Consider the following 72089-nt stretch of genomic DNA (forward strand, 5'->3'; position numbering starts at 1 on the left):
GAAATCACGTCTCAATCTTTCATACTTTTCTTTTTGGTGTTATTATTCTATCAGCTTTGATATTTTTCTAACTTTTGTATTATTTTTGACCATTAGTTCATGGACTCATCTCTGTCATCACTACATGGTTTATCTTCTACTTTCATGACCATACACCTGCTGAAAACTTAAACAGTACCTTTATCTCTAATCCTTTTTAACTTTGCAGCTGCTTTCTTTATAGCCTTCTACAATTTCACAACATCTAGAACACAGACATACTTATATGAGCATAATGGTCAACTCTATGGGTTGCCCATTTGTTTCAAAATCAATTGAAATGTTTCCTTTTTTCAATCCTGTACATGAGATTCCTAACAGATACGAATTTAGTGTCACACACTCCTGTGGGGGGGACAGAATGTAAGAAAATAAAGATAGTGCAAAAGGTAATCTCACCTCTGAGGAGTTGCAGCTGTACTAATTACCAAAGATTAGGAACAAGCCTGCCCTTGACAGGCCACAGCTGCGTCCAGTGAGGATGAGTGCTATAAAAGAGTGGGCTAGCTCGTGTTTGTTAGTTGTACTGTGAAGAAGGAGTCAGTACTGTGAGGAGCTGCCTATGAGAAATTGCTAAGAAGGTATGGAACTTTTGCAATAAGATGGCTACACACTCCCTCACTTATTCTTCAGGATTTATTCAGTTCTTTCATAGTACTTGTTAATTCTAGCTCTATTTTATTCAATAAAATGACTTAGTCTTGAACTAAGTCTTTTGCATAATCAAATGCTGTTCTGACTTTGATTGGTGAAGAGTAGCCACAACTTTTTCTACCCCCCAGTATTTTACTGGCAAGGTACAGTTTGAAGTCTGGGTTCAGATCAGAAGAGCCCTCATCTCATTCCTTCTTAGCTGCCACTCTGCTGACAGAGACTCCTTTGATGTGTTAGTAGTTAATTGTCATATTTTCAGACTACTACTTTCAGTAAGATTTCAAATTATTTCCTGTAAGCTCCTTACTCCTTATCCACTAACAAGGATTGCTTTGTGTTTGCTTTCATTAGATTACAAGTGATAAAAAAATGACTTAGACATCACAAATCCAGTCTTAGAGATGCATTAGGGTTTCTAAAGCAGAAAATATTTTTAATAACTTTATCTATGTCCCATTTGGCTGACTGCTGTATTAATATAATATCATTAATCTACCCTACTTTTGGAATCCATGACAGGTCTAAACACCACTGCAGATGAGGCACATGCATTTAGTCAGAGTTCAGTAGTCCAGCACCAGCTAGCTGATTGTCTATCATCACTGTAGATTACATGAATCTTTTCCTGAGGAATCCACACTTCTGACTAGTATCTGTATTGAGAAACCAGCTCATAACAAATACTCCTGGAAGAGGCTGCAATATGTTCTTTGAGCACAACCCAGATAAGGCTAATGTCTATATCATCCCTTCACTAATCTCACAGTTTTCTGTTATTACCTGGATTGTGAGGGGATGATCACATGTGGAGAGAGTTTGACAGTGATTTTACCTCTGACTGAGGAAAACAGGCATCAGGGAAGAATTGAGAGCAAAGGCTGGAATTGGGACAGAATTACATATCCCACACGCAGAACCTAGCATTTCATCTCCAAATTTGATCTGCAAAGTAAAACAATCACTCCATATGGCCAACATTGTCATGGCATATGTGAGAAATTTACTGTGGTATATTTAGGAAATCCTGAGGATGTGCTTATATGATCTACAGTATCCTGTGATATTCAAGTCCTTAGAAGAATGTGTGCGAACGCCAACTTCTAGTGGCCTGGTATGTGGGCAAGATGATAAAATAACAGTAGTATTTGCCAAAGATGTTGGTGAATCTCATGGAACTCCTCAAGGTTAAGAATTATCTGATAGTAATGAAGAATTATCCCCATACCACTGGCCAATGACCTGAGTTGGGGAATAACAGGCATCTCCAGACATACACCAAGGAGTGAGTACAGGATAGAGGATACCACAAACCGGGTACATCTCCTGTCTGAGACTCTCATGTCAGACCTTATTGAATAAAGCTTTGGAAGTTAGACAAAAATATTAATTTTATCTATGTAACATCTTGTCCATGTCCTCTTGAACTTGATTCTGTAGCTTGTAATAAGATTGAATTGTAAGCCCTAATTGTAACTACTAAGTGAGTATCAGCAGAAGTCTAGTAAACAAGGAGGCAAGCAAGAGGAGCTGAAGAGAATAATTTAGCTTCTGAAAAGAGTTGGATGATCACCTCAGGACAGATTTGTATTTTCACCTATTCCAGAAAAAAATTAATAATCTTAAATCCACTGATAAATAGAGCAACCTTTTGAAAAGTTTGAACTCTTCTGACCCCAAATGTTTAATATTTCACAATTGTATCTAGTGTAGCTCTAAAGTTTGATCTTTATCTAACATAATTCCATTTAGATGCGTAAAAATATTCAAAAATCACAAGAAACCTGATCAATAGGAGGAAACATGCAGTTAGTCTGGCCAATGTATTTCTTTTGTATTTTTGGAATGTAGAGAAATGTTCTGATGCATTTAGTTGGGCAAATCTGGAGTAGTTTGTAGAAGGTTTTTCATCTCATTGCCATTCTCCAATTCTGTCATTCTTACATTATTTAAGTAAATTCCAAACATGTATGTTATTAGTGGTTTAGAGTTCTGACTGTTACCTCCAATTAAAAGTTAGTTGCTTCAAATCAAAAGGCAATTCATTGGATTTTATTGCTACAAAATTTACCAACTTTCTTCTATCCCACTGAGGCTGGTTTTGTACAATCAGTGACTTCAACATGATAGTTAAAAAATTCCAACAACACTCTATGGCATTTCAGTTAATTTCTCTATTAGAGAAATTTCCTTTTTTTTCCAGTCCCAAGTGGTTAGTTGACATTCAGTTATGATGTGACTACCTGTACCAGGAGAATTATTAATGAACATTTCATAAGAGTTGCTTGGTATAATTTTGTTGGTGTTTAATTAGTCCAAAGTTAAATGATAGAATGAAGTTTGGAAGCTGAAGACTCTTTCTGAATTTGTAACATTTATCTATAATGATAATTAAAATGTTTTCCCTATATTTGTATTTTTATGTCTGACAACTTAAGTCTGACAGAGTCTGCAATGATTTTGACACCTAAATCCTTCTTTCCTCCTAGAAAATCTTCCTTGTTGATGCTCATGCTATGTGTTGTTTACAAATTAACAGCAAATAGCACTTTCATCTGGTGTTCAATACTTCTGCAACATAATGGTTGCATGCTAATAGGAGGCTGTGGTTGTCAATGGCAACAACACAGCTTCTGCATTGGAAAACAAGTACCCTTTAGTGAGAGCAGAAACACAGATCCCAGTTTGCTGGACTCCACCATAAATTTTACTATGGCAGGAGCTGAATATCCAATACCTCTTCAGCAGGATGCCATAAGCAGACAGTAGTCAAACAGATGACCTGTAAAACTGAAATGTCAGGGGCTTTGCTCCTTGGAAATAAGCAGAGGGCTGAGGAGGGGTCATCAGGACAGTTTGTCTCAGAATTAGCTACCACAGCATTGACACAGGCACCTGAAATCCTTGATGTAGCAAGAGAAAAAGAGGGTCATTCAGTTAATATTCACAAACAAAAAAGCAAGCAAATGAAAAAACAATTCTCAAATCACCATTTTTTTTTCTGAAGCCAATATAATTTCAGTCATTTCTCCTTTGCTAGGAAACCATAGCAACTTTAAAATCTGGTTTTGCTCTGCAGTGCAAATGCACAATTGGATTTTAAGTGTTGGGATTGAATGTTGTTTAATGAAGAAGTAAGAAAATATTTCAGTCCAGAGTCTATTGTATTGAAAGTTCAGCTCCATTTTGTGATACACTGATATGACTTATTTATTTGGTTTAAACTATGTTTGCATGGAAATTAACTCCACTTGGGGTTCACACATAAAAGTGAAAGGAACACATTGGCGACATTGCAAGGCCACTCTGTTATTTATGAAAGGCCATGATGATCTGGTGTGATTCCTAAGGACTAGGAGAAAGCAAATATCATCCCTATTTTCATGAAGGGGAAGAAGGAAGATGTGGGGAAACCACAAGCCAGTTGGCTTTGCCTAAGTCCTTGGGTAGATAGAGCAAATAAACCTGAAAAACCTTTCTAGACACACAAGGGACATGATAGTGATTGGAAAAAATAAACATGGGTTTACAAAGGGGCAATCACACCTGAGCAGCCTGATAATATTCCATGATGAAATTACAAGCTTGGTGGATGAATGCAGTGCAATGCAGATGGGCCGTCCTGCCCCAGGCTTTTGGAGCTCTGGGGTGGGCCAGCCAGGGCATGGGAGATTCTGGGATGGGTGGGGACAGCACAGGTGTACCCAGGGTGGAGGCCTCATTGCACAGTTCAGTGGGATTGTTTCTGTCCTGGCCCCTGAGCACTGTCTGGCAATGCAAGGGAAACAGCCCTGGGGAAAGACCAGGAAGGAGGCCTGGGCCTGCTGCTTTCCCTGCTGGAGCCAGTGAGGCCCTGACTGGAGGATGAGACATCCAAATGGGCAGTGAGGTGCCCTGGCCTTGGGGGAACCATGCCTGGGCTGTGCAGTGTGGGGGGCTCAGGCACGGCCTCTGGGGCTCCCATGGGAAGGGTAGGGTGTGAGCACACTTGATTCTGGTTTACAATAATTTTGCTCACATAAAAATTCAAAATAAAAATTCAAAATAAATAAAATCAAAATACTAGATATAGAAGTAATTTACTTTGGAGAATAAAACCCATCTAATTGTGTGATCCTTGCCACCTAATTTTCCCATTAAAAACCTGTTCCATCATGTAATGGAGAGCACAGTTCACCAGACCCATTGTGGCAATGTTCTCCAGACCAATCTATATGAGTTGAACAGGCTGGTGAGAGTGTCTGTCCTGTTTTCAGCTGGAAACAAAGTTAATTTCTTCTCAGTTCTTTTACAGTGTTGTGTTTTGGATCTGGAATGAGAAGGTGACATGCTAATGTTTTTGCTTTTTGCTATGTTGTGTTTTCCGTTGTCTCATACTCTGCCAGTGAGAAGGGATGTAAAAGAAACTGGGAGGGAGCACAGCTGGGACAGGTGACCTGAACTGACCAAAGGGATATTCCACACCACAGAACATCCTGCCTAGACTGTAGACTGTGGGGAGTTACCCAGAAGGGCAGCGTACCTGGGTTCAGGAAAGGGGCTCAGATATTGGTCAGCAGGTGGTGAGCAATTGCATTTTGCATCCACTTGGTTTTCCCTTTTTATTAAGATTTACCATAATGACTGTATTTTATTTAATTTTAAATTATTAATCTGTTCTTATCTCAGCATACAATTTTTACTTTGATCCTCAACCCCATTCCCCTGAGGTAGAGAGGGAGAAGTTGAGCAAGCAGCCGTGCTTAGTTCTCAGCTGGGTTTAAAACCCTGATAGCGTCACAGAGGGTTCAATGGTTTAGTGGCCCACTAATTTACTGTTTATAGGGAATTGCTTTTAGGTCCAAGTCTGGGTAGGTCTGTCAGCCAGGGAAAAATAAAAAAGGGTACTCAGGTGGATTACAAGTGTTCCAGAGAACACAACAAGGCTGTACAAAGATTACATTTATAGGATAGGTATAGAATATACTTACAGATACATTATATTTTGTGTGTGTTACCCATGAAAATTTATATTCAAAAGCCATTGCTTCTCTAGGTTATTGTATAAAATTCAATCTAGGTAAGAATATATAGCTTTTAAAATACACCTTGTCTTTCAAAGAATTGTTGGGTTTTTTTTCAGAACTTGAAGATACTGTATATCCAAACTGGTAAATTTTTAGTATTTTTGAAAAGAACAAGCTTCTGACTTTTGAATATCAAATCTGATTTTCAGGTGTTTATTTTTAAATTTGTGAAGTGATTTCATAAACTGTGGTCCTATTTTGCTATACTTTCTATGAAAGACCAGATCATATGGGTTTTTACCACCTGGCATTCCAATAATATGAAAGTCAATTTATCTGTTTAAGCATGTCAGGATTAACAGAGATCAAGAGAGAATGACTGTTCTATATTAGTTTAATAAGCATTTAAAAAAGCAGGTTAAAACATCAAATGTTAGAAATTGCTCCAATGTGAAGACCTTGACTGCAGGTGATAATGCTATAAACCTTTGTACACTGTGCAGTAGAGGTGCCAAAGCTGATTCTCACATTTATTCAGAGGCATAAGAGCTGATATAGGAATCAAATTGTACAGTTTAATTGAGTAAAAAGGAGGTGTGAATTTTTCACGCTATAAGAAAGAAAATTAAAATCTCAATAGCAAGATTAAAATCTGGAAAATATTTTTCTTTAAATGCAAGTTGGAGGATGAGGTTTATGTTACTTCTTTATACACAAGAAGATACAAAAAAGTAATGAAGTTGCATCTGTACGCTCACTTTTTGAGTATATATTTGATGCATCGTGGCAGACATTTAGAAATGTGATTTTTTGTGAACTTTGAGTACAGATCAGCTGACTATTCAATAAAGCTGCTGTATAACATTCATACTATTTCTTTAAAAAATAAATGGTTACCATACTTTCCACAATTTTCACAGATTCATTTCCATTAGTTTTGCTTATTGCTGTTAATAAGAAACAGTTCCTTATTTATAACTGTAAAAAACTACTTATCTACATTATATGCAGGACCACAGACCACATCATAAAGACCGGTTTCCTTCTCAAAATCATGTCCAGGATCCATGTCCAGAAATTAATATAGGAGCTGTTAATCTTTTCACATCTAAGGAATATTTTGAATTTTTTTTTCTCATAGAACATCATGGCCCAAAATATCATTCTTAATCTGTATATAGAGGAAAAAATATTTACGAATATATGTATATAGATATATACAGATTCACGTATGTACAAATTCTGTAAAATTTCTGGTTTTTAGTTACTTCATGAAAAGTCCTCTTCACTGTCACTTTGTGGAACAGAAAAAACTGTCAGTAATTTATTTATATAATTGGTATTATAAACATTCCATTCCACTATCTGATTTTTCCATTTGGTTGTTACAAGAGATGTCTGATTTTTCATAATGAAGAGGACAGCAAAGTTTCCAGAGGAAAGAGCCCTCAGTCCATCCCTCTCCTACCAGGGCCAAGAAGAGATGAGGAGAGACTGTGGAGATGTTGCAAGTCAGCAGGAGGGCATCTGAAGAGAAGCACAAAGGAATTCCAGCCACTCTAGCCAGCAGGAAGAGGCCCAACTTGCCTCTAGGAAAACGTCATAGGGAATTAAACATGAGGAATTAGAGGCACTTGCATGCCTGTAGGGCTATGATCTCATTGACATCACAGAGATATGGAGGAATGATGCAGCTGTTGGAATGAAAGGATACAGGCTCTTTAGGAAAGACAGGGAAGACAAGATGAGGGTGATGCCTCCAAATAAATTGCATCACCAGCAGCATCATGCTGAACTTAATTACTTCCCTTTGCAAGCAGATCTTGACAAAAATTCTCCTATTTCAAAGCACCTTCAAAAGAACAGTGGTGTCCTAATATAACCTCAGTCAATAATCAAAGTTTCAATTTAAACTTTCTCAATATTTGGTTTTTTTTAACTGTACTAATCACATTCCTTAATAAAACCAGAACTCAGTGTACTATGGATGGATGCAGATTGTTAGCCTCATCTTTCCCTGGGTCATGGAATATCAAAACACTCATAACAAAAGGCAATTGAAATGTATCTGTAGGTTTACAAAGGATCTACTTCTAGTGGACGGGCAATAACACATTAGATTGATCTGATTTTTTTTAAATCTTATTCATTGAGCAAATGCATTTGCATATCATTTATATATAATGGTTCATTTAAAAATATTTTTTTTATCTATCATCATTATAATTCAACTATTTTGCTGTTATTGGATATTATTCTGGTAAGGAAAAAAAAAGCCTCAAAAACCCCCACACGAACACAACTCAGCATTTTCAAGATTGATTGCAGAATCACTAAGATTAGCTAGTTGACACTATAACCTCGAAAGGGAGGCACAATGAATATTACAAACATTTGTAATGTCAAGCCAATAGACTTTTTTCTTAGAATGCAAGAGCAACCATAGAATGAGTATTTAGAGAGTTTGCCCTTGACTGAATCTTTGCCTGAGTGTTTACTTGGAGTACTGTTGCATTTGGGAAATATAATTTTTTCAATTAATTTCTTGAGGTATCTGACAGTAAGTTAGAAAAGGAAGAAATGGACTATTCAATACAGTCTATAATTAATCTTTAGTGCTCATCTTTTTGACTGCACTCATTAAACATCATTGAGTTTGTATGTGTCATCTTGAAAAATCAGGTAGCATAAAGTAGGCACTCAAAAAGTGATTGTTATATCATGAATCACTACATACAGACAGACCATGAATGCATTTAGGATCATTATTAGAAGACTGCTTTTAACATTAAACTAGCAAGGTTCTGTCTTTTAACTAGGGTTGATGGCAAGAAACCCAAAAAACTCATGTGAGCACAAGTCTCATGTGAGTTTAAAAGACTGCTACATGCTGTAGAACAAGGGGTGGTACATCCTGCATACTTAGGAACAATTTTGCCATATGATTTAATGGTGCATAAATACCAGGCATGACAATGTATCTTATTTTGATTCCCAGTTCAGCTCTGTTATTTCTATATACACCCTTCTAAACCCTTCTAAAATTCTTTCCAATTGATTTTATGTGCAAGGTTTTGGTAGCAGGGGAGCTTCAGGGTTGGCTTCTGTGAAAACATGTCAGAAGTTGCCACTATGTCTGACAGACCCAATGCAGACCAGATCCAAAACAGATCCACTGGCAGCCAAAGCTGACCCTTCCCTGGTGGGGGAATAAAACTTCTGTGTAGCAGAAAATGTGAGAGAAGACTGAGAATATGTGACAGAAACAACCCTGCTGTACCAAGATCAGGAAGAAGGCGGGGAAGGAGGTGCTCCAGGCACTGGAGAAGGTGTCCACCTTGTCAGAGAAGGAGGATGTACCCTGAAGGAGGTTGTGACCCTATGGAGATCTGAGACCAGAAGGAACTCCTATTTAATGGTTTGGCTGTACAGCTAAATAGAAGAGGACCAGTTTGAGTTTGAGAACTGGCTCCCTGATCATTCAGTGTCTCACTGGGAATTTACTACTCACCTCATGTTCTGATGGCTCCATAGTGTTCTGTCTGAAACAAATGCACCAAAGGGAATGGGATCTAAGTAATGATGGGAATTGCTCTGTGCTGCTTGGTTTGGAAGCAAGGTGTTCTCCCTGCACCTCTTTAAGCAATGTAGATATATCAAGCAATTATTTACACCATTGGCAGGAACTAAGATACTCCTATACTATTTACTCCATTCAGTTACTAAGAGGTATAAGGTTTCTTAACCTGTTGATTAAAAATGAAGTTGTTGATACAATACTACATGATGCAATTTCTCTGTTCCTACTTTGCTATCAATAAATACAAAGTAAAAGCATTAAATATTTAGATAATGACAAAATTGAGGTTGTTTCCATGGGTTGGAAATGTTGGAAGCTAGGCAGGATCTGAGATAAAGAATTTTCAAATAGGAAAGCTATTCCTAAGATTTGTTTTTTCTGAGAGATTAATAGTTAAGATAGTGAATATTGATTTGATATTCCTGCTTTTACAGAATAATGTATAATGTGAAATTAATCACTTACACAAACTTTTCACAAATGCTTTTAAATCTCTTGGTAAATGCCTGACTTCAAACTAAGGCAAGTACTCATTAAAGGTTCGGTAGAGAAAAGAACAAAAAAGCAATGTACAGGACAACATTCTGAGCTTTCAGAGTAAAGCTGTAAAATGTTGTCCATCAAATGTTTAAGTCAATCTGACCTGAATTAATCTTTTTAGTCTTGTTTTTCTACCTGAATGTCCCCCCCACCCCCGCAAAAACAAAAAGTTCCTTATAGGTTAAAGAAAGGAAGGATATGAAAATATTTGAACGCTTAATACTTGTGCCACATCTGCTTCTTGTCATGGGCCAACACCTGGTCCATATACCAGGCAAACAAAGTACCTTGTAGATTATTTTAGTGTGTACTACCCTATTCTGTTAGTATCTTTTTCCTTTCCTTCTTTCAGTGAGAAGAGACAGAACAACTATTTTGTAAGCCATTGATTCTCTCTTTTCAACTGGAAAAATATAGTTCATTAAGTATCCAGTCAGTTTAATTTAATTTCCTTGTGTTTCTGTTAGAACACTTGAGCTGAATTTTTAGTAAGTGAATGTAAGTCTTTATGCTGCCAGTCAAGGCCTGGCAGAGATATTACTCATGCTATTGGATTAAGATTAACAGTTTTATCAGTTCTGGGATCCCTTTGTGGTCATTTTTAGCTACAGTGTTTTTGCCTTTTCATTCATATTTTATCATCTGAGGCTTGGCAAACTTAATCAATTTTGTATCACAACTGAAATGGGATGCTCCTGTAACTTCTGAGTTGTAGGAAGAGTTTGTCCACTTCTCTTTATTTGAGTGAGTTCTCCTCTACGTTTATCTCTATCAAGGCAGATAGAATTCCATATACATTTCTTCATTTCTATTTTCCTTGTTTTGGTTTACTTCTTTATCAGAAAATTAGAAGCAAATTATAGGTTTAGGTTTTAAGACACAATACATTTGTTTAGCCTCGTTCCAGTTTTCACAAGAGATAGGTTCCACTTCTGCTTTCCTTTTTCAGTTTAAATGTCTGAATAAAATTAGCAGTTTCTTTTAATTTAATTAGCAATGTTTAGTACTGGAATGTTTGTTTTTCTTACTTCATTTCTTTACATTCTGATCTGACTTAACCTTCAGGAAGGTTAGCTTCCTAAGCAAGTGAGAGGATTTTCCATTTTTTCATACCTATTTACCAATGCTACTTTTTAAAAGTATTACCATCTCTTGGATGTTTTATTTTACATTTTCTAGTGATTTAAAAAAGCATGAAATTCCTATGAGTTTCAAGACAAAAATTTTTTAATGTCCTCACATCAGGTAACTTGGCAACATAAACCCACAATTTATTCAAATAAAGAATGCATATGGATAATTTAATTTACGTCAAAAATGCAACCCAAAACTTCCTTTCCAGTACTTTTACTTCTGTGGTTCTCTTCTGCTGTCTGATCTCATGTTTAAAGTGTATATTCAGAATGCTGATGTGCACCCCTACGTTTTAAATACTTTGTCAGGGCTAAAAAATACCAGATCATTTTTCACTTCTTTTAGTTAAAAGCATTCCAAGATTTTCTACATATCCTTTCACTGTTTGCAGTCTCATTGAGTTAACAGATTGCTTCCTTTGATTTCCAAATATGCCCTTTGTCAAATGGATATTTGTTTATTCTTTAATTAAAACTGGTGAACCTTGATTACTGGCATCATTTTGTTTTATGCACCAGACTATGCCTTCACAGCTTTGAGAAACCAATACTGAAATTATTTAATTTCTCACTGGTAAGGTGAGTATCTGGTGGGGAGCCAGTGTAGCTATCACATCCAGAACGTAAACTGTTATATTTGGCATCTTCCACTTTTAATAATTTCTTCTCAGAATTCAGTAACCATGCACACATCTCTGCATAAGGGACCTGCACCTGAAATGGCCATATGTTCCAGCAATTTAATCTCTCCCTGTGCAGCCGTGACAGTGAATGAAAATATGGCCTACGTTTTGGGCCACATGCAATGAATTAAGCCCTTGATCTGCCAGTGGTAGCAGTTCTGCCCTGGCCTGCTCTACCATCACAAGTCTCCAGTCTATCACATTCATTCACGTTGACATCATACACAGATAGCTTCTTCCTCAGTGTTTTATACACATCCAGAGGTGATTTTTTCCTACTTGTCCAGTTATTAAGCCTCTGCAATTTTAAAATGTTTTATATTACTTTTATGTTTTCATCTGAACTGCATCATCATTTGCACTTGTGTTTGAAATTGTCCCATAAATTTCAAAAAGCAGAAATTCACTTTGCTTCTTTCCAAAACATGTCTGAGACTAAGATGTGGCCAGGGGTTGCACCACCTCTCTTTTTTTCTGCTTCTTCTATTCTGAAAAACAAATGAATGAAATCTTCCTATAAATTTTAACTCATTCTCTTTCTGTGTTATTTCCATTATAGTATGCTGGTTGTTTATGTTTTAAACTCCCTTTTTTTAATGCCAACCAAATGAATGGGAAGTACTCCTAAATTATGGGTCCCCGAGAGATAGTTTTGCCAAGTTATGAGCAAATAACTACAGAACCCTAAAATCTATACAACTTTCTGCCTTTTACCCTTTCAAGTGTCATGTTTTAGGAGTGTTGCTCTTTGTTGTAGTACTCCAACTAAAACCACGTGCAGCACTCTCCTCACCCTCCAGACAGAGACAAAATCACAAAGATCATGCATTGACATAAGAAAAAATTATTGGAAACAGCAATGAAATGAGAAAAAAGAGTAACAACAATATTCATATCAAAAGGTATAAGAAAAGGAAACTATTTATACAAGGAAATAATTTACACAAAATCCCCTACATCAAACAGATATTGGACTTCTCTGTCCACCATGTTTTTTTGACCCTTCTTCCCGCCAGCACTGACATGAAGTGGTACAGAATTACATCCAGATTGTGGCCTAAACCCGTCCCAGCTACTGCAAAAAATTAACCCTGCCCTGGCCAAAGCCATGACATGAGGTAATGGCATATTTTTATTTTATTTGGTTTTTAGATTAAGAAAGAAAATCTCCAGAAAGTGAGATAGTTTTACCCTTTTTAAAGAAATAACTCTTAAACTTGTTCATTCAAAAGATTTTTCCAATTTACTTAAATTTATGAATGATATGGAGTGTGAATTCTACCTTTTTGAAACCTATTTTGCACACACAAAATATAAATATAAAACCTGCACATGTGAAATATATTTGTGAATACTATCACAAGAAGTTGGACACTATTTGACTAATTATAGTGTGATCAAAAATAAATACTTTGTACTGTACTCTTAATACTGGTGTTTTGTACATGTAATTGTATTCTTCCATTATCTGGAATATATCTTGTGTAGTTAAAATGTTATTTGTTATAAGATAAATTTATATTTATCTTATGGAACATTTTTTTCTTGAGGTTTATTAAAAGCTTGCCTTTCCAATTATAATGTTCAGCACATTCTAGCCATTCAATTTTTAGCATGCAATATGTACCGAAACTTCAACCCAGCCTATCTGCCTCCTTACTAACACGTGCCAATAATTGCTAGTGACCATTTATAGTTCTGAATAATCTGGCTTTCCAAGACTGTTAATCATTTGTCATTGATATTCATTTCTTTGTCTCATTTTTTGCTTTCAACACATCACATGTTGAAATCAAATATTGTCACACTCCAAAAAAGGTAGTCAGTTATGATCTGTTTTTCAAAGTCTTTCTATTTAAACTGGTTGGTAAGCCTTCACAAGGTCATCTGCAGAACAGCAATGCCATGGTTGCTCAAAAGTAACCCACAGTTTCACAATTTCTTTCTAAGAACGTGACTGGAAGGGCTAATTTTGATGTCCTCAAAAGGAAGTAGAAACCATAAAGATAAGATAAATATATGGATGGTTGTACAAAGCTGCTTGGTTCATGCACGTACGGTGGTTCACTCAGACTGCAGGTTCAGGACAGCTAGCATGGCTTCAGCAAGGGAAAATCCTGTCTGACCAACCTGGTGGCTTTTTATGATGGACAAACTACATCAGTTGATGATGTAAGAGCTATGGATTTAATTTCCCTGGGCTTCTGGATAGCCTTTGATGAATAAAAGTCTTTATGGTGAGGGTGGTAAGGCACTGGAGCAGGTTGTCCAGAGCCGCTGTGGATGCCCAACTCTGAAAGTGTTCAAGGCAAGGTTTGATGGGGCCCTGAGCAACCTGGTTGGGTGGAAGATGTCCCTGCCCATGGCAGAGGGATTGGAATTAGATGATCTTCAAGGTCCATTGCCAACCCAAAATATTCTATGTGTGCATGATTATTGGCATGAAAAAGTTGTTTTCATTTTTATACTTCATTAAACTGACACCCTTAACTGATATGCAATTGCTTTTCTTTCTAAAAAAAAAAATTAAAATCTTCCAAATGTCATCATTTTAATAAGATATTTAACAACTCTTAATTTCTCATTTATTTTTGGAACAGAAGCCTACGCCTTTGCTGAAAACAGAGTTTAGGATTGAAGCCCTCATTAGTCTTAGGTAAATATTTCAAAAATGCTGTTGTTTTTAGGCAAGAGTGTGTTAGAAGCTGATGAGTAAGCCAGTCATAAAATCATTTTTAAAGAGCTGTGATCATGAATACATTAGTAACAGGCTGGGGATAATAAAATTATCATAAGGTGGAATTTATGGTTCCTTTTAAGGAAGGTGTGATTCTTCAAAATGTAATTGAGTGCTTAGCTGAACTTGCGTTGGATATAAGGGGTTGTTTCAATCTGAAGACTTGAGTGTTTCCTAGAGGAAGATTTTGGAACATGTCAAGAGTGGGGGGAAAAAAAACCCAAACCAATCAGAAAATAAAAAGAAAGAGTTAGTAGTAGAATTCAAAAATTATGCCCCATAAATTTTAGTTTGTATTCCTCAGACAGCTTTTCTCATATAGTTTGAGCTGCATCTCTGAATCAATATCACAATATCATCTCTTTGTGATGAAAATAATGTATCATGAAATATTTGGCTAGCTGTGCAAGATAAAAGCCCATTTGGGTGAGTGTCCTAATCTATGGAAGAGACTGGTGCATGATCTCCAATTATGTTTTTCCGAATAACTGTATTTTTCCTTACATAAATTTGGTTTTTTCTATATAAACTGGGATTATCAAACTAGGAAAAATAGGTATTTTTAATGAAAATACTTATTGTAAGTTAATAGTTCCAGGATTGAAAAATGGTTTGAGCAGAATTTTTTCATCTAGATATAGTCATTACTTTGAGGACAGGGCATATTACAGAAAAATATTAATAAGAATGTTTTTGAAATTACATTTTAACATAAATTTTATGCAAAAAATGCACTCATTTCCCAAAACCATCAGATTTTAGGTACTTAAGTGAAAAGGAGTTCTGTAACTTTTTTCAGAAGCTGCATAAGATTAGTAGCCTGTATACCTGCCAGGGTAGGGTTTTATGCAAATATAAACAGCACATTTGCCTATTTACAAATGCATATTAGGTCTTGTGTTGTACATTATAACTAAAGTTAACCAGAATTATTTCCCTCATAAAAATCTCAGATTTATGAGGAAAAAACCAACTCATATCCCAAATAAATTTGGATCTGAAGTGCAATCAGAGTGCTTTATGGAATTGGTACCTCACAGATAAATCATTCTTTAAAAAAAAAGAAAAACCAAATTATATCTGACAAAAGCAAATTTTGCTAATATGGTTACAAACCAACCAAACAAAACCCACCCAACGCTTTTATTTAACCTAAACATATACTGACCCCACCTGAGCTTATGGGAATAGTCACAGGACTTAAATGATAACTAATATGGACAAAAAACAGGTTCATTCTTTAGTTCAAATTAGAGAGTAAGAGTAGCATAGTATCAGGGCTGCAACTATGTGCACATGCAGCACACTCCAGTTACTAATTCTCTATATGATCCAGCAACTCTGCAGTCAATCATTTACACAGCAGGTGCCACTATCTTGAGGTACAAGGTCTTTCACTGAATCTTCACAATTAAATATTTGGCTATCACAGGAAGCTCCTGGTTAAGAATTCTAGACAGTTCCATTAGCTCCCTGTTGCACATACTCATGTTTATATTTGTGGATGAACATCCTGAGCAAAGCATCCTATCTAATTCCTATCTGATTCCTGTTGCAGAGTTGACCAAATTGCGCACAGATATAAGTGGCCACTTTTGCAAGTGGTCAATAGAAACTGTAGGAAAAGCCACTTAGAATGTCAGTAAGGTATTAAAGAGATGTTTCATATCTAACAAGATATAAAGCCAGCAAAACAATAGCATTAAATGCTGCATATGTTGAGGTGGTCATCTGGGAACTGAGTAAAACAGTGGTTTTGAACACTTTCCCCAGCTTACCTAAAAATATCATTGTAATGATATTACACCAGTGACTCCAACTGCTGCCAGCCAGTGAATGACCATCTACTTTAGAGATTTGATTCCCTTTATGAACATGACCCTCTGCTAAAATCCTAATCCATTAGTGTTTGTTTGATTCTTTTTTTCTCTTCCCCCTTTCAGCAAGCATTCTGTCCTGAGTAACTGCACAATAACCTTAAACGTCAGGGTTAAGAAACATATTGCAATCTACATGCATATGGAAAAAGGTAATTTGAGGACAAGATCATCTTTCAGAGTTCTCACAAAAATATCATTGTTTAACCATTAGGATGCTGTTTGCAATTTTTGTGTGCTTCAGATGCATTGTCTCAAGACCTGCAAGGTTTTGCGAACATAAAGCAGGAGAAACCCCCCCACCACGCTGACACATAAGGCATGCTAGAAGTTGCCATTTGCTTTCATTGTTTGTCTTTCAGTTTTTGTCCATCCTGACCATATGTGTCCATATTTTATCCAGGTTAATCTGTATTCTTACCTAAATTTCCATGCTCTTTCCTTAAAATTGTTTCTCAAAAGCCTTGTTTCTTAGCTTTACCACATGTAGACTCTTATTTTGGTTTCCTACCATCTTTCTTTGATCTTTCATCTCTGCCAAAAGTTTGGCACATGCTTCCTACCCACATGCAAATGCTTTGAGACACAAAAAATGTTTTGAATCCTCATCTCTTTCCTGAATGACTCCTGTCTTGTTTTCAGGTTTAAATAATTTCTGGTCTTTAGTTGATTAATAATAATATATAAAAACTTTTTCTCTTGAACTTCAGATGATATTCAGCCTGAACTACATGACTCATGGTAATTACACTCATTATTGTGTGGCAGTTTACATGTCAGACTACTTGGCTTATTTGCATTTTGTGAGAAGACAAAGAAAGACAAAAGAGATGGAGTCATCTATCCCCACAATTTTTAAAATTTCACAATTGCAAGTTTTATTTGTTTGTTTGTTTGTTTGTTTTAATATTAGTGAAAGAAAGACTTATTATGATGAAAATCTGATGATCATTTAGTTTTCAATGCAGTAAATTCCAGATTAGAACAGGCAGGTAAAGTGGTGGTGGTAGTGCTGCTGCTGCTACACTTGCCACCTGTTAGCCTGCACCTGAAGAACTGTCCTCCATACATGGATGGTGCTAGGAAACTGGAATAAGTCCATCCCATGGAGAGTGACCAGGATGGGATAATTGGCTGGAGCAGCTGATGTTTAAGGCTGGAAGAACTTAGATTGATTAGCATAGAGACAAGAAATCTAGGGGAAAATTTTAATTTCTGTCTTCAGCCTTCTGCACAGACAGGGGAAGATTCTTCTCAAAGGTGCATGGTGAAAGGACCTTTCACCATGCACAATCAGAAGGCACAACAATCAGACGTTGCAGTAAGGGCAGTTCCAGCTGAATATGAGAGAAGAACTATTTCTCAGTGAGAGTAACTAAGCATGGGAACAAGCTGCCCAGAGAGGCTGTCCAGTCTCAGAACACAGAGATTTTAAAAACATGCTTTGACAAGGCCCTGAGCAACATGACCTAACTGTGAGACTAGTTCTGCTTTGAACAAGTGATTGGATTACATCATTTCTAAAGGTCGTTCCCAACCAAAATTATTCCATGCTTCACTAGACAGAAACAATTCATTCTGAAAATTACAAACTGCCTATCTAATTTTTCCTTTAGTCATGGAGTTAATTGACCATTCAAGTACAGATGGTTTCAAAAAGCAGTCTATGCATCTCCAAAGAAATGAAATTATCAATTTATATTTTGAAAACAAATTAATGTAATTAGTTTATTAATGTTAAATAAGTGGTGGAATGAGAGGATGAATGTAGGGGGGAGATGTAAACAAGTTAAAAGTTTAAGGAGAGAAGATGAATTATCCTGGGGAAAAAAAATAGCTCTAAATGAAATATGTAATAGCAAAAATAAAAAAGAAAAAATATCTGGAAGGAAAGTAAGTTTTACAAGTCACTCACTGCAGGAAGTGAACTTTTCAGTTTAAATTAATTACAGTATAAATAGATCAAGAACTTGTTTTCCCTTTCTGTTCTTTTTTCTTTTTTGTTAACATAAAGAAATAATATAGCTGCTCTGTCAATGTAGGATTAATGTCTTTTTTTTTTTGGTCTGCTTAGTAATGTTTAGAATAATTCTAAACAACCAGTTAACCAGATGCCTTTACCTCAAACTACCCCCAGCCAAGAATTAGTTTGTAAAGAGACCTTGATAAGTGTCAAAAAAGCTCCAAATTGTAATTTATAATAAGTATAATGAGATTCAACTTCCAGTTGCAAAGGCTATCTTGAGACCTAGTACTATATAGTCAACAGAGAAAGAATCTCTCAATAACTGGTGACTGACAAGGAGAGTTATCCAGAATATCTAAGGGAAGACCTGAAATTTGAAACCTTTGAGAGACCTGAGACATGAACATCCTGGTGAAATTTATGAAGGGATTTTTACACATCAAATACTGTATGCACAGCCTTTGCCAGATAAATTCCTCACCTGTGTACTATTATTGAGATGTTTGCTTCTCTGGCAAATTAATTTCAAAGGACTGGAAATACCCACAGACACAAGCTGTACTTTCTTTAAAGTTCAGATTAATAATGCCAGGCTATGAAGCTTAAAATAAGCATTAACTGCTAAAAGCTATGGCAAAAATGGAGTGTGGAAATTACACCATGTACTCAGATGTAATGATCATTTAAAAACCAGTTGATCTTGGGAGAAGAAAATTTAGTCTAAAACCAGTATACTTTATATAGGTCATCCATCCACTCAGATTAAAATACATAGTGGTTCACCAAACAACATAGCATAGAATTATCAAATTACTTAACTATATTTTTTCTCTTTAACTACAAAGAGCTTCATTTAATATGGGTACACAAATGCCCAAGTATGCCTACATGAAAATGTGATATATGTGTATAAATATGTTTGTATATTTGCTTTTAGTTGCTGGTGCTTTCTCTAGGTTTCTATTTGTTTATTTTTTATTTTCTGTTTCATGTGGAAAACCAGCATACTGCCAGTTCCTGGAAGGCCTAGGCCTTGTATGAGGTTCTAAGGTGTCAACTGGAAATCCATACTGTTGAATTTGATATTTAATGCTATATATTACAGGTGCTTTCTGAAGCTATAAACAAAATGCAGTGGGTGAGATCACAGCTTTAGCACCTGGTTTATTGTTGGCACTCGATAAAATAACTGTATTTAAAGACAGCTGTATTTGTTACACAATATGTTTTGCAATCATTAGTAAATAACAGTTTATAATGCTTAGAGATGAAAACTTAAAGACCTGAAAAGTTTATGTTATGTTTTCAACCTAAATAACAAGACTGAAAATATCAGTCTGAATTATTCTAAAATGCCAAGTTTGTGACTAATAGAATAAGCTATGAAGACAACTGTACTTATTAATATGTTGTAATGCATTTAGAATAAATATTCCAGAATAAAATCCTGATAAATCTGTAAACCCATTCCTAGTCAGAAGAAGCAATCTATTAACAACCATTCAAAAAATTAAGACATATTTGGAATTCTTACTTTGCATAGGGTAAAAAAGTTAGAGATATAGATATAGACATAGATTATATAAATATAGATACACAGATAGATTATAGGTATAGATATGGATATATAACTTACATGGAGATAATGAAATATTTCTGGTTTTAAGGGAATCATTAAATAACATCTTTGTATAAACAATCCTTATTCTCAATTCAGGAGTGGGATCTCGGGATTGTAAGATATTAATTTCAATATTTGAAAATGAGATAGATTCTAGAAATATATTAGTGCTGTTCTAGTGTTTAGAAAGAAATAGTGGCACGGTCAAAAATTTTGAGCAAGTAATAGAAAAAGTCTGAGATGGTGTTCATATTTATATTTGTACTAGAGGTTAGAAAGATAATGAATCTGACAATTAATGTGTTTTTTATAGGAAAATACAATTGCTCTGATTCCATTACTATGATTTTTATGAGCAATTTTTCACTGTATTGTATGTTAAAAATGTCATATACTGTTTGATATAATGCATTTGTTCTATTTTCTACATGCTAAATAGATTAGAAAGATTGTTAAGTCCTGGATAAGCCCTAGTTTAACTTCATATATTCCAACAAAATTAAAGGTTCTCCATTTACAGGGGAACCTGGGTGATATGGTCTACGTCCACATTAGTGAGCAATGAAGTCTAATGTGAGTGTATTTGTATAATGAAAACATCAGGGCTGAGGACTGCTTGCCCACACACTTTGGGGGAAAGGACAACTTTTTGAAATGTTTCATTTCCATGGTTAAACAATTCTGGATAGAAAGCACATTGAGAATAAATCAGAAATGGAAGTGTGGTTCTCCAAACTTAGAAGACTTGAATTAAAGGCTAGAAACTTTGTGATGTAAAAATCACACCCTGGCACTCCAAAGTATGGGTTAAAAACATTTGTATTGGGATAGAATGTAATTGTCATCATCATATACATTTTCATTAGTTCCTGCACAAAATAATAATTTGAAAATCTAATAGAAATTTCAGTTGAGATTTATAATAAGATGCTGCAGGTGGAGAAGCACGGACAATAAGTGCAGCAAATCAAGATAAGTTTATTTTGCATGTGAAATCATTATCACAGCACACCACTTGTATGGCAATGCTGGATTGAAAATATCTTTCTCAGATAATAAACTTTACATCTTTTATAGTATCAATAATAAAAAGCATGCCACTCATATAGATTTTCAAACACTTGTCATATCTGAAAATAAATGAATTAGTATGATTGAGTACTGACTTACTTCTCTGGAGGAGGATGGAAAAGTCAAAAATAATCTTTTCTGAAGAACAGTATCATTTTTTGAAAGACAGCTTAATATTCAGGGGTCTTGACACTCAACTAACTAAAAAAATTATTATAAAAGATGAAGCTTGAAAATCCAGTAATCCTTAATGAGTATTAATCTTTTAACTACTTTAAAAAAGAGTGTTTTATACTCATGGGGAAATCCTGCATAAGAAATTATGTCCTGAGCATGTGCTGTTCAACATTAAAGTATCACTGGAATTCGTTTCAATTAAGAAAATTAATCTGAAATTGATTAGTGAGCATTCTGATACTGCTGAAATTTGATTTTAATATACTAAACAGTTCATATAATTTTTTATATGCAAACACTGAAGATGTGTTTCTATTCTTATCTAGTATGGATGATTATTTTCATCAGAGTTGGGAAATTGTTTTTTCCTCATTTTTATGCTGACGTGAAAATAAGACTCATGTTTTTTCTCCATTTGTAAAATTATTGCCCTTCTTTATTTTAGGGTTTTTTTTTCCACTGAAAACAAAAAAGATTTATAGTCTTTCATTATATATTTTGTTTCTATCCACATCAGAGAAATTATTTTAAAACATGTACTTGAGAATCCTCCTTGTTCCATCAAAATTAGACAAAATCTTCTTCACCTGCATGGCCAGTAGTAAAACAAGGACAAAGAATAGCAGATGTCTTACTGCTTTCGGATCAATAAATTATGCAAATGGACAATGCCACAGTTTAAACTCTCTAAAGTTTTTCTTGTAGAACAAGTAGCATTAAAGATAACATCAGAGGAGCCTTTGTGACTTTGTTTTTCAATATTAGGATGGATGCCTGAATAAAAGAAGTAAAGTGTTTAAAAATAGGATCTAAGAAATATACTAATATCAATTTGAATAAAAATGTAAAGAAGTATATGTAAAGAGTGTGTGTACTTGTGCAGATTTGTGTGTGTCGGTGTATATAACGTGCCATTGATGTCACAACTACAGTTGATATTAGAAGTCATTGCAATGCTTATAGTAAATGACCATGTTATTCCTGGCTGACCCCTTAAAGTCTCATAGTCTTTAAGAAACTTTACCAAGATGACATGTCTGTGCTGAGTTTGTATGGCAAAGTTATGAAAATGGAGGGGTTACAGGAGCAGCTTTTGTGAAAAGCTGCCAAAAGCTTCCCCCTTGTCCCACAGACAAAACTCCAGCTGGTTCCAAGAGGGACCCTCCTCCCCCCAAGTCTGAGCCCATCACTGATAGTACCAGCATCCATGTGATAGCAAAGTTAGGATGAGAAAAAGTTATTGTGCAGGAGCAAATTGAAGCCAGAAGAGAGAGGCCTGAGTACATGTGAGAAATAGCCTGAAAATATGGCTTTATGTCAGCCCTGCAAGCATAAAGATCAGTGCAGTAGGAAAGAGAGGAGGTCTCCAGGAAACAGAGACATTCCCCTGCAGCCTGTGGTCTCTACCATGGTGAAGGCAGTCTGTCCCCGCTGCAGCCCATGGAGTTCCACAGTGGAGCAGATTTCCACATGCAGTCCCTAGCTGGCCTGATGCCAGAGCAAGTGGATATGCCTGATGGAAGCTATGACCCTGTGGGAAACCCATGCTGGACAAGGCCCCAGACAAGGACCTGTGGCCTTGTGGGGGACCCACACTGGAGCAGTCCTGAAGTACTGCACCTCATGGAAGTGACACAAATTGAAGCAGTTCATGAAGAAATGCAGCCTGTGGGAAAAAATTATATTGGAGAAGTTCACAGAGGACTGTCTCCCATGGGAGAAAACTTTGCTGGAGCAGAGGGAGAGTGGGGGAAGTCCTCTCCTGAGGATAAAGGAGCAGCAGAGAAAATGTGTGATGAACTGAGCACAACCGCCATTTCTGACCCCGTGTCACTGAGAGAGAGGAGATAGAGAATCAGGAACAAAGTCAAGCCGGGGAAGTATGGAGGGATGAGGGAAAGGTGCTTGGATATTTGAATTCACTTCTCTTTAATTTGTTCTGATTTGACTGGCAATAGATTCAATTATTTTTTCCCCGGTTGACTCAGTTTTACTCACAAGGGTAATCTCTGAGGCATCTCTCCATGGCCTTACTTTGACCCATGAGCCTTTAGCCATATTTTTTTCTCCTTTGTTCTTCTGAGGAGGGGAGTAATGGAGTTTTAGTGAGCACCTGGCATCAAATCAGGATCAACCCACCACAATATCTTTTTGTTTTTTTCCTCTGTTCCTGATTTAGGAATTGTAAACCCCATGGCAGACTGAAAGCAGATGGTTTTGAGCTAATGAGCAGCTTTTGGGTGTATTGGGAGTGTAGAAAGAAGAGGGTAAAGATTAACATATATTCCAGGAGTCTCACACATTTGGACTCAATGTCCTACTTCTGGCAGCTTATGCTTATGAAGTATTCTAGAAAAACAAGACAAATTCCTGTAGCTTAGTCACACAGAAGGAAAATTAGAAAAGAAATATATAAAGAAATAGGTCCAGACATCTTGGTGACTGTCCTGGCTATTCCAAAACTTTGTGAAGTTGTTTTCTAGGAGATTCTAGCCTTGATTTTCAGAAGTACAGATTTTGCTTGTTTTAAGGGCAAAAATTACCTAAGGATGAGAGTAAATATTCTGACCTTCTCTGTTCTGTTCCTATATCTCGATATCTAAGAAACTAATGAGAAAAAAAAATCTGATTTAATATTTGTGCAATTAATTTCACTTGAGCCATGCTCCTTGATAGCAGTTTAAACCTTTATGTATGCTCCAAATGTAGGAGTACTCATGCTAAGTAATAGAGCAACCCTGTAAGCCTTTTAATGTGATAACTGGCAAACGTGACCTCCAAGTATTTCAGTCAACATCTTGGGAACCACAACATTTGTATTGGTTTGTATTCTAATTTTACTGATTAATTTGATTCCCCTCAGCTGTTAAAACCAGATAATTTGATCTGAAAATGATGTGACACTTCCATTAAGACCTAAGCGTTACTCACATACTGTACAGTACAACATAAAAAATAGACCTGTCTTGCACAGGTTTGCAATACACAATGACAATGGAAAAATGAAATAGGAAATAAACTTGCTGTAATGCAATGAGCATGTAATGAACATAAAAGAGCAATATTATAGAAGTGTTAATAACTGTTTATTAAATATGAATGTTTACAATTTTCATCACACAAATCTATTTCATTTATCACAGTGTACTTTGGTGACAATGAAGGCACAAAGATGAAGACAATTTATTTGACTTCATTATCTAAACTACTGTGCTTTAATACCCCTGCTGTTCTAGCTTTCCTAACGTATCCTCTCAAGGATACCATTATGTGCCTGCTATTTTTCTAGGGATTTTTTTTTGTTTCTCTTTTTATTGTTGTGTTTGTGTAGTAATAAACCACTGGCAACACCCAAACAATTTCTTAATTTATATTCCACATGTTCATCTCAACACTTACAATTATATATCTTTGCAAGGACAAAGTAGGTCTGTTCTTTACAGATATTCACTGCTACTTTTATTGTTACATTTATTTATTAAGCAAAAGTCACAAAATATATTTGGATTCAGAGAATGAAACATGAAGATTCATATAAAGTTAAAAAATAATCATGTAGAAAGCACAAAATATTTCTGTGGATATAAGGACAGTGATGCATTATGGAAAAAAACTATGAATAGGAGGAGGTAAGAAAACCTAAGATAAAATGCAGAAGTTTTATTCTGGTTATTCTAGGTCTTTCAGATTCTTTTATACTCATTTCCTTTCCCTGTACAGTGTCATCCTACTGTCCCCTGATAAATGCTGAATTACCATTTACAGAAATTAATTTCAATGCCTTAGAATGGCTCTACTCCATGCTTCTCAGGATGCACCTGGAATACTGTGTCCAGCCCTGGCTGCCACCATTCAAGAAGAATTTTCATAGACTAGAAATAGTCCAAAGAAGGGCCACTAGGAAAGGCCAAGGGAGCCTGTTCTTTCCTCCCTGGAGAAGAGAAGGCTCAGGGGGAACCTCATCACAGTATTCCAGTGATCAAAGGGCAGCCATACAGAGGACTGAGGCTCTCTCTTCAGAAGGAGCAAGTGGAGAAGACAGGCAGAAACACTGCAAGTTGCACTGGGAGAGGTTTCATTTCAGTGTAAGAAAGAAAATTTTTACAGTCAATTCAGTAATTTGCTGGAACAAATTATTGTTTGTGGGGTGTGGTCGGGTGCTCATTGTTGGATGTTTTCAAGATGAAATTGGACAAGGTGCTAATTAATCTCATCTGTCTCCCTTTCCCCATGAAAAATTGAACCAGATTTTGAGGTCCCTTCAAACTTTGGCTGCTCTATGTTTCTGTGAAATGACCAACCTACTTTACAGGTTTTCACCTTTCTTTGTAGTGACATTCATGAAGTAAATTCTTGATGCTATTTGTTTTTGTAGTTGCTGTTACTAATTTTTTTTCAGAGTCAACTGCTTCCTACAGGAACACAAAAAGTTAAATGCATTTTTTAACTTGACAAATTATTATAGGAAGATTCAACCAGAAAGTTTTTGCTTTTTATCTCTTACAATCATTGGACTTCTTGATGAAAATATTTTCCAAAAAAAAGGGGTTTTTTGGTGATTTTTCCACAAAATACCCATGTGTTGTCTCATATTTTATAGACATCATAGTACTGTTCCCTTATGGGTTTTTTTGCCTCCAGGCTCTATTGCAGGCATTAGCCTACAATATAGTCTCTTATTTATATTTGTCTTTCCTTTTTTTTTTTTTTTTTTTTTTTTTAATAAGTGATTTTCTTTGGGTACAGGGAAACAACACTGTAAATCTTGACAGGTATCCATATGACAGGATAAGATAGAAAACATGAGTACTTAAACAGCCATCAAAAGGCAACAGCTTATCTTTATGATACTTGTGTTCATCTGAAAAAAATTAAACTGTAACTGCAAGTACCATACATTCATTCTGGCCAAACACTACAGTGCCCTAGAGAAGGGAAATGTCTTCTTATAAAACCCAATTTATGGCTGATAAGCAATTAAAATATTTTATCAACCTTACTTGTGGTCAGAGCCTGTCATACTGATGCTCTTCTTAGAGAAAGAAACTGGTTAAATTGCAAGTCACAAATATGTTTAACAAATGCAAATTTTAGATTAGGACTAGAAGCACAAAAAAATGTGCTTGTAGGTCAAGGTTTGTATATGTTGCTGGCAAGAGAATACAGATCTCCAAACTAACCCCCAAGGAATGCACCGGATGTTTTTGTGTTTGGAATAAGGACAACTGTTGGGACTACAGCTAATACACCTAATATCAGAAAGCTTTGAATAGAAAGGGGGCCAAAGGGATGCCTGAAGAAAGTTTAAGGGGAATGAGGTGTGGATGTCTGCACACAGACAGAGGAATGACAAGATTTTTCACACATGAGGTGTGAGATTCAGACTTGCTTCCAGAAACAGTCCTATTAAGGTACTATTAATCAGGGGAAGAAGAGTGAGTTCAAAAATACTGATGTAAAACATAACTTGGAGAATAAATATTGAGGAGCTGACAATGAAAGGGAGAGAGGAAATGTTTAAAGAGTAAAAGTTACAAAAAAAAAAAAAAGCTCAAAACAAAAATGGGATAGATAAAAATGGGGTAGATACTGCAGCTAGAGAAGTAATGAGGTGACTAAGCCAGGGTTCAGTGAGCAATGCTAGAAGTAAGAAGGGAAAGCTTTCCTCCTAAACAGTTTATCTAACCAGCAGGACAATTAGCAGCATGGTGTCAAGAATCATGAGGCAGAAACTGGACTTTTTTTTTTAATATATTTTCAAGCAGCAAGAAATTTACAGATACTTTCTGCTTATTTCTGTACATTTATCTCAAAGAATACAGCCACCTAGCCCAAACCCCACATTTTAGACAAAATTATATAACTTACTTAATTTTAATTCACACATATTGGCTCCTCAGAAAGCTCCACTGCTTGTATGACTGATGAGTTAAGGAAACTTCCCAGTCTGGCCATCCATGAGACTCCCTGGCAGTCACATCCCAAGGCCAGAGGCTGCCACTGCTGGGTCAAAGCCCCTTCACAGCAGGTGGCTCCTGGGACCCACGTGTCCCCCTTGGCTCCCCACACACCCATCCACAGTCAGATCAGCTTTCCTCACTGGTTCAACCCTGGGTTTCCCACAGCAGAGTCTCAGATGTCTCGCTCCATAGCCATTTATTCATAGCACAGTAACACAGGAACAGCCTGAGCTGCTGCCCCCAAGGTACACCCCTCTCAAGGAAACCTTGGGGTTTTGTACCCTCATAGTCCACTCGTGGGAATGATTCCCTCTTCCTCATGAGTCTTCAGCTCCTGTCCCCTCTCTTTGTCCCTCCACCTGGTTGGCATCACCCATCTCATCTCCTTTATCCAAAAGGTCGGTGATTCCCAGTTCCTGCTGTCCATTCCCCTGACTGATGTCGCTCACCTTGGTGCCCTTTGTTATCCCAAAGTTTGGCAGCTCACAGCCTCTTGCCTCTGGCTCCCACCCAGAGCTCAATCTGCATCTCACTCTGCAGCTTGCCAGCAGAGCTACCCAGACCAGGAGTACTCCTCAACAGATGAGTGGCTGTATCTTATACATGAATAAATGACTCGTGAGCATTTGGGACCTGCCTAGTGAATCTATCTCAGCCAGTGTAATAGGCCCCACAGTTCTCTCTGTGAACATAAACCTTTCAGTGTGATCATGAAAGTTAGAAGTGAACAATTCCAAGGTAAGGTGAGTGGAAAAGTTTTAAATGAGAACATGTGCAAAACTTTTCTCAAGGCACAAAATTAATTTTTCAACAAAACTAAAAACCCTGAAATGTGTGATTATTTTTACAGAAGTGATTATGTTTACACAATTTTCACAGTGAGCAATTCATTCTTCCTGTAGAAGTTTTTTCCCCATTTGTGCTTACACTGCATGTGCTAATATCATTTAGAAATTAAAACAGTGAAAAAGCCCACAGTAAATAGTGATGTTGACCCCTTAAAATATCAAACTTCAGAAACATTAGAGAAGCTAGCATACAATTTGATTTACAAATACCTAACTTACCCTGAATGTTCAATTTTATCTACATAACCTTTTCATTGCTGGCAAAAAATAAAATGGAAGCAGTTTCCAAGGAAGTTGAAATTATCTGAGACTACCAGCTTCAAGCCCTTCTATTAACTAGTTAATAAGTTAATTGTTTAGGTGTACTTAAGATTTTTTTTTAATCTTTCTTTTTAACTTTTTCAATTTCTTAAACTTTAAATGCTAGACCAGTTGTCAGAGACCTTTCTGGTGAAATCAATTTACTCTTGTGAATAGCTGAGAATTATTTCCTTGGCTTTTCAAAATACTGTAGAGAGCTTTGAGGGGGAATTCCAGAGTTACTACATATACAAGCGTGATAGGTGAGCTCCCCTTCAACAGAGACAGCTGAGTATTCACTCAAGGTATGAGTTTCTTGTATGATAGTGGTGAATGGGGGAAAGAAAAATTACCTCTCTAACTGATTTTTAGAGGAGTGGAAAAATAATCAAAATCCCTGCCTTGTAAACAGAACTTTCTTATTACAAATCTCTATAGAACTTTGAAAATTTAAATTCCATTTCCCCTACCAAGGGCACTAATAAACATCACTGTCTAATTCCTGTTGTGACACTTTGTATCTAGGATAGTTCCACAGGGCCAGATGATGTGACTGACTTTCCAGAGAGTCACATCTAAAATTAGATATGATGCCCTACAGAGTCTGAAATTATTCTAAATGGCAGTGCTCAGGCAACCAGATCTTCTCCACTTTGTCTAATGAGTTTTCTGAACAGATTATTTTGAGACTTTGTCCAAGGTCTTGTTGAAAACCCAACTTAAACACATCACACGACATTAATTTTTCTGCTACTATCTTGGTGTGTAGAAATAATACAGACAAAACATGGTAATATTTTTCTTTTCTTCAAATGTTTTAGTGTTGGGAGGGGTATGTTTTGTTTGATTGTCTTGTTCTGTTTGTTGTGTTGTTGTTGAGGTTTTGGAGGGATTTTTTTGGGCCTTTTTTGACATGTTCATATTTGATCTTGAAGTTAAAACATTCTGAACCATTATTAACAAAATCTGAAACAAATAAATTTTCTCTTGCATATTGTCTTGGAGAAAATGCTCAAGAAGTACACTGGAATCTGGAAGTGAAATTCATTGCTCAAGCCCACCTCTGGTTTAGGCTGCTTCTCCCTCTCTGTGAGACACAAGCTCTGGGTGAAATACTGGTCATCTGGGATGCTGATTGCTTCATACATCCCAGTCCCTCTGAACGTAATTTGGGAAACAAAGTTTCGCAGACTCACCATAAGGATGTCCAGGCTTGGAATCAACGGCCAGAACTTCTTTTTGGAGTGTGAATATGAAAGAGAAAGGGAAGAAATTTACAAACAGAATTGAGACAATGAAACCATCAACAATAATCTGTTTGATCTTAAAAGGAGAAAAAAAAAAGCCAGATAAACTTGTTCATTCTTCTGACTGGAACTACAAAGCTAATGAACAAAGAGAATACTCCAGATGTAATAAAGCTTTAATTTGTGAAAATATTTTAGATCATATTTTACATCAAAATCTTTCCAGAAAAGTCATTTAAGTTGGTGGGGATAGAGAAGTCCCTACAGTGTCCTCCATTATGTATTATTATGCCACCAGGCAGAAGGACAGGACCTAAAATATGGAGGGGACATGGAAAGAAGTGCCTTCTTGGGATAGCAGGAGAACCCCCTGCTGGCCTCCCTGACCTTCCCAGATGCCCTTACACAATTAGCGTGAGGCTCTGGAACTTGAGAGTCAGGCAAATGGTGTAAATAAAAAAAATCTCAGTCATGTAAAGGTAATCTTACACAATTCCTCATATATACTCCTTTCCTTAACTATTTTACCTGCTTAGTCAAAGCTGCTTAAAACCAGTACTGCTGTGTGTCCAGTAAAGTATTCTCTATGAAAATATAAACACAGGTATGTATGCATATATAAATATACATATAACGGGACTGTTCTCACCTTCTTTGCTTTGACCATCATGTACTGATATCTAAAAGGAAAATTAGAATTTTTCTGTTTCCCTTTTTTTCATATTCTGATACAACTAGTCACATACAAAATATACAACTTACAGCACAATAATTTGTCATCAATATCATTGAATCATTGTTTCACCTCCTTATGAGTAAAACCTGTCTAACTTTGTTTTTTTTTTCCCCTTCCAGACCTGATATTTGTTATTAGAGAGGAAATTCTTTTATGAATCCTTATAACACTTGAGGCAAAAATCTTAAATAAGTGAATATGAATATATTTTTGGGTTTTCTAAACTAACTATTTTAAAACTTCTAAGAAATTAATGTATTCACAGATGAAGAATGACTGTAACATTTAGGGAAGACAAAAATAATTTTATTCTCTTTTTTATATCCTAAAATTTATCTGATTATTCTAAACCTTCTGATGCTGATAATTGCTGGCCTTCAAAATTACAAATTTCTTTCCTATATTAAGAAAAACAAACCAACAAACCATGTAGGCATGTGTAGCATTCACCATACCTACATCCTGGTATTTTGAGCCATGTCAGCTCTCCTTATGCCTATAGACACTTTGAAATTGGTGTGCCTTGACTAGAATCTGGACTTCAAAGTGAAATTGGTGTCATAAAAAACCTCACTGCTTCAGATCAGGTAAAGTTTTAAACTCTGCTCTGAAAGGGAAAAAAAAAAAGCTTTATTTTTTAACTTACTTTCCTCTTTGAAGTCTGGCTTCAATCCAATTTTAAAGAATCTGTCAGCAAAGTCAGCAAGGTTTGTGCTGGAATTTTGATTTCTGCAGGCGAGTCTGTCCTCAGCTCAGCCCATAGAGATTTACTTGGATGTGGCCCATAAACAGTAGATCACTGCTGTTCCTCCTCCTCAGGCACACACTCAGGGAGTCTGCTGCATAAGATGGGGAGAAATAGGAAAGAATAGAACTAAACCTGATGATTTTGTTGTAGAGACTTCGGGCATTCTTTTGGCCTTGCTTCACTCTCCTTCATCCATACTAAAAGTCAGGAGGAGAGAAAGGAAAAAAGGAGATATCTTTGAAATCTGAAAAAGGGTCTTGTCTTCAAGATACGTTTGTAACAAGCACTTTGTGATAGTTCCTTGCTCTCTGCATTACCTCCCACTGCTGAGTGATTCCCAGCTCCTGGAGTTCTAGTCTGAGCACATGAGAAAATTCACTGAAAGATCTACAGCTAAAGCCTGTGATGTGAGATTGCAAAGCTCTTACTCCTGCACCTATAAAAAAAAATTCAGTGCTACAGGATAGCTGCACCAGAAATGTTTCAGATTATTTTGGTCAGAGAAAGAAAGCAAAATGATGTGGGTGGTTTTTTTGTGGGTTTTTTTTTGTTTTGTTTTTTTGGGGTTTTTTTCTGTTGTTAACAAAGCAAGCTTAAAGCATAAGCATTAAGAAACAGCAGAACATTTTATTTTACACTGGCCTCGCCCCCATACTCTGCATACTATTCCTCTTATGAGCTGAAGTTCAATTGCCTTAGTTTTTGATTGTTTTTGGTAAACCAGACTTTCTTCATCATGTCACAGTGGACTGCCTGTGACATGACGGTGGCTGAGGGAGATGGAAGGCTGCAACATGTGAGGGAGGATGCAACAACTGCATAGGAGAATGGAAGTGTGATGGAGGGACTGGACTCTTGTAGGATATCAGATATGTCAACATGGAACAGTGTAGTAATTCAAAATGCTTTGAAGATGGATGAAAGCAAAGATTACACCAATTTTTATAACATACTTTCCAATTATGCTTTTCTGAAGAAAAGGAAAATAATTTTAAAAAGTTTCTAAGACAAGACTTTTGTTCAGCAATTACTATTTCTACCAAATTAAAAAATAAAAAGAAGCAACAGCAGCATTAAGGAATAGGAAAAATCAGAGTTCTTTGATAACATTGAAATTTAAAATATTCAAGGACTCCATGTAATATCTTTTAAAAACCTCAAATTAAATATGTGTTTTCTGCTTTATCTACATAATAGAGAGCTAACATACCACACAAAGGACCTTGTTAAGGTTATAAAGATAATAAAGTATGTCCATTATATATGTTAAGGTATAAGGGTATAAAGTGTAATAAAACCAGTAGAACTTTGGAGTGAAATACAAACAGAACATGGTTCAAATGCTCTTTGCTGTAGAAGTGATGGATTTTAATTTTTTAATGTTTACAATTCATGACTAGATTAAGGGTAAATAAGCATGAATCAAATAAAATTGTTAGGTCAGTAGCTAAAAGTTGTCTGAAGCTTCTTGAAATGTTCAAGGAGCCCCAACAAAATTAAACACAGGTTTTTAATATTCTTTACGTGATATTAGCTGAATATTACTTATGAGACAAAGAATTCAAAAGAAGATGATCAGTAGTCAGAACTCATTAGTTCAAAGAGTCATAGATTTTTCCCTTGTTCTTAAATAACCAATCCTATTTGTTTGGACTTTTTTTAGTATTATGATGATAAATTTGGATAATCAGCTTGGAGGAACAAGATGTGGCATCTCATTTAAAAGTTTGGAATTAGTGCCAGTACTTCTCGTTTCTATGAAAAAAGATCCTTGTTTAATTGTTGCAGAACACAATATGCATAAATGTTGCTTTCGCTCCTTCTACTACAGGATTTACATATATGTTTGCATTTTTTTTGAAATCTGAATTCTTACTTAAATTGTAGGGAAAATATATTATCCTCCAAATTTGAAAAACAGATCATCTCACATAACTTGCTAATGTTTTCTATAAATAAATAAATAAAATATTGGCTTTGAATATATCTATTTTTTCTTGTCTGGACATAAATATTACATAAAAATCCAAAATATTTCTGGAATTTGCTGATAAATTTTGTGATTAAGACCTTTTCACAATTCTAATGCCCAAGCAGCAGTTGAATTCTCTGGGTTTTAGAGAGCAAGTAATTTTAAGATTCCTTTTGATTGTTCTGAGATTTTACAGCATGCCTAAATTTAAGTACATTCAGAATACCTGTTCTGCATTTATCTTCCACCTAAAGCCATCCTCAATCCAGATCTAAGAGTCCTCTTGCTCACATTCCACGTAAATGCCATTTAAAGGAGCAACTGAGGACACCCCGAACCTCATAGAAAACTTGAGCCTCTCTCCTTAGATGAATCTTGAAGGTCTGAGTCTGAAGTGTAAATTCCAAGATTTCTCTTCAGTTCCCTCTGGAATTAATGACAACAAGCTTAAAGGAAGCACCCTGGAGTGCTTCTGTGGAGGGCTCCTGGGCAGTGCTGGTGGTAAGGTGATTTCTTAAATATAAGCCAAATGCAGCGGGCACCTAAGTTACAAGAATGCACTTCCACCTTTGGAAGTTTAAGGGTTTTTTAATACATCATAATTTTTATGCAGAAATCAATGGACATAAAAATGCTAGCAAAGTTTCATAAACAGTGTAAAACTAATAACAAGTCTTAAATCTCTTCAAGTGGTTATGGAGATTAAGCGTTCAAGAAGGTTAAAAAGTAACACTGCTGGTAACCTGTACAAATCTTGCAAAAAAAAAAAAAAAAAAGGATAATTGTGTAGTAAGTTCTGTCCCAGCATGCTCCTTCCTGCTCATACCACACCTTTCTGAAGGCTGTTTGCCTGGTTCAGACTCTGCTGGGCTCCTGACTTAGCTGAGGGTGCATCCACAGTTCAAGTGTACAGTGCTGGGAGGCAAACCAGCTATCCTAAAGTACCTACTGCTTACTCATCTAATTCTCTTACACTCTTCCTCCTCCACTCTCTCAGGAAAGAGCAGTGTTCTGAACCTTCCCAGAGGGTGAGTCAGTCTATCTTAATTAGGTTCCTACATTCATCATGTTGGTTATGAGCTGAAGCCTTCATTTATATCATGCAGAAGAAAGAATGTGACATCCAGCTAAATGAGATTTTAGGGTTTTTTAAGGGAATGAACTACAGTTAGATTATACAGTAACTCAAAGTTCAAACAGTACATTTGAGTGTTTTAGCTCAGTTTCTTGTGATTTTTTGTTTTACATAGACCCCTAAGTGTTAATTCAACAAAGTGCTTTTGTATGCAATTGTATAACATAACTGTTCTCATAGAGTACAAAATTATTATTGTGGTAATAAGTGAGTCCAGTGACTGCCAAAAAAGAAAAAGGGAGGGTGCAATTTTTGAATTCTCTATTCAGCATAAAATGCAGAGGTTTTGATCTCACAGTGGTCCAAAAGGGTAACGATAGCACAAGTTGATTTTTAAAAACTATTAATCCTTTCCCACTTGTTTTAGTGTCAGTTTGATATGTAAATGGCTCTAAAACTTTTGTCTGTTATAGCTGTTCATCTTTTACTTACAAGATTGGTTGCATAACTAGTTACCAAAAAAAGAAAAGGAGAAGAAAGAGTAACAAATGAGAGGATTAAAGTTTTGACCTTCAGCAAGATCCTAAGTATTTGCTTGTCTCTAAACATGCGAATATTCACATGCTGTTCTTAGGACTTTGGGTGAAGCATAAAATAACATTTATTTAATGCCTTACTATATGAAAATTTTTTTGTTACTACATATACAAATAGTTTAGTTCTGAACCTATTTCCTAATGAATGGTTTATCACTGTAATAGTGTTTTCATAGATATATATTCTATTATGAGAACATTTATCCTTTTGCATTAATGAAATGCAGTGAGTGAGGAATTCAGTGATAAATGTGAGGGGTGCTTTTTAGTGCAAAAATAGGGGGTTTTAAGGATTGAGGTTTTGTGATACCTTATAAGTTTATAGAATTTAAAAATATTTTCTTTTCCATGTTAGAATTCAGAAACTCAAGACACTGAAAGGAAAATTACAAGAAACAGTCCTTATCCTGTCATGTCCCAGTGGGTTTGAATTTTTACTGTCTCTGTTCTCAGTGCCTTACCTCAGGAGAAGGAGAATGCGATAGCCAGAAAATCAGAGTAATAATGCATAAATTTTATCTATGGCACTACAGTAAGAAAAAATGCACTTTAATAATGTCTATACTTTTAGCTTCACATATTTTTTGACATCATAGGTGGAAGTTTCCATCCTATTCTAAACTGATAACACTAACATTTCAGCTCTTGGAAAAAAAGTAAAGCCAAAGAGGGATGATACAGCTGAAGAAAATGATCATTAACATCCACATGATTCTATCTTCTCTTCCTTTTACTTAAGTTAACAGTGAGGTGCTTAGTATATCACTAAACTAGTGATATATGAGAATTTGCCAGAAAACTCCATAAAAAAGGAAACATCTCTAAGAATTTTTATAACTAACAGTAAAGGGTACCTCAATGTCTATTTCAAAGCTGATTTGATGAATACAGAAAAGGTCAAACTAAAAATAACTAGACTGAATCAGTTATAAGTGTAGTAACATATGCCTCATTTAATAATGAACTCTAAATTTGCTCTGCAGTTTAAGTAGTATCATGAATGCTAATTCTGACAGTAAAGGGTTATGAACTACCTGTCTGCTTGAGTCTGGCACAAGGTCAGGCAGTTATAGAACTAATGAAAACCCTGATGTACCAAAAGATGGATGATTGACACGAGTGTGCTAGCTGAAGAAAGTGCTGAGGAACTCTGGTGTATTCAAAATGACAGTGTCCTGAAACACAATTTACAGCACTCCATTTGTTTAGCCCAAGTGTAGCATTAAGCCCAGGTGCTTATTGCCTACATAACCATGGCAGAACTCAGGGCATATTATATTGAACTTTTACACTTCAATCACCAGAGGAATTTTTTCTGGTATGGTTTGTGATGGTCAAGCTAAGCCCATTATTCTCTGAATGTGTGATTATGCATAGAAAGGCTTTTCCATATATAATTCAGAGCATCCTGAAAAGATGAAAAGGAATTATTGTTAAATCTTTGTAAGTGAAATAAAGCATAAAACTGTAAAATTGTCAGCTAATAATTTTACAATTGATTATTTAAAATTGTTTGAAAAGCCTGTATTCTTCTATATACTAGAAAACCCTTTGTTCCTTTTACCTTCTAGCTGTTCACTTTTCTTCCAGATCGTTGCATACCATAGGATTAATTTTCATCCATTTATTTCCTTTTTAGCCAAATCTACAATGCTATGATTATTTTAAGTTAATTCCCATATTTCTGTAAGTAATGAGCTGGTTTCAGGACATGGAAATACTGGACAACAAAGCATATAATGGATATCAGAATGGAAAGTGTCAGAAAATAATTAAACAGCAAAAGATTATTCTGAAATCTTGAGAATATCTAATAGGTAAAACAAACACCTTTCTCCCTGGAATGCTTTTCTGAGAGGATTCATTCAGCCATGTAGAAAATTTTTAAAGGATGAATCTCAGTTACAAAATTGAGATGATAAACTGAAATATAAAGATTTCATTATTTAGAGCTATTCTGATCTAACTTTCAGAGATGTAGCAGCTCAGAAAAAATTGATTCTGATTTTAGGATTCTGATTTTAAGAGATAATAACAGCTGTAGTAGATAATTAGAAAGAATTTTTTTTCTCTATTTTCATCTATTATCTCCATGTTTTTTCTCCTATCCCTCCTTACATCACCTTTCTTCCAGGTTTCTCAAACAATTTCTACAAAACTTACTCTAAGTAAACACATACTTTCTTTAGAGCTGTAAAGTTCATGTTGGACAAAGCAGACCTTTCTGGACCTCCAGAAATCATCTTTAGTTACTGCATATAGAATAATGTATCTAGTTTTGAATCTCCCAATTCATCAAGTGATCAACATGAAAAAGAGGTAACTCACCAAATTAGGTGTCTGGAACATAGGATGCACATGGAGAGGCTGAGGGAATTGAGCTTGCCTAGACTCAGAAAGAAGGTCTATGGAGGGATGTGAAAGCAGTCTTCCTCCTCTACCTAATGGGGTTTAAAAAGATCATGGAGGCAGGTTCTTCTTAGAGTGGCACAGAGAAATTACACAAGGCAATGGCCGCCATTTACAGCGATGGAAATTCCAGATACGGGCACTATCAAGAACCATTAAATCAATAAAAAGTTTCTTGGGCAAAGGCTGGGCAAAAGCTGAAGTAACCTGATATCATTTCACAGCTAATACTTGAGCAGGAGGTCAGACTAAATAAATTCCATGGGTCCCTGGTAGCCCAATTAATTCTAGGAATCTTAAAGCTAATTGTGATGGAATTATTGGTCTATAATGCTGGATAAACCATCTGTATGACCTTTTTAAGGGGATAAAGATAAAACAGAAGGTTAAGAAATGAAAATAAAAGAAGTAATAGAAAAATTTAGTTTAAGAAAGCAAGTAAAGCATTCTTTGTATTTTGTCTCTGTGTGGCCTGTGAGCTACAATGCATGTAATGCATACATTCTTCTGTGGTTTTCAAATATGAATCTGTTGCTGCTGCATGTCACTGTAGTAAATCTATTATAGCAACAGGCTTTGACCATTAAATAGAAAAAGGAAAATGGATTTTTACACAAAGGTTAGACACCGGGTTCATGGTGGTCATACAATCTCACAAGAGCTGAAACAGAAAAACAACACCTGTTACTGTTTCAACACGTGCAAGAATCAGACATGTACAAAGCTGCTGAATAGAGCAATTTTCACAGTGATTCAAGGCAAAGTCATTTAGCACAGATGTTTCTGTAATTGTGATAAAATCAGAAAATTCAGTGCTCAGTGGTCCTTGAACACACATTTCCCAGCTATATGGTGTATCTTGAGTAATTAATATAGTAAAATGGAAGAAGCCTAGTCTGGGTACAGCATGCCTTCCTGAAAGTTATGGGAAGCAGGGAAGAGGATGACAAGGCTTTATCTGGTGTATTTTTACTCTTATATGATCAGTTCACTATTAGCTTTATTCTGTGTTTTGGGATTTTCTTTTTGGTTTTTTTTTTTGCCTGATTTTTATGATAGGGATTATTTAGCACATGGTGCTTCATTCCAGCCTAAGTGAATCAAAACAGCTGTGATCAACCATCTTGGAATTCTGTTTCATTCCATAACTCAGCAATATGAAGAACACCTCAGATCTGCTCAAAAAAATAGGCATTGCTCACCAGTCATGTAGATATTTGCAGCAACCTGAATGGCAGAGCTGGCTTTCCATTAAAGTTTGACAGTTTGTCTAATTTTCCTTTGAAATGACAAACACTGGATTATGACAGAATGAGGAATATATGGAATATTCTTAGAAGAAGAGGAAGAAAAGAAGAGAGACTGTAGGAGATCACATAAAACCTGCAATCCAGAAAAACGTAATACAGGGCTTTGGACAGGACTTTAACCATCTTGGTGCAGGGGAAGGCGTTCCTGCCCATGGCAGGGAAGGATGGAGATAGGTGATCTTTAAGGTCTCTTCCAACCAACACCATTCTATGATTCTATGATCTATTCTACAGGGATGAATTATATCAAGTAGCAACATATGACATAAAGACAATATGGGGTAACCCTGCATATCAACAGAGATTATGAGGCTAAGTATTCTGTTTAGAACAAATAGACTGAAACAGAAGCCAGTGGAGGAATTAGCCATTGTTGGACTGTGCTAGTGGTTGTAACCAAGTGAAACAAAAAATTACAAGGCATTGTGCAACCAAGTACTGGAAGAGGAAAGGTTATGCACAGAATCTCTACATTAATTCAATTCATGATCTCCCCTTTCACCATTGTGTACAGACATTCTTGTTCTGTCTATATCTCCAGGTACAGCAGCAGTCTCCCTGCTAGAAATAGCACTGGTCTCACTCTTTGCAGAAGTAGGAATTGATATGTGCCATCATATCCGACTTCTTGTCTTAAAAAAATCAAGTTGTCTTACTTTTTCCATTTCTTTACCTGCCAAAGAGTATTTTTCTGAGGATGTGTCACAGTCTTCAGTCATATACATAGCTGATACTGAAAAGGACTACACAAAAGAGAGCTCCTAAAGCTTCCTATTCTTTTCCTTTTTAGCTGTTAACAATAAAACTGAGAAGAGTGATGTTGGAAGTGGAAAATCACAGATCATTTATCTTTTCCCTTTCCCGATCTGAACTTTACATGTGACTAAGAAGAGCAGAATCCTCATTCATGATCCAGAGAAAGCTTTCCCTAAATATATCTATTGATAAAGGTATATGAAAGGGGGCTGTTCCTCCTTCATCACATACACTGAAGCTTGTCATGAGGTCAGAGTGACACACTCTTGTGCTGTCTCAGGGACCATTTACTCCGTAATCACTCACATGAAGTGGAACTACTCCAGCAATAGAAATGGAGACTGACCTACTGCAGACGTCCCAGAGACTGATCTTCAAACCTCTGCTGTGGGATGTATAGATGTTACACATGGAGATGCTCAAGCCCCCTAGTACTATATAAAAGGTAAAAACCTCTCTTTTCCACAGCCTATTGTGAGATGAGGAATATATAAGTATCACAGTCTAAAACAGAGTTCAAAGTTCTGAACCCTGCTCAGGTGCTCCCAGTAGTGCAGACTGTTCCTGTGTACCTAATTAATCTTTAAACATATATGGCACAGGGAAAAGGCTCTTAGGGTATAAGTGAAGAGTTTCTCCTCATTCATACTTATGTCATTCCCAGGTAGTACTTTAAGGCTTTTCTGAAAAATAGACTTTGTGGCATTTGATTCCCCTGAGCCAAAAACAAAATTTAGGGCAGTGGTGACTCATGTTCTGTGTGAATGTTCAGCTGTAAATTAGCCAGGAACTACTGGATAAAGAAAAGTAACTTTTTTTAAAGTTACTTTAGAAGTACTGACCACAATCCTATCTTGAAAGAGAAAGCTTAGTCACTTCCTTTGTGAAAAATTTCATCGTTGAATAGTTATTCAGAGGTAAAATATATCAATTTTTCCAGTACTATCATAACCCTCTGAAGCAAATAGATTATCCACTGGGTAGTCTTTTCTGCAGCACTTGGCCCTCCTAAGTGTAAGGGATTTTTGCACAGAAATCTCCATTGAAAGACCCTTCTTGCAAAACTCAGGGCATTTTCAGGGCTAAACAGTGCATCAGGTGCTTTGCTCTGCATAACAGAGCATCTGTTATTACCCTGCAGTCTTTACAGATGTTATCCAAACTCACCCTTTGATGGTTTGCAGGTTAAAATGGTGTGAGATAAAGGACAGTGTTTTACAGCTCACTATACTGTCACAGTAGAATAATCCCATTGATTTGGATGTGATTTGGATGAAGTTTCACAAGTACATGGCTCTTGTAGCTGAAAGGATAGCCAGACCAGTAGTATCAGGGGTTGAATGGAGGAGCTGAGCTCAGTTTGAGTTACCAGATGGGTAGAGTGACCTGACTACCTGCATGTAATAGCAAGAGAGGTTGGGGAGGTCAGTCTCACTTCCAGCATGATACATGTTATGTCAAAATGGTTTGTGACAGCTCCCACTGGCTCAAGAATGACTCCTGCTGACTGAGAAATACTTATGACAGCTCCTACTGACCCAGCCAGTGGGAAACACCTCTTTAACTCAACTGGGATAGATGGTACTGACAAAATACAAGAGGTCCAGGTCAGATATCAAATCTTTGTCAGTACATTGCAGTCAGAAAATGAAGTCACATAGTCTGCTCCTCTTCCAAGTAGTTAATCCAAACTGGAGTATCATAGCTTGCCTAATATGCTTAATAATGCATTGGGTAAAGATCCTAAGTGATTAATCTTTTTGCTTTCTCTCTTGCTCAGCTTTCATTGATTATAATCCTCATTATTCATTATATTTGCATACTTGTATATGAATATATATTTTCTATTTTACATTGTTATTTATATAATTGCATACAATTCTATACATTTTTATAAATGTGTTACTGAAAAAAGCCCAGAAAAAATATTGGTATAAGAAAATGCTCAACCATGAGTATTAAAATAAACCTGTGTACAATGAAATTTGAATTACATAATCTAGGTGCTACATTAATGTATTTTAAAAGAATGCCATGGTTCTGTTCTGCCTTAAAGAATATTGGGTCTCTACCCCATCATTCTTTGCAAAAGCTCTGAACATAGAATAGCAGCCATAACAGAGAAAAAAGTTCAAGCTGTTTAAACTGGTTGCCACTGAGACAGAGAGCTGAAAGTGAATGATGTGCTGAAACACAAAGCTGCAGGACGAGATCAATAGTTCTGCCTTTTAATTTTGCCTCCTCACCTTCCCTGCTTGCAAGCTTTAAAAATATGCTGCTCACAATGCTGACCAGTAATAATCACCATATTTATAATGGAATTCATCTCCTTTTCATCTGCTGGCATATGGCTTTCAAGATGCTCCATCCTTTTTTGTCAAGAATGTATAACTTCAGGGTCAATCAAGCACAATCATTTGTGTTTTACATCAGCAGAGTTCATTTATATATGGAAACAATACCTAATGAGTTATGGTGAATCATATAATAAGGATCTCTCCTGACTTATGCAAATTTCTCACATAATTTTGATCCAAATAAGATACAAAAGAGGCTTAAACTGTAAAGTGAAGTCTCCTGTTGGTGACATATACTTGATCTTTGCGTGTCTTTATCAGGCATTTCTTATAGCACTCTGTTTTAATAATTTGCATTTATCCCTGAAAGCTTTCCCTTTGAGAAGTTTGTAGTTGAACAGACATTAGTACTGAAAAATGTAAATCACTTTTCTGATAGAATGCCTTGCAAGAATGGCTCATTTAAGTAAAATATTATCCATTTGCTCAGTCCTAGTTGTTATATATGATTGATTATACAAATACAAATTCATCCTGCTAGGATTGCTGAACCATAGCATAGCCAACACAGACACCTGCTTACAGGAAGAACTGAACAAACTTTTTTAAAAAATATATATTTTTAACGTCCTTATATTTCTGCTTTACCTTGCGTGCATAACTACCCAAGCAGCAAATTGGCTGGTCTCCTGTTTTCACCCAAATCAGGACCTGGAATCAAATCCATGAATAGGATACCAGCTGGATCAGTCTTACCTGCATTGATCTTATGAATCATATGGAATGTCCTACCAATCTCTGCTTCTTTCCATTCAGTGAAAAGCACAAAGCATCTAGTGCAGAACGAGCCCTTTCTGATATCAGGTTTTTTGTCTCCACAAAAATCTGACCAATTTTCTGCCTCTGGGCTGAACCTGTCTGGCTGCTAAACCCCCACTCTATCCCTGGCTCCCCCCACCAGGATGCAGGGGAGACTTGGAAGGGAAGATTGAGACAAAACCAAACCAAACCAAACTAAAACATTTGTTGAGAAAATGATACTTTTATAAGGGAAGAAAAAATAGAAAAGAAGTAGCTGGCTCAAAGGCAGTCACTCATAACCACCTACCGATAGAACAATGAGCAATAACTACCTGGGAAAAAATCCTGTCTGTTTTATTGCTGAGGCCAGTGTTTATGGTATGGGATATCCCTTGGGTCAGTTGTCACTAGCTGTCCTGGCTGTGCTGTATCTCCTTCAAACCTCTTGCTAAGCACAAGACTGCTCTTGGGGGCAGGAGAGTAAGAAATAGAGAACAATTTAAAGATGCAAGAGCTAAAATACTGATGAGTTTCTGCACTGTTTGGTCACAAAGCCAAACCACAGCACTATAAAGTCTTCCAATTAGCAAATCAACTCCATAACAGCTGGACTCAGTACAAAAATTATATCTACAAAGACACTCCTTGAATGTCATTTGGCCCAAGGTTTCATGGATCATGTCTATATAAAAGAGAAAAAGCAGAGTTCCACTCTATTTCAGCTGAAGCAGTGCAGAAGCTGATAAAATAGGCATGTTTTATTTTCCAGTGGCACCTGTAACACCATAAAACTATCAGGTGCAGGCGCTCAGGCATGAGCAGGCAAGGGCTGCAGAGTTGGCATCTCTAAGGAAAGATTGGGGCTGGTTCCCCATCTGCCCAGCTGGATCCAGCCATCTGCAGCAGACACACCACAGGACACAGCAGAGCCCCTCAGCAGATATGGTAGCACTTCTAAAACACTTAGAAGTGTTTTCCCTTCCAAGGGAAGGCACCTTCCCTTCCTTTAGAAGGGAAAACACTTCTAAGAAAGGGCAAAACACTGCATGACAGTGGAGTGAGGGCAAAAATGTGAGAGAGAATCTTGTGGACACCAGCCTGAGAGAAGAAAAGGGGAGGAGTTGCTCCAGCAGCTAGAGGAGAGATTCCCCTCACCTCTGAAGAGGACTAAGGTAAAGTAGATATTGCTATGCAGCCCATGGAGGACCCTACACTAAAACAGGTAAACATGCTTTGAAGGAAGATGAAGCCCATGCAGAAGAACACACTGGAACAGGGGAAAAGTGTGGAGGAGAAAGAAATGACAGCAAAGAGCTGGTATGAGTTGACCCCCAACCTAACATTCTTCATCCTTCTGTGCTACCTGAGAAGCAGGGTCATGTAAGTGAAGCAAAGTTGAGCCTGGGAAAAAGTGAAGAGGGTTGGTTTAGTTTTCATTTTTCACCCAGATCTATTTTAATTGTCAATAAGTTAAATTTCTTTTTCCCCAAGTTGAGTCTGTTTTGCCTGTGATCATAACTGGTGAATGATCTTCCTATCCTTAATCTATGAGATTTTTCATTGCATTTTCTCCCGCCATCCTGTGGGAGAAGGAGAGTGAGACAGCTGCTGGTACAAGTAAAACATTCATGTCCATCCTCTTTATTCAAACTTTAATTCATATCCCACAGGAAGGTCCTTGTGCCAGGGGTGTACCTACTACCTTTTTGAAATATTCAGAATTACACAGGATCACAGTATCCTACATCTCAAGTGAGTTTATCTGTGCAACACATGCAATGAAAAGTGTATGTTATCACTGAGATGCTTTTTGCCCAATGAAAATAGAAATTGTGGTTATACAACATGGCTGCACCAGCAGCAGCCCTACATTTCATCACAACAGAACATAAGAAGGAAAACAACATTACAAGCTTTTAATCAATCTTCTTCCTGGACAAATAAATACTAAAAATATAGTCTGGGTCACAAGGGATGCCTAACCCAGTAAAATGTAATATTTGGAAAACAAACCCAAAAAAATGTTATGTTTGTGCTCGAGATCTTGCTTCATGTAAGAAAGTGAACATGTCTTTATAACAGTATGTACAAAATCTTGTCTTGGGAGTTATCCTTTTGGCTCAGCCTGAAGCACATAAGCCTACTCTCATATTCAGGTTTCAACACAGAAAATGTGAACAAAAGCTTAAACTCAACCGAAGGTTAGGGCCAGTACTTATAATATAGGGTAGAAATTACTATTGATTTTCCTTTTGCCATTTAATCAAAATCCTCTCAAATTTGGTTAGGTCACATAATTTTGAAAAATAAAATGTAGCCCACTCATATGATCAGAATATGCCTTTTCAGACCTTAACTAGATACACTGTAGAATACCTTGTACAAACATACTTTTGTTCCTTTGTCAACACTGCCTGGCATTACTTCGTGATTACACTTTCAAGACACAGAGGCAATTATAAGACTTTCTCTGAAGATTTTAATCTCTTAAAAGAATATGAAAAGATAAAAATGTCTCTAATGTTTAAGGCCAATGTCTATCTAACCCAGCCTCCTGTCTCTGAAGTAGTCAGTGAGGGACGTTAAAGAAAATAATTTAAACACAAGAAACTAAAAGCAAGACAAAACAGAAATCCATGGCGCTAAAGTGGAATAAACTCTCTCTTTGTTATGTCCTTTCAGCTTCTGACAATATATCCTTTAAAGATTTCCTGAGCTAGAGAATCACTTCATCATGTTTAATAGCTCTTGACGCTTTTCTTTCATTAATTTGTATAATCACTTTTAAAAAGCCATTTATGCACGTGACCTCCACAATATTTTGGCAATCAGTTCCACAATGAAATTATGTGACCTGTGAATTTTTCTTTTTCTGTCACTTGTAGACTTGTCACCTAATAATTTAATCATATGCGTGTAATTCTGACTGCTGACATGGGATATATTCCCCCTTTCTGTGATGTTATTGCCTTTATATATTTTTATTGTTGTCTTCCTCAGTTATTCTTTCATTTTCATTTTATTTTGCTTCCTTCTTTTTTTTCTTTTATTCTCCCTCCTAAGACTGAGTGCATTTAAATTGTCCTTGGACATAAGCTGTTCTCTCCCTCAGATCATTGTTGTCAGCCCTCTCTGTACCTTTCTTAGTTCTCATATATCCTTTTGAAATGAGGGATTAGAAGTTTATATTGTATTCCAGATGCAAGTACCACCATAAAGTGAATTTCTATGGATCTCTATGGTTATATAGTATTTCATATTTTCTTCTAAAATCCCTCCTTAATAATTGCTAACATTCTGCTTGCCTTTGCAACCACTGCAGGGTATTGATCTCATGTTTTGTGAGAAATATCCAATGACTACAAAATCCTTTTCTTGGACTAGAGTAATGAATTTAGAGTCCATCGCAGTGTTTGAGCATTTACTGCTGTTTTAACCATGCTGATTGCTTTATACTTGTTGACATGAAATTCCATAGTACATTATATCACACAGTCAGTGAGTCTCAATTTTTTTCTGAAGCTCTTTACAGTCAGCTTTAGTTTAGTGTTTCTTGAATAATTAAACAAGTAATTAATAACTGTAGCATAACATATACACAAGAGGACTGAACAAAGATAGAACAGACATTTCTTAACATTTCACTGCTCAGCTTTGCATGTTTAATTTCCTTTTAGTATTTTAAATCTAAGGTTTAAAAATTTAGTTTTATTGTCTCAAGTGGACATCAGCAAATAATTATGTGTACACATACATGAAACAGAAGTATCATCACTACAATGAAAAAGACTAAAGTTTATAAAAGTATTCAAAATACCAATCAGACATATAGAAACACCTTAAAGAGAAGGAAAAGAGCACAACTTATCCATAAAAATGCAAATAAGGACCCAGAGAAGCACCCACTCAGTTTCAAAAGATCTTGTACTGCTATTTCTCCTAGACCTGGTAGCATACAAGGAAAATGTCTAAGAAGCAGTGAGTATTCTTCCATTAAACAAGAGTAACAGTTGTATTGTAGTCAACGCATCTTCATTTCAAGGTACATTTTCAAAACCCCTGACCTTTACTGTTAAAAAAAAAAAAAATCAAAGAAAGGAAAAGTAAATTCTTTTATTCAGGCTTGGAGATTTGCAGTGTTGTATGATTGACACAGAAAAAAAATTATGTTGTACAATTCTATGGCAGACAGGCCCAGGGCTATTCAGATGAGAGAACTAATAACCATGCTGGCAAAAGAAATTTCTTATTAAAACCTTGTTAAGGAACTACAATAATTCATTAAGGGTTATATCATTATAAAAATCCATCATTGTTATAGACTGTTTCCTGGGGCTTCAGTTTAGTAAAGTTTGACGTGCCCTTTATGCTCCAAAATTAGGTAAAGCTAAAAATGATTTATGCAGTGAAAATGTTAAAGATTTTATAAAGCACAAAAATAACTACGCACAGCTTCCTAACCTTGGCATAGTACCTCAGGGGTTCATAACAAAAGAAAAAAATGTCTTTTAAAATGGACTCTTTAAAGCCTTGTGTATCCAATGGGTCAAAACCTGCTTACATTAAAAACAGTGGGACTGCAAATGTCTTCAGTGGAAATAAGCTATTTCACATGGAAAAAATATTTTGAGAATAACTAAAGGTAACATCAAAATGGGCTTATGAGATGAGATCAAATTAATTTTAAAAATGAAGAAAATAAGAAAAACAAAGAAGAAAAAAACCCCATCAAATATGAGCAACTGTGATTTAAAAAATATTGTGGACTAAAGCTCAATAGGTATTTTTCAGGATTAGTTTCTGTCCTTGTTCCATGCATATTTTCACTTCTAGCTAAAATTATGGAAATCATCTCCTCCAAGCAAAAAATCTGTTATATTATTTAAATGAAATTAGGAAAACTGCATCAAATGAAAAGATTATTTAAGATTCCCTCTGAGAAGTAATGAGTAAACAATGTGTAAATTTTTGCCTGAATAACAGTTTGAGGATAACACCACATTATCCATTGAGGTCACCAGTAGTGCCATAGTGATGCTGGCTGCAGAGTTCAAATTCCATCCAGGACAAACTGCTCTGAACAGAGCTGCAGAAGAATGTCTGTCAGTGGCATCGGTTCATGATGAAATGGGTTGTTTGGACCTCATCTGTTAGTGAGCAGTGTTACAAATGAACACTGGCCAGTCCCTCACCGGTCATCAGCCAGATGTTTATATCCAAAGTTATGCACTTTTTCATATGCATCATTAAGATCCATTTAGTTTAATTCAATGCTCAGTTTTATTACATGCTCAAGTCACAGTACTTCCACATGCTCAGGTCACAGTACTTTCACAATATCCAGACTAGCAATTTTTGCAGTTAATGCTGAAATTAATAGAAGTATATCACGCTAATTGGCATGCTTCTTGGCTTTGATGCTTGCAGGCCAAGTGATGAATGGGTTGTGGAAACTGAAATCACCTCTCACTTTTGATCCTTGTCAGCTGGAATTGAATCACACTGGAAGGAGAGGACTGTTGTTGCTTTAGCTGCACTATCTTTTTGGAAGATGGCTGGATTTTTTTCTCTCCACAGGCAGGACATTGAAAGATATTCTTTGTAAATACTAAATTAACACATGGCCACTTTTGCATGCTCTTGATGAAAATGTAAAAGTGATGCCATGCATCTACATCTACAAAACCTTACTTTGAGCAAATGTGCACATATAAAGACAATAATTTCTTGTTGAATTAACTGAAATGTTAACAAAAAAAATCATTAATTTTCAGGGTCTAATTTTTATGGAAAAGGAAATAATAGAAATATAGTTGAAATTTCTATGCATGCACTTCCTATTTTCTAGCCCTTTTCCTGGTGGTCACTTTCCCCCTGCTCTTGGAAATCCTAAAGCTGATAGTGTTATACCACTGGAGCATTGACAGCTGGACTCCTTTTCCAGAAGAAATGTGATCTTTGTGCTGATTGTGTCTTTCTCCACATTCTAGGGTCCACTTGGGGTAATTTTTCTATGTTTGGGATATGCTTTAACTTCCTCTTCCTTTATTGCTCCACAGTTGGATTTACTATTTTTGCTACATCTAAAGTCAGTTTTACATGGCTTCAAGTCCACCTTTCTGTAACTGACTGAACTGTTTATTAGTTTGGGATCTCCAGTGCCAGCCTGCACTCAATGCCTTATCATCCCACCCCTGGGGTCCTCTACCCTGCATTCTGCATTCCCACAATTCAGGGACTCTGCTGTAGTACCAGACCTGCATTTTTCTACACTACAATGTTGCATTAGAATATGTTGCAGCTAACTGAAGGACCAGAAACCAGACCAAACTATGGTCTGGTTTCTTACAGCGCTCTGTTACAGGGCTACAGGGTAACTACAGGGTAACAAGGTAACTATGCATCCCGCCTGTATTCCATGCAAGGAGCCTTCAAACATAAAAATAATTCTCAGATGTTAGTGTGCTTCCTCTGTGAGGGCAAAATACATCTATGAATGTTCCCATAAACACACAGATCCCAACCATTTATAGTGTGATTTCTACCCCATGATTCTTTGTAATATGTGTTTAATTGGCAGAGGAAATTTTTTTTTTTCATTTTAACCAGAAAGCAAAAGAGCTGACATTTCAAATTTAGAGAGAAGTAGGCAATAAAACTCTCCATGTAAAAAAAAAAAAAAAAAAAAAATCTCCCTTCTTCCTCTGACATTTACCCTAGAAAAGATATTTGACATCAGGGTCAGGAGATATGGAAGGATGACACGGGGAACAAAAGGGAACGGGTTACCAGTCAGGTCTGAATGTAAATGAAATGTAGATACTGGGGTCTTTCTGGTTTCTTTGAACATCCAAAGTTGATACCCGATGTAATATTCCTAATAACCTATTCCTGACATTAGATTCTTCTTTTGCCAGGCAATATTTTTAAATGAAATAGGTAGTGCCACCTGCTGCGAGTGTTTAAGCCTTTCTCACTCAAACCTCTCTGAAAATGAATAGGCTCATTTATTTTAATGAAACTCCTTTTAGTATGCACTTCAGGTGTGTAATCTAAGCTACCCAACTCATCAGCAGAATAGTAGGTAAAACAATGTATAGAATTATCACACATATGGAAAATTTTTCCATTCAGTTTGAAAAATACAGACTTCCTGCTTTTTCATAATTATATGGGAATAATTCTGATTTCTGCTTAACTGCTGTTTAGCTCTCTTTGCTGGTTGCCAGCTGGTGTGGACTCGGTTCAATGTATTCAGTGTTAAATGTTAAGGCCCTGTGTGGTTGCATCCTAGTTATTTAGTTCAGTTAAGTTTCCAGATGAATAAATGCAATAAGAAGGTTGTGGCACTTCAACCTCCACAGCATGTTTTGTCTCACCTGTGCAAAATGAAGAAATAGTTAGGACATGCTGCATTCTCTGAATTGCACTGGCTCTGTGGAATGGTGTGTAAACCTGAGCAAATGCACATTTTATGCAGCTTTACAAACAGGAGACAACAGTAAGCAAAAGTTAACAAAGTTTATGACTTTAGCCACTGCTATTCCAAAAAAGGTCCACGCCATAATTCCAAGCAATGGAAAAATTGACACAAGATATTTTTCAAAGGACTTAGATATGGCAGGAATGGGAAACAAAAGTTTACTGTACTTTGCTATGTCTGAACTTAATATTGTATTGCTATAATATAGATAAGGCAGATATGGTAACCACTTAAATGGTGCTATCTCATATTAAGATCTGCCTTTAAAGAGATAATTTTCTATTCTCTTATAGGTATTTCGCTGTAAATATAGTGAACTATAACTCAGGTTGCTCAGCATAAACTGTACAGGATTATTTTTCTCTAACTGACCCTTGTGTTATACATCTTCCAAATAGGCTTGATGCTGCTCCCTTAAACTGCATTATACACCAAGAATATTTAGGCCAATATTTCTTTTAAATAGGTTGACTACGCTGGTATTTGTTTTTCATATTACTGTCTCAGCCAAATACATACACAGCCTGAACCGGACTAGCTGCTCAGGCTTATGGCTGTCACCATTTCATGTAGCCTGCATCACACGTAGGCCATGATTCAGAGCTAAAAGGCCACAGGGCAGCAAATCTCAGATGCATTAGCCATCCCAGTAAATCTGTGACTCACTAAGTTGTTTCACCTTCCTGTGGTATTGCTGGCATCTTGAGCTCTGCCTATGTGATTTGTTGCTGTTCATGACAGAAAACTGTCAAAATGAATATACAGTTAACCACCAAAGTCTAACTGACCTGAGTCTCTCTTTGTCCTTATTAGCACCTCTTCTTTCCATCAATGGCTAAGTCTCTGCTTTCACGAGAGCCTGAGGAGCTCTCTTCCTTAAAGACCAAATTGTTTCCACAAACCATCTGTCACCAGCTGAATGCCTGTTTTTCCCCAGCTAACAGCAAGTAATGCTTACTCCGGCTATAAATCCCTGATGTGGTTTCAGAGAATTTTGTCTTTAATTCTTTCTTTTATTTCTATCAATTCATCATAGGAGCATATGTTTTTGAAGTCAGGGGAAATTTCTTTGTACTGGGAGATTAACAGATCAGCTTTCCCCACTCCAATTTAAAACAAATGAACAACTTCTTACCTTCCTTTCTTCTTTGTGCTAATGATCTGAGCTGTGAGTGACTCTTGAAGAGTATCTGCAACCATAGAATTGTCTAGTTCTACAATTCCCTTCATTTTCTCTTTCTTATTCTCTTTGGTCTTGTTTCCCTTGATTATTACCACAAGGGTGTGTTTGTTATGGGCAGGAAAGAAAAAGAAACACAACATCCTCCAGCAACAACACCTTCCTGTACTTAAGTTCTTGATTGTTTCAAAACAAAAAACACCAAAACAAGTCCAGAGGAACAGAAAATGTTTGATTTGTTTGTTAGAGCCAGAAGCTATGCTTCTTTGCAAAACAAATACACATCTGTCTTGCTGAGCCAAAAGCAAACACAGTAGGAGGAAAGTCCAGATTTACTGATAGGACCGTAACTGCTCTGCAAATATGAATTATCACAAAACCATTTAGAGCTGATTTGATATACTGACCTAATAATTGATTTGAATTCCAAGAATGGTATAAAAATCAGTCATGTCTCAAAGGGGATTCTGGCTTCCTTTTGTTCTCTGTGTCACCTTTGGGAACATGTTGTATGTATATCCTACCAAAAGAAGAATGTTTGGTTTTTTTTCATGTCACAGGACAGAAAATAAGAAAGACAGAAAGATACGAAACAAAAAACACACCCCCCCCCAAAAAAAAAAGATAAAAGAAAAAACAAAAAAACAAAAAAAACCCCACAAACAAACAAAAAAAGAGATCCCAGACAGTGTTTATGATTGCCTTCTTTTGTAAAACTGCCTTAAACAGGCAAAGTTGAAGTCGGACAAAAGCAAATACTATGATCATAGGTAGCTGCAGTCACACAGCAGGCATGTAACAGTGGAGTTCACAGTCCTTCTTTCTCTGGAGTAAGACATGCAGCACTAGAAACAGCAATGAGCTTTTAGCAAAGATGCCACAGATCAGCAGTTTTATCAAAGGGACAGACTAGCTGCAGAGAATTTCCCATTCCACCACCCCATTTCAAAGAAGGCACATAGAAGTATCTAGTGAATCAGAGACTACATTCCCATAGAGCTTCTTATGACAAGTGCTGTCAAAACCACATGGAAATATATCCTCTTTGATTTAACTTCATGCTAGTTTGCTGGTGTTTTTGAAAGGTCTTTTCTTGTGGGGTTTTTGGGTGTTTGGTTGGTGGGATGCTTGTTTTTTTGTTTGTATTTGTTTGTTTGTTTGTTTTTTAATAAAGAACCCCTTTACTGATAAGCTTCAGGTAAAAATCTGTGGGAATAAAGACATAGATTCCTGCAAATGTCAGTCTGTGTCTGGTGCAGAAGCTGAATAAAATAAATTAGAACTAAAAAACAAATGCTTTCATTTAAATTATTTGTCCTCTGCTATAAACACAGAAAAAAAACCAGTTAGCTAAATCAGCTCTTGAAATTAAATTTAACATATAGTATTTTATGAAAAAAATTGTCCTTTCCCTTTTCCTAACAACAACGACAATTATCTCTTTGAACATAGCTTGTAAATTTGTCAAAATTAAAATCCAGTGTTTATGACATTCCCTGTCTGGAGATGCTGCAGCTAAAAAAACAGAAAACCCAAAACCAAACCAAACCAAAGAAACCCACCCACCCCAAACAAAATAAAAAAAATAAACAAACAAATAAACAAACAAAAAAACCCCAACACACAAAAATTCCCTAACAAACAAAAAACCCAAAACCAGAATAACCAAAAAAAACGAAAGGAAGGAGGTTGTTTCTCATTTTTCTGTACTGAGAAACCAATCTCTAGAAAGACAATATTGACTTTGGAATTTTTTAAAGGAACAACAGACAGTTAATAAAAATTGCTGTCCCAGGCCTGAACTGTAAAAATGCTTTGTGTGGGAGCTGCTGGCAGTTCCAGCCTGCAATGGGAAGGAAGCTTTGTGTATCCTGTTTCTATCATCTACCTTTACAGGGTTTTGATGACTTGCCTTGCCAGGACAGCTTCTGTTGAACTAAAAAATACCTCTGCATGTCCAAGTGCAGGTGGGATGAAGTCCCACCAAAAAAAAATCACCATTCTTTTTGTTTCTTAATAATTTTTAATTTTGTTATTAATTTTTTCTGTTTAAAGAAGTGCCCGTCCAATGCTTTAGGTAAATGTGCATAAAACTTGCAACAATCCCATCTGTTTTCTGAGGACCAACCAAGCAGCTGGTCTGAACAGAAAGAGCTTTCACTGGGATCCTGATTGCTCCCCAAGCAGCTCCTTTCCTCCCAAAAAGGTGCATTTCAGCAGACCTGCTGGAAGTCTTATGTGACATATAGACTCCCCTGGCAAGCCAGCCTTTAAATTCTGCTTTTAGTTCCTCTGGCAGCTCTGCTACTCCAGAGATTTCTGAACTTCTGTTCTTTGCTCTCATGCAGAAAGGGATGGTGGTCAGGATAAACACGTGGAAAAATAGAATAATGGCACATTTCAATGTGGAAGTGAAGATGAGCAGAAAGGGAGTTAAAAGGTGAATATTTTTAGGAGATAGGAGGGCACAGATGTCCTTTTGTATTAAGTAAAAAATAAGTCATTTAAAACCTGCTTTTACCTTCACTTTGCCAATCAGCATGCATGGGAATTAAACATCTGGAGCTATGGTGTGTCTGAAAAATAAGCAATAAGACAGCTGAGGACAAGTTGCCTTCTCTTTGCTGGAGAGGATTATCCATGTGTTTTGAGGCTCATACAGGGATAGAAACCATTTGTGTCTTCATATTATAAAAGTCAAGTCAGTCCTGATTGTAGTAGTGATTTAGCAGCATGTTTCCTTATCATAATCTTCAATACTTATATTGATATAAGCTTAGAAAGAATAGTTTGGTGGAATGGAATTTAGATCCAGATTTAATTTACCTGAATGTAGGTGTCTAAAAGAAAGATAAATATATACATTTCCTATGTACTTAACAGAGGTTTAATCAATATAGCCAATGAAGCCTGGAGAGCAAATCAAAGGTCCAGCCTTTCAAAGTCTACCTAAGCTAAGAGTGAGTTGAATTACTCTCCAGGATCTTCAGATTTTCCTGACCTACAGCCTCCTCCAAAACTGCTAGGGGACCACAGGATGCTCTTGACCCAGTTTTCAGCAATGCACTTGCATATGAACACAAAATCCCTTGCTGTAAAGTCCTTTCTTTGTGCTCTTGGTGTAGTGAGAGGGGGACAAGGCTACTGGTAAAATACAAAGTTAGAGGTAGCCTGGCTTCAGAGCAGCAGCCTTTTAGTTTAAGGGCTACACTCTAACACTCACCTCTCTATTTAGGTTCCAAAAAAAATTAGTGATATTTTCAAAAGGCCTGAGTACTGTCAGTTCTGGGTGAAGTCAGCATTCTCACAGGACAGAGGAAGTTTTAAAATTTGTTTGGGCAGCAAGTCTAAATTTAAAAATGTATTCACATTTATCTAAAATTTAAAAGAATTGTGTTTGTGAGTCATACTGACACCCGATGGTGTGAATCGGACAATGGGAAATTTTCAACACTACAAAACTGCATTAAATTTATAATCAGAGCAATAATTTAAAAAATGTTTAAAAATTCCTGTAAAAGAATTAGTAACCTATTTCAGGAATAAAAAGAGAAAATTAGAGTTTTACACAAATTGAAGGACTGGTAATAGATGAGAAATTTCATGAGAGAACTTTAAACCTCAAAGATTTAATTCCAGCAGCACCTAAAATTCTGCATGTTGATGTCAGGGCACTCAATGCCCTGCATAACCTCAGCAAGTGAACTTCAGGACAGCCTTAGGATTTTTTCTGTGCTATGGCAAAGGGAAGACTGGAGAACCATTTTGTGTGTATCTAGGGCAAAGGAAACAGTAGTATACAAATGTGGACAGAGGGGAAGGGAATGCCTGGAAAAAAAAAAGTATGGCTGTGAGATTTTCCAAAATTATATTTGTGGTTCTACATGTCAATAAAGAATCACACCACAAGCATCTCATTATTATGTTAAAAAACTCTGGAAATATATATCTGCCCACCTATCAAGACTGCTATTAATAGTGAACCAAAATGGTCTGGAGATTCTGTAATCATACTTATATACACATACAACATGTGCACACACACATGCAAGTATTAATTACAGTTAGAGGTGTATTTAATTTGGTTCTTCTCTTGTTCTGGTATAAGCCAGAATTACCTGGTAAAGTCAGTGGAGCTCTAAATGTCAATGGGATGAGAATAAAGGGGGTCTTTGTGCTGCAAATTATGAGATGAGAATAAAGGGGGTTTTATTCCTCTTTAGGAGGGTTTTCCTTCCTTCCTTCCTTCCTTCCTTCCTTCCTTCCTTCCTTCCTTCCTTCCTTCCTTCCTTCCTTCCTTCCTTCCTTCCTTCCTTCCTTCCTTCCTTCCTTCCTTCCTTCCTTCCTTCCTTCCTTCCTTCCTTCCTTCCTTCCTTCCTTCCTTCCTTCCTTCCTTCCTTCCTTCCTTCCTTCCTTCCTTCCTTCCTTCCTTCCTTCCTTCCTTCCTTCCTTCCTTCCTTCCTTCCTTCCTTCCTTCCTTCCTTCCTTCCTTCCTCCCTCCCTCCCTCCCTCCCTCCCTCCCTCCCTCCCTCCCTTCCTGTTGTGAAGCTGAACCTAAATGCTGCAAAAATTTGTGATTTGTATAATGAAAATTAAAAAGAAGTTCTAGCATATAATTGTTCTTTTCCTTTAACTGTGAAGTAAATTTTGCCAAATGAACTGTGATCTTAACTTCAGTATTCCTTATAATGGTACAATTTATTATTTATTTAATTCCATAAAAGCAAGTGGAGTTAATCAGAACCACATTGGTATAAATAAGAGGAGAATCAGATTTTGAAAGGTAACATCTTGCTGTCTGTTACATACCTGTCAAAATGGATGAAAACACCCTGTCATGTTCCTCCAGACCATGTACCTTTAAAAGCAGAACTGTCAGTGATTGATGGAGTTCCAATGAAAGATACAACAATTATAATGTTGCTACATATGTGAACATCTCTCTGTACATCAATGTCATTTAGGCACAAATGTTTTAACTTGACCCAAGCATGTTTCTTCTGCCAAAAAAAAACCAAACCAAAACCAGCCAAACAAAAGTCCCTTTGAATCCCCTCTGAAAAATCACAAAAAAAAAAAAAAAAACAACCAAAAAAGAATTGCATGTTGAATACATTTAAATATAAAATACATTAGGTACCTATTAGAGGTTGTTCTGGTTTTAAAAACTCAGTGTCGAAATTAAGACCATTCTAGACACTCCAAAGGGTGTGGGTCAAATCAAATAGGACTTTAAACAGTGCCTATTACTAGGACAGATATTTCACTTTGAATACACAAGAGTTTCTGGGAAAAACAGGAGGAATTTGATTATTGCCTCAAGGAGTCCATCAAATAAATTAAAAGAAAAAAAAAAACACACACAAAAAACCTCACCCAAACCAAACAAAACCAGTGAGAAAAAAAAGTTTCTAAAATCTTTGAAAGAGATTTTATCTAGCATTTTAGGAATTTACCCAGGATGACATAGACTCAAATTAAATCTGCTCTCCTTCTAAGGTGGTTTGAGTCTACAACATTCAAAAGAAGGACTTGATGAATAGTCCTTCCTGAATACTTATATGACATAAGCTGACACAAGATATATTCAGTAGTTCTTGCCTTTAGAGAAGCCATAAAAATAGTCTTTGAAACTTAAGCTGGAAATTTTGTTGGACCTGAACTTGTAATCAAAGTGAAAAAAACCCTAATTTTATAGCAATTACTTTAAATTTTCACTCACTCCTTGTATTCTATGCAATATGACAAATGATGGAATGACTGCCTCTGAATATTTCCATGTTGATGGCTAAGATATTCTTCAGTGCTAGAGCTCAGTGACAACATTGTCTCTAGCTTTTTGACCTTCAAGGGAATTAGTGAAGCATTTCTTATGGCATAACTTGCTATTCATTTTGTGCAAGTAAACAAGACTGGAGGAGAGTGAGCAGCATGGGAAACTGGTAAGGGCACCCAAAAAAAAATTGAAGTTAAAAACAAAGGGAAAAAGATGGAATAGGAATTGAACAGAAAAGCAAAACTGGTGTCCTGCTTTTCTTTTTCTCCTGTTAAAATCAATTACCCCCATCCTTATCTGTCACAAAGCAAACAAGCAGACTTCTGGAAAGATGGAGCAAAAGGCTAGGCTGACAGTTCTGCAGCCAGCTCAACAGCAGTAGAATGGTGCTATATGCAGCACAAAGACCGAGCTGCGTTTCCCTTTTAAGACCCCTTATGAAAACAACTTGAAATTAGTAATGATTGATGTGTCTTTTATCAAACACACATAGCTAATCCAGTAACTGGATCTTTCACATTTATGCGGCATTTTCAGGCTAATGAACAACAATTAAAACTGGACACTGGGACATTCCCTTTTTTAACATAATTCACTAATGGCTGGAGCTTCAGTCATTGCATCTTCTAAAGCTCTACAATTTTTTTCCCTATGACTGTAAATGAGTTTTTTATTCTGCAGATTTTAAAACTTTGGTAGAAGTCTTTTTGTTGCTATTGTTCACAGCTGAAGGAGAAGGTTATTTGTTTTACTAAGATAAGGTTTCTAAAACATCCTGCTTAAAAAATAGAGCAAAAACAGATGATGTTTTCTCTCTTTTTCTAGTTATCTATTATTTTCTAAAGAAACTGAAATGCCATCTTGCCTCCTGGATAAATTATCTCTTTGTTTAAAACACAGGCAAAAAGCCTCCAAGATATAAATAAAGGTCAGCTGAAGAGGTTCAGTTTAGCGCAGGCACAAAGTTGTTTAAATGGACTTTCAAAAACTTGTATATTTTCCTTTTCTTACATTGAACACTCTCATTACTTTTACACTGTGCTGGTTTGCAGTAAAATCACCCAGGCCAGAGCAGGGACCCAAGCACTAGCACTGCAGTTGCCTTTCTTGTTATTCCTTAGCACAGCTCTGTCCTCTGTGAGCTCAGTCCATCTCAATGTCCAATTACAGCCAGGGAGTCAGCTCAAACACCATTCTCAGAAATCAGTTTGTTTGCAGTTATATTATGTGTTAGAGCATCTAACCATTGGTTATTAACTATACTGTGCCGACTTAGTACAGATGTAATCTTATGCTCAAACCAAAATTTTACTCATTTCATCCACCATCTGATGTTTTTTGGAGCAACTTCAAAATGAATATTAAAATTGGAAATTATTTCATTTGTAGTCATACACTGTATTGAAGATGTGATTTCAAATTTCTTCAATGACAGATAATTATGGAGCAGCCCTGGATGTTTGTACAGATTAGGAAAGAGATGCTGGAGAGCAGTGTCATGGAAAGGGACCTGGGGGTCCTGGTCCATGGCAAGTTGAACATGAGTCAGCAGTGCCCTGGCAGCCAGGAGGGCCAACCCTGTCCTGGGAGCATCAGGCACAGCATCACCAGCTGGGCAAGGGAGGGGATTGTCCTGCTCTGCTCTGAGCTGGGACAGCCTCATCTCCAGGCCTGGGGGAACTTTTGGGTGCCACAAAATAAACAAGACATTAAACTGTTAGAGAGTGTCCAAAGGATAGCAACAATGACGGTGAAGGTCCTTGAGGGGAAGCCATATGAGAGAGCTGAGGTCACTTGGTCTGTTCAGCCTGGAGGAGACTGAGGGGACATCTCATAGAATCTAGAACTTCCATGTGAGGGGAAGAGGAGGGGCAGGCACTGATCTCTTCTCTGTGACAGGACCCCAGGGAATGGCCTGTCTGGGGATGTTTAGGTTGGGTATCAGGGAAAGGTTCTTCAGCCAGAGGGTGGTTTGGCATTGGAACAGGCTCCCCAGGGAAGCAGTCACAGAACCAGTCTGACAGAGCTCAAGAAGTGTTTGGACAATGCTCTCAGGCACATGGTGTGACTCTTGGGGATGGTGCTGTGCATGGCCGGGAGTTGGACTTGATGTTTGTGGGTCCCTTCCAGCTCAACATATTCTGGGATTCTGTATCTAATCTTTCAACATTTTAAGAACCTTTTCTCTTGGGTTCAATGAACCCAATTGCTGTGGTCAGTCAGTCAGCAATCAAGCCCCACACAGCCACTCACTCACTCCCCATCAGCATGATCAGAGAGCACAGGAAGGCTAAGCCAGAAAACTCATGGGTTGAGATAAAGACAATTTAATAGGGAAAGCAAAAGCTGCACACACAAGCAAAGCAAAATGAGGAATGGGCAGGAAGGTGTTCAGCCATGCCAAGGAGAGCAGGGCTCCATCACATGTAATGGTTACTTGGAAGAACAAATGCCATCACCCCAAACGTCCCCTCCCCTCCTCCTTCTCCCCCCCATTTTATATACTCAGCATGAAGTCACATGGTCTGCAATACCTCTCTGGCCAGTTTGTGTCACCTGTCCCAGCTGTGTCTTCTCCCAACCTCCCATACACCTCCAACCTCCTTGCCAGTGTGGCAGTAGGAAGAGAGAAAAAGTCTTGGCTCTGTGCAAGTCCTGTTTAGCAATAACAAAAACATGTCTCTATTTTTAGCCCTGTGTTCAAAACAAATCCAAAACAGAGCCCCAGACCAGCCACTGTGAAGAAAATTAACTCTGCCCCAGCCAAAACCAGTGCACCTGTGAACAAAGAGGACCAGGAAATTCCACCTGAACATATAAAAGAACTTTCCTGTGAGGACGATGGAGCACTTGTGCAGATTCCCCAGAGATTCTGGCAGTATCTCCTTCCCTAGAGAAATCCAAAGCACAATCCTGAGTAATGTACTTTAGGGAGCTGTGCTTGAGCAGGGAGGTTGGACTAGACTGACCTACAGTGCTCCCTTCTAATCTTAAACATTATGTGATTCTGTCACCATCATCTCAGATGGAATTGATGCATATCACAAGTTTTAGCCTTTGAAGAGAGTTATTTTAAGAGACCAAACCAAAACCTTCCACCTTTTTTTACATTATAATTCTAGTTTGAGCAGGACATACCTTTGAATCAGCAGTATAACTAACAGCTCTCAAGCTCATATTGAATTTTGTTCTAGGGTGAGATATTATTAGGCAACAGGACATGTCTTCTTCATCCTTTGCCTTCTTAATTGGGGAGATATAGAAAGCCTCTTATTGGTAGCTAAAAGTCCAATATATGTTATGACTTGACATAATAGCTCAGTGAATTAAACATAAACTTCATATATAGAAAATAAAAAAAAATCTTCTTTTATTTATTAAGAAAGAAAAACTTTGAATTTCAGACAAAGAAAAAATGTTAATTTAAGGAAATTAAAGAAATATAGGACACAAGTTTTTGCACAAGCACATGGAAACTGATTGCAATCACTGACGTAAACTAACTGTAACAGAATCAAAATTCAAACCAGGTATCTTTAACATCTCTTTAGTTTGAGTGGAATAAAATAAGCTCACATTAATGGATTAATGCACTACATTATGTAAGTAAGATTAGATATTTAGATAAATAGTATGTTCTCCCTGGATTACACAATTACTTAAAAAGAAAAATCCAGATTACATGTAAACAAATACCCAAATGGAAGCTGAGTCTCTGAAATAATTTTCAGTGACACAGATTTCTAAGACTTATATGCCCAAAATGAAGTGGTTTGGTGGATGTTTGAAGACTTTGGCCTTACAAGTGTGATTTGAGAATAATGCTGCTTTAAAAAAATTCAGTGTAGCTAGAAATTTGCATTATTTAGAAGCCTAAATATATAAAAATCCCAAATTATTTCACTATTGTCTGAACTTTGACATCTTCTTTATATGCACGTATTGCTGCTGCTCATTTTACCCAACAAGGAAAATCACATAGTCAAGGTCACAGAATTTAAGAATGTAGTAGTCTTATTTGTCCAGGTGAGACTAAGACCCATCTTTTCTTTCTCTTTCCCTTTTATGCAGAAGGTAGAGGTCTCAAAGGACTGTAGTGCCAGGTCAAAAGTTAAGAGCAAAAGCTTTAGATCCTTTCTTCTGCTAAGGCATCAGAAGTCTCTTTTGAGTACTCTCTTTTTTTTTTCTCTCTCTCTACATGAACTCCGGGTGAGAATTTCCCTTCCTTTGGGGCACTTTTAGTTTTGCTACTTTCTAGGCTTTGAGAAAACTTACTCACTGTTTTGCCTGCCTGGATCTAGTCCTTTGGTTTAAACTGAGTGGTATTGTAATTTTTCTGGTTGCACTCGGACTTGAGCTTCATAATTTTTAGACAAACTGAACTGAAAAATGTTCCAGGAATAAGGCAGGGGCTTTAGAGGTTTTGTGAAACTTTATAAATAGCAAGTCTTGGATTGTCACCACAAAGTCACATATACTTGAACATAAGCTAAAATGTTCACAGTTTCCCTTTCTCCTTGCCTCTTAGAACACCTTCATCTCCTGGGCTTGACAAAGGTCCATCATAAACGGCCTCTGTCTCTGAAAATATTTTAGTATTGGGTCTCCCACAAATAAAAAGCCCTTCAACTTCACACCTTGTTATGGCCTTCTAATTCATTATCAATGTTCATAAAATGTTTATATCCTAAAGTATAAACATATCTTTAAGAATAAACTGAAGTTAGATATTAATAAATATTGTCCTATGATCTTTTGTCCTTTTAGGAATTCTGCAAGACATTTTATATTAATTCTGTCTGTTTCCTAGGAAATTATAAGAAAACATGTAATGTTTGCCTTCAGTATTATGAGAAACCAGAAAGCACTCAAAAAATTCCAAGAAAGCCCCATGAGGTTTGCTGATTTCCAGGTAAAAGCAAATGATTAAATGAAATTTAAATTAACTTACAGTAAACCAGGATCAGACAATGTGCATAATATATCAAGGTCAAAAGGCAGGTGATTCTTTGAGACAGTAACTCTGAGAGCTGGGAGTAACTTCATTTATTTTTTTTTTATCTGCAAAACCTTTGTGCGCTGTTTTGTATTCTTTACAAGTTTTAATTATGACAGTTTTCTGGTGGGTGCCCAAAGTAAATACATGTGGATATAGCACTCTGTCTCTTAAGAAATGTCTGAGGTATACAGTGTTTAAAATTTTTATGCCTTTGTGACTCTATATATCCTTTATTTCATCACTCCCTTGGTAGTGTAGCTTATTTTCCAAGTTAAACAAAGGCATTGGCAGAGAAGCTACAAAGTGTTCTAATCTCCTGACCCTCACACTGACAGTTCAATATATTTTAGAACAACTAAAGATATGGAAGTGGAATTATGAAACAAGCAGGCACTTTAGAAGAATGTTCTATAAATTTATAGCTTTACTGCGTAGTGGAACTGCTGTAGTTATAAAAGAGCAAGGACATACATCTGGAAAATAAAACATAATGGTAGTGGCTCACTGGAAGAAAAAGATAAAAAGATCTGTCAAATAAAATTGTACAGAAAATGTGAGATTATTGGTTTCATTGGGATTTATTAATTTGATAAATTTCAATGCATGTTTACTAAATGAGGGAGGGGAAACTGTAACACAGGCTGATGACTTGAAATCATTTTATAACATGTTCTGGTTTTGTTTTCCACCTATATCTAAAATTCATGCAGTTAGCAAGGGAAAGGTTCTCTCCCCTCAGCGGGCAGTAACTCAAAGCACACACATTCAAGCATCAAATGTCACCACATTGCCATCTTACTGTGAGTGACTGGAATTTACTTCCTATTGTTAGTGGGGCTGAAAATTTCTACTAGATACTACAGAGTTCATAATATGTTGTCTAAACTGAAAACATTTTCAGGCACTGAACTGACCTTTTAGAAAACTGCACTTTCATCCTTAAAGTGCTGGACTATTGCAATATTTCATTTAAAAGGTTATTTAAACTTTTTTCATCTTTTTGTGGAAAAGGGTAAGGATTATTTTGTGAAAGAAGTATCTTCATATAACTCTTCTGTGTCAAAAACCAAGGAAGAATATCACTCATTAATCTAAAACCACTTCAAGAAAACTAGGCAGAAAAGACCACGGCTGCTATTCTCCCTGAGAAATGAGTAGATAATTGTAATTACTATTTAATACTTGATTTCTAGTTCTAACTAATAGTTCTTAAAGTGGCTTTTTTCTATGAACATTCTGAGAAAAGATGAGAAGAAGAAAATATTTTTCTTCTATCTTATTGACTTGGAACTGAGGTACAGAGAAATGATGAGCTGCTCACAGTCAGTCAGAAAAATCTGCAACTAAATGTGTACTTCTCCAATACCAGTTAAAAGTCCCGACAAAAAATATCTTCCCCTACCAATTTGGCTGAAAAGGAATTGATTGCTTGTAGAGTCAAACCATAATACAGCACCTGTGCATTTAAAAGAAGGAAAAAGAAATTGAACCAGATTGCAGAGTTGCCAGCCTGAGGAGTGCTGACCACAAACAGCCTTTTCCCCTACAATTTATCAGAGGAAGGGAAAAGAAGTATTAAAGATAGGATTAATCCTCTTTAGAGGGGAGAATGTGGGAAATGATTACTGCAAGAACTGGTTGGCTGTAGTGCTAAGGGATCAGATTTTAGAAAAAAAATAACAGCCTGCTTCCAAATGATAAATGAATATGTGAGCTTCACTGATGGCACACATGACTGTTTTTAGACTTAGAAGAAGTGACAGAGGAAGATGAGCAGTCATGTAAGTGGCAGGGTAAGTGTATTAAAGGCATAGCATAAGAGAAACGAGCTGACATAAAGACCAGTGACCGTAAGGAGAGGTGATAAAAAAAGAGAAGAGAATATATTAAGGAAATGAGTTAACTCTTCTTGCTCTGAATCTTGTAAAACTCTTAAGTCAATGAAGAAAGCAGCATTGTCCCAGAAAATAAGTGGAGAAATGTGGAATTAAGAACAGAAAGAAAGAAATTCAGAAGATTTAACTGTATGTTTTGCTGGCATCATTCTTAGAAAACTTGATATAAATTTGATACTTTTTTTTCATGATCACAAACATGAACTTTAAATGGGCATTTGTCATTTCCAGAAGGCTCAAACACACATGATTAAATAAAGCAGACATAGCAGAGTAAGGTAGAGCCCAGCCAATTATTCCTGGCCTAGCTAGGTTGCCAAATAATGCAGATTACATGCAAATTTTTCCTTTGAAATTTACAATAAATCGTGTTGTCTTGCAGTAGGCTGGGTTAGGAGTGCACATACATTAATGGAGGATCAGCTGCTGAATGTAATTTATTAAGCTGGTATAACATATATTTCAGACACAAATCTCAAACAAAAATGAACTAAATACAATGAAATTAGGCTTTTAGGGACAATTGTAGAATTATTGGACCAACATAAAATATTTTCTTCTAAAGAAGTATCTATCGTATTTCAGAAGAGAGTATGAGACCAAGGACCACTTAAAAAGTAGGCCACCATTTTATGGAGGCAAGAAGCCAACACACAAAGATGCTCCATTGTTGCAAGCTTCTAGAAGGAGCAAGCAGTGCAACTGAGGTTTTACTTTTTTTTGTAACTTCTACAGAGGCTGGAATAGCTGCAAGTAGATCCTGAGAGAGGAGACAGAAGCTCAGTCCACGCTTTAACTCAAGCACTGGCACAAAACAGGAAGCTGCATCTGAAAGAGGATTTATCTGCTGAATAAACAGCCACTCAGATCTTTGTTGAAGTTGGAGCTGTTCCTACTGCATAAACATGAGGTTTTCAGCAACAGAACACCACAGGGAAGTAATTCTCTGGGCCCCCTATTGCCTTCTAGTAGTTGTAGCTGCTTACATCATCTCTGTCTAGGTGTAGACTATTTATAGGATCACAGAATGAATAGTGTGGGTTGAAAGGGACCTTTAAATGCCACCTGGTCCAACCCCACTGCAATGAACAGGGATGGCTTCAGCTACACTGCATTGCTCAGAGCCCCGTGTAACCAAGCCTTGAATGTTTACAGGGATGGGGCATCCACCATCTCTATGGGCACCCTATCGTTCTTTTGCACCTCTTTTTAACCCACTTTTCACAGGAAATAAGGACTGCGCATAATGTAAACAAATGGAATAGTCAGCCTAAAATACCTTTTTTTTGATGAAATTGTGCTAGAAATATTTTTGGGTTTTTTTGCTGAGAAAGTATTTGCTTCAGAAAAGGGTAGTATAGTGATGCTCACATAAAAAGCTGAAAAAGGTTCCACTTTTCCAAGTTGTTTTTATTTTTTTCCTAAGAGACTTTTAGTATATAATTATAAATAGCTGTGGAAAGTAAGATGCCATGTAGCAGTAACTATGGAGATAAATGTTTACATTTAATAGTCAGCAATATATTTATGTTGCTGCATCAGGAGCATGCATCTTATGTTTACTGTTTTACTCCCCCAGGTCAAATACGTTGCACATGTTCAATGTATTAAATTATATGCACCTATATATTGAACAAAACCAAATGCGGCTATAAGAGATACTTCAAAATAATAATTAAAAATCCCCCTGAAACTGCAATTACTTTCTATCCTGAGGAAGTATCCTGGCAGTATGTAACAAATAGTCAGTGAAAAACTGAGGATGGCAATCCTTGCACACTAATTTGACACATTAGAGATATGAAGTTAGATGAGAAAACAAATCTTTTTTGGAAAACAATCCATTTTATTTAATATAGTAAAGCATTGCTCTTTTTTTACATACATACTTGTTTTGCATTTTTTTTTTAAATAAAACTATCCGGTTGGAAGTTTTACTCTCTCCTTTTAAGAGCATTTTAATATATTGAGATTCTTAATAGAACTTGATACATTTCCATCAAAATCTAGTGAATGTGGAATGTGTGTTTTCCTTGATATTGACATTTTTCATGGGTAAATGTCAGATTGTTTCTTTTATTTTCGTCCCCTACTTTTCTTTTAGGGAATGTATATAGAGCATTTTCTTTCAGGTCAACATCATGGCAATACTTCTATCCACTGAAGCTCTTAATTTCCTCATAAGTACTGTAGATTGCAGGATTCTGGGGTCTTGTGATGATGAGCCTTTATTATCATGCTACAGTCAGCATGAGGGGTCTTCCTAGAAAGACGCTGTCTACATGAGAGTCTAAAACACCAGAAGAAAATCTGTGATCAAAATCAACAATACTATCTACTTATTCTATTATTATAGACCAAAACAACCATAGGATTTTGAAGGAACAGGTTCTTAACAATCCATCTCATTGCATAACTCATTACAAATTTATGAGATGCTGAGTTTTGTTCACACATATTTAAATATCATGGAGAAACTTTTAGCTGTCCTATTGGTAGTTATAACAGCAGACAGGAACACCAGGCTATTTAGGGACAACTACTCTAATTTTCATTGATTTCACCAGGGACTCAGGCCCCAAAACCCTATTCAGCCAGGCACCATGGACAGTTGTGAAACCAGCGATCATTATTCATATTGTTGAGCACTCACCCATTAATCAGGGTAAAACTTGAGAATTGAGAATGACACATTTGTCAGTCCTCCTCACTTCCCATAAACACTTTTGTTGATTTTCACTTATATGTACAATACTAAATGAGTGGAACAGTGCACTTTACTGAATCAATACAGAGCATGATGATTTAAAGTGTCAGGATATAAGGCATAGATAAGAAAAAAACTGGAGGCAAGAATAGCAACATTACTGAGAAATGAAATAGAATCTGCTGAGAAAAATGGCATAAACGCTTGGAATGACAGTAGAGAAAGTTTTGATAGAAATTTGGATAATAAAGGCAGTCAGGTAATTCACTGATGTAGCTACAGATCTCTTGGGCAGTTAGAGCAGATATGGCAGTACACTCAGCATGGTCTCTAAGAGCTTGGCTTTAATCTTTATCAAAGGAAAAGTAATTACCTTGATACAGATTTTGAAGTAAACTAAGCAAAACTTAAGAGGAGTTTTTTTTCCAAGGAACTGTAAATTATTGGGGGGGAGGCAATAGGGAAAGAGTGCTTGTTTTTATTTAGTTTTTTGGTTTTGTTTTTCTGCTAAATAGCCTGCATGGTTAGAGGCAGTTCTGTATGTAATGCAATGACTTGAGACAGGTATAAACACAGTTGATATTGAGAACATGCACTATGCAGCAAATAAAAAACCTTCAGATTTGGTGTACTTATAAGACTTTATGGCAGAGAAAGAAGTGCACTAGGTTTGATGTCAGAAAGTCTGACTAGGAGGGAGTGTGAAATACTCAGTGAAACTTTGGCTGATATTTTATAGCACTGAGGAAATATACTAGGGAGACTGAAATAATGGAAGAACTGACAATTAAAATTTACTCTGATATAATCCATCCAGGGAAATAGAGAGCCAAGTAAGCTAACAATGAATGTGAATAATATTGACATGCATAACAAAAAAAAAGGGAAAAAAACCCTTTAAAGAAATATGAAAATTCTAGAAAGAACAGGGAGAAAGTAAGGTAAAAAGTGGAAGTAAAATCCAGGAGATAGAGGATAACTCTTATTTTTGCACGGAAACCATTTAATTCCTAAATTCAGAAGCTGCATAAATTATATTAGCAATAGTAATTAAATGCAGATTTGCAGTGCACATGCCACAAACACTTGGTTTAGGCTAGGAAAAATACAATTCAGGGATTGATTCTTTTTTTGTAGTAGCTGCTACAGGTCTGTTTATTGGATCCATGCTGAAAACTGTTGATGACACAGGTGTTTTCCTTACTGCTGAGCAGTGCTGACATAGGGCCAAGGCCTTTTCTGCCTCTCACCCCACCCCTCCAGCAAGGTGGTTGGGGGTGCACAAGGAGCTGGGAAGGAGCACAGCCCAGACAGGTGACCCCAAAAGACCAAAAGAATACCATATGACATCGTTCCTGCCATATGGCATCCTGCTCAGGAATAAAAATCATTATGTGAGGAGAGGTTTGTAAGGGCTACTGATACTTGGATATTCGCTGGGCATCAGTTGGCTGATGGGAACAATTGTATTTTCTTCACTTGTTTTGTTTTTCTTGGCTCTGGTTGTTTGTGCTTTCGTTTTTGTTTTTTTTTTTTGCTGGCTGGTTGGTTTTTTGTGTGTTTTTTTTAATGTGTGTGTGTTTTAGGTTTTTTTGTGTTTTTTTGTTTGTGGGTTTTTTTGGGGTTTTGTATTTTTGTTTGGGGAGGACTGGGGGAGAAGTGACTTTTTTTCTTTGGTTCTTTTGGTTGGTTTTGCAGGAGGAGAAGGTTGTGAGCAAATAAGTAATTTTGTGGTTCTTAGCTGCCCAACATGGTTGAACCACGACAGCACTGAAGGTGTTGAATGGCAACAAGGAGCAATGAGCCACGTGAATTAAGGCACAATAAAAGGGGCTTTCCTTACCTGCTATTTTTGGTCACAGTTTTTTTTCCCATCTCTCCTATTTGCAACTCCAACAAACAACTTCAGATTTGCTTTAGACGGTTGAAAAAGAAAACTGGTGGCTTGAAAACGTTACTGTCAAATTCTGGCCTACTTAAACCATATAAACCTCCTCAATTTAAAGCCACTTATGACCTAAATCTTCACAAATATGGGAATTTCCATTTCACAAATGTCACTGCAGATAAACTTTGGGTGCCCAAAGCTTATCCTTTATATACTTTAGAATGACAGCCTGACCTGATATTAGAATCCATTGCCTAAAAGTATGTGGCTAGAAACAGGCTAGGAACCTTTTGTCATCCTTTCAGGCTTCCAGCTGCATCTCTAGAAAGACAGATTTCCTGCAGTTCTGTGTTGCCTCTGCCAAGATCATGCATGTCTCAAGTATCCTCGGGCATCTGGTACCATATTTGTGCACTCAAAGCACCCCTTGGTAAAACAGTTCATTTCAACAATTTTATTTAGAACATGCTGAAAAGATACAACAGTTAAAGAAAGAAGAGAAATAATGAGGTGCATAATTAAACTGGGCTTTTTGATCAGTGCTTTCTAAAACCTAACTAGACATTTGTTATACTTGCAAGCTGTCTTGTTCCCAGTCTTCAGCTCATTTAATCAGATGTAGCTTAACTGCATCTAATACCAAGAGCTACACAGTGATTGTTAAAATAAAAGATCTCAAATTCAGTTTAGAGTCTGCCTACACACCTTGAAATCTGTTTACAGTGAAAAGAAATTTGGCAAAACTATTTTTTTTTGTTTGTGTGTTTCATTTAGCAAAGTAAAAATTTTCAGAATTTGATTGTCATTACTACATTCAGTAGTTATAGAAGCGTGTCAGCAGAGGATGGAAAGGCTGTGTAAAACCTTGTTTCCTCCATTTCTCTGGGGTTTCTGACTCAGAGTTGTAAAAAAACCCAGGAGTAAACTAGTAAACAGACAGTGACTCAGCCATGACCATTTGCTTTTCTTCTTGATCTATTTCCTTTCAGAAAGCAGTTTATTCCCTTTTGTTCCTGGTCAAAGACGTGATGATTCCCTGCACATCTCTAGACACTTTTCTACTATTTGCTTACAAGAGGGATTAGTATGTCAGTCTCTCTTGCTTTCTCTTTCATAGACCATGTCATAGCCTGCTCTCTCCTGCCCTGCATGGTAGAGAAATATAGCCTTAAATCAATTTCTAACAGTCTGCTTAGTTGTTTTTTGGGGTTATTTTTGCCAAATTTAAATCATGTCCCATCTTCCTCTGTTGAATACTCCCTTAGTCTTCTGAAAGAATGATTAAGACCATGAAAACAGGGGCTTTCCAATGGATAACCTGTGAGAAATACCTCGTATATTTTAGGACAGCCACAGGGGCCATCCAGAAATGGGTACTAGTCCAGAAGAGATTGTTTAAGCAATGTGTCTATTTAGAGCATTGTCTTAGCAGGGCTGGCCTGTGGCTGCTTCTGAAGTCAGTGTTCAGCTCTGGCTCCCAGGCAGAGGAAGGAACAAGCAATCACTGTTCCCCACAGCAATACAAATGCAACTGGCCACCCACTTGCCAATATGTACCGGAGCTAGAGTAGTCCAAGGGATTTCACAAAGAAATACATTCACACAGATGCTGCTTGAAAAACATTAAGGGATAATACTTCTTCATGGAAGGACAGCTGTTAGAACATGAGATGCCCATTCTAGGATTTACTGGCATTTACTCTATTTAACTTCTGTTGCAGATCAACTTGGCAGCTTTAGTTTAATCTCAGATATTTTACTGCTTTCCTAAATCTATCCAGTAAGGGAATAAGTATCCCATACTAAAAAAGAATAAAGTCTGAAAATATCATAGGATTGGAGTAGATTACTGTGGAAACCAGATTTCTCATTTAAACTGAGGAAATGTTAAATGAGAAAAAGTTAAATATAGAAGCAACTGAAAGGAAATACCCTTGCTGTTATTCTAAAGATGCCAACTAAAAGATTGTAAAAATGATTCCTATATCCTAAATGCATTACAATTTTAATATTATATCTTTGCAGGCTTTTTTCCTAAAAAGTGTTAAAGAACTATTTTATATTCCTGAAAAAATCCATTTGCCTTTTTCCATCTGCCATTTTTTCATGAAGAATATTGTTTTCTTTCTCGTCTTTTAAATACTGCAAAGCATTCAGCTAATAGCAAGAAAGCAACAGTTTATTTCAAGCTAGTGCTGTCTCAGTCACATGAGTCCTGATATTTAAAGTATTTTAATCAATATGAAAGAATAACAGATGCTAAGCTCTCCAAATACAATTATATTTACTGTATAAATCATCTTTGATAAAAACTAAAAAAAAAAATACTTACTGGGCACCTCTTTGCAAACTAAGATTTTTTCTTCAATGGCTTCATTTATTTTCTAATCTCTCTTTTCTGTGAAACCTCTTGCAACACAAAACTTCCCTTCTGGTCCACTTTCTAGCACAACTGCTCAGTCACTCATTTGGCCTTTTATCAATTCCACATTGACTGCAAATGTACAAGAAAAAATAAAAAAAAAATTGGAAATAGGGAAATCTTTTTTATCTACACCATCATAAGGTTTTCCTTACAGTGCATTTCAAAGTGTGCTGGTCAGTCTACTTTAAGTGAGCCATATCATGGAATCTTCTGTGTTTTGATGGACTCAGTCCCTTAAACTATAGAATTTTGCTGTTAAGAAACAGTATAATGGATTATGTCTTCCAATGATCCTTTGTTTTCACCAAAATATTGTGTAGCAGCTTGAATTGCTGCTAGTAAAGTCCAAGGTAAAGAAGCAAAAAGGGCCTTTGCATAATATCCACAGATGTTTTATTCAGCCACACAATGAGATGTTCAGGTCCCAGACCCACACACATTCAGGGTCCAGCTTTTTTTCTCACCAGGGGCTGACCCTGGTCTCAGGGCAGTACAAAGAAAAGGATCAATCAGGGAATAGGGAAGGAGTTGCTCAGGAACATAGGAACAGGGAAAGAAGCCAATGGGATGAAACTTAGGGGACGCCCCCCAGGGCCTCCACAAAATTGTTTTGTATACATTGTACTGCAAATAAGTGACCATTAATGCCCTTAAAGAAAACCCTATTGCACCATACGTGAGATTTCTGAATGCACATCATACGCTTGCTAAAATACAAATAATTGGAAAGCACCCACTTCTGACTTCACCAGGGAAAGCTGGCCAGAAAGGATAAAGGAAAAGGAAAAGTTTGGGAGCTGAAATGAAAAGAAACAGAACCAGCCAGTACTGTTGGATTGATGAAAAAGCTAGTTAGCTGTTAGTTTAAAATCAATAATATGTTCAGTCATGTGGTAAGTAGAATTCCATGATGAATTCATCCATGGTTGAATGAGTTATTGATATGGGAGTTTATTTGTTTTGCTGTATGCAAGGTATCACAAGCCAAAATTCAGTGGGGTGATTAATGTGGCTGAAAAAAATCTTGTAGCATCAACTGGGACTTCTGTTTCAGGATGTTGTCTCTGTCCACCTATGATGGCAATGAAATAGTGGTAGCAAGAAGCACACTTAAATACCTTGTCTTTTTAGACTAGCCACCAACAACTGGGGATGAAGGAGAAGTTCTGTAAAAGGAGCCTCCACAGTGGGGATTTTTACTTAATCCTTTCAGGCAAAATATTTTTTTAATACCTTTTTTTTAAGTCTTTCCTGTGATACTAGGGTTTTACAGTTATATAACACATGAGGAGTACTAGATACTCATGAGTTATTCTGGAGAATGCTTTCTGAGGCATCCAGGTGCCAGTTTGAAATAGTGAAGAGAGGTTTATCTTAAGTCTGGACTCCCTCAGAACTCATGTGCACAGAAGACAGAGCCTTCTTTTGTGAGAAGCTGACAGCAGCCTTTTGTCAGTACCATGATTTGTACTTTCAATAGAGATGAAACAGAACTAATTCTGAGCCTTTGTTCTGAATCAAGCAAAGCAAAGACTGTATTTAAACTCAGCTGAGAAGTGACTGTTGTCCTGCTCAAGTGACACAGAGTGGTTTGCATTCC

This window comes from Agelaius phoeniceus, chromosome 2, assembly GCF_051311805.1.
Source record: "Agelaius phoeniceus isolate bAgePho1 chromosome 2, bAgePho1.hap1, whole genome shotgun sequence".
NCBI classification, from domain to species: Eukaryota; Metazoa; Chordata; class Aves; order Passeriformes; family Icteridae; genus Agelaius; species Agelaius phoeniceus.